The sequence below is a fragment of the Tachyglossus aculeatus genome, chromosome 18, assembly GCF_015852505.1.
Source record: "Tachyglossus aculeatus isolate mTacAcu1 chromosome 18, mTacAcu1.pri, whole genome shotgun sequence".
NCBI classification, from domain to species: domain Eukaryota; kingdom Metazoa; phylum Chordata; class Mammalia; order Monotremata; family Tachyglossidae; genus Tachyglossus; species Tachyglossus aculeatus.
Window position 1 is genome coordinate 29,887,448 of NC_052083.1, and position 72,089 is coordinate 29,959,536.

At 43.3% G+C, this 72,089-nt stretch overlaps 1 protein-coding gene across 4 annotated transcripts; it reads right to left on the reverse strand.

Moving 5' to 3' along the window:
* Positions 1–8,652: 8,652 nt before the first annotated feature.
* On the reverse strand, positions 8,653–27,622 carry LOC119939920 (norrin cystine knot growth factor NDP). Of its 4 annotated transcripts, XM_038759939.1 has the most exons (4): positions 27,350–27,622; positions 24,112–24,196; positions 15,950–16,322; positions 8,653–11,487 (listed from the first exon to the last, which is right to left on the reverse strand). In XM_038759939.1, the coding sequence occupies exons 3-4, from the start codon at positions 16,121–16,123 to the stop codon at positions 11,260–11,262; spliced, it is 402 nt and encodes a 133-aa protein (XP_038615867.1). In that variant the 5' UTR covers positions 16,124–16,322; positions 24,112–24,196; positions 27,350–27,622; the 3' UTR covers positions 8,653–11,259. The 4 variants fall into 4 exon arrangements, with proteins under 4 accessions (XP_038615867.1, XP_038615868.1, XP_038615869.1 ...); XM_038759940.1 differs by lacking the exon at positions 24,112–24,196; XM_038759941.1 differs by lacking the exons at positions 24,112–24,196; positions 27,350–27,622 and adding an exon at positions 19,233–19,861.
* Positions 27,623–72,089: the final 44,467 nt, after the last annotated feature.

Here is a 72,089-nt window from a genome sequence, read left to right on the forward strand (position 1 = left end):
GAAGATAAGCCTGAGTGACTTATTAACTGTTCAGGTATATGAAGGGGTTTATGTAGGAGAACACTGGTCATTTTGGTCTCTGTCCTGGGATCAAAGAAGAAGAAAATGGCTTAAATTAAAAACAGAAGCAATTTCAGTTGAGCATAAGGTAGAAATTCTCAACTATCAGGATGCTTAAAGGCCTGTGGAAGCGGAGCCCCAGAGGTAACTTCCAACCTTCAAGTTTCTAATGGAAAAACAACATTCTTCCCAGTTGTTTGTCATTCCCCAGCCTGGAAGGCGGGGGCTGGAGGAGATGTCTAATGAAATCCTTTATAATTGTTACACTGAACCTTTACTGTTGGCTGAGTACAGAGAAAAAGTTAGACCGAGTCACTGCCCCATTAAAAAGGCTCCGAAAGCAAGATGCATAGAACAGTAAGTTACGTATAGCAAGTTAAAAAGAATGCAAATGCAGAGCATTAAAGTAGTTAAAACAGTAGAACACTGTGGCATTAAGCACTTACCATGTGCCAGGCACTGTTCTAGGCTCTGAAGTAAACTTAGTTTAAATGGGTCAAACACAGTCCTTGTCCCATATAAAGCTCATAGTCTGAAAGGGGGAACAAGTAATTCTCATTTGACAGATGAGGAATCTGAGGCACAGAAGGCAAGTGGCTTGTCCAAGGTCACATTGCTGTCAAGTAACAGGGCCAGGATTAGAACCCAGATACCGTCTCTTTCTACTAGGCCATGTTGTTGGAGGGGTCTTTAAGCTGGCTGTGGGCAAGGAATATGACTGTGTTACTGTACTCTCCCAAGTGCTTAGTACAGTGCTCTGCAAACTGTGTTCAATAAATACAGTTGACTGACAGCTTAGTCTTCTCATTGTTCCAGGCCAACCATTCTTGGTATTCACCCTACCCTCAGCACTTTGTACATATCTTTTATTTATGTATATCAATGTCTGTCTCCCCATCTAGACTGTAAGCTTGCTGTGGGCAGGGGATGTACCTAACAACTCTTTTGTATTGCTCTCTCCCAAGAGCTTAGAACAGTGCTCTGCACACAGCAAGCCCTCAATCAATCAACTGTATTTATTGAGCACATACTGTGTGCAGAGCACTGTACTAAGCACTTGGGAGAGTACAATATAACAGAGTTGGTAGACCTATTGAGCTTACAGTTCAATAAATACCATTAGTTGATTGAGCCATCCCAATGATTTTACAGGTGGAGGGCAGGCTTAACTCCCAGTGTTGCATGGAAAAAGAAGGTGGAGTCAAGTGATCCAGAGACTGTCTACAAGGACCCCAGCTGCCCCCAACTTAATGGTGCTAAAACCAATCCCGTTTTCTCTGTGAGGTACAGTACTCTCAGTTCTTCCATAACATGGGTTTTGATTCTCTATTTTGAGTAGAAAGCTGTTGGGGAAACAGAAATGTCTTTCCACTAGCCCACAGCTCTCTGGGAGGTTGGCAGAGATCACCGGGCCTGGGATAGATTTTTTTTTTTCTGACCTGAAGATGAGGATTTTATTTGAAAATCTATGAAAATCTAATTACTATTGGTTTATATAGTAGTTCCCAGCCAGAAGACATTCAGACACCTCAGCAGTCAAAATGCATATTGTGGCTAACAGTACAAGTGCTTTGCACGCAGTAAATGGTCAGTAAATACCATTGATTGGTTTTGGATGCAGTTGGCAAGAATTTAGCATCTTAATGTTAATCTCCTATAGTTCTGTCCACAATGGTACAGGCTAACTGCTGAAAAATAAACTAAATGAAATGATTCTGGTTTTTTTTTTTAAAAAAGTGGAAACGACATGCAGTAGATTTTTTTCAATTTTCAAGCCAAGAGTTTATCCCCAGGGTGCACAGATGAAAATGATAGTGACAACAATCTATCTTATTTAGAGTCAAGTTATTTAGGGCATTTTATGACTAAAACCAGAGGCCTCTGCTTTAACTGTCTCAGAGTACAGATTTTGATGAAATGATAATGAAATACAAGAATATATTTTTAGAAGCAGTAACTGAACAGTGAAACAAGATTCATAATTGTCCAAGAATAATAACACCACTCATCAGTTTTCTGCTCCTTTTAAGTCAATCACATTATCCCAGAATGTGGAATCAAGATTCCATTGGCCGTTTGCCATGATCACAGGTCTGATCTTTTTGAAATGGTGGATAGAGTGAATATGAGGATAATTAGGTAATAAGCCAGTAGTAGTAATGGTATTTACTGAGCACCTACCAAGCTCAAAGGGTGGAACTAAGGGGTATTCTTTCGCCATGGAGTGATGTCTTTGTGCCTTCAGCAGTTGTTCCGGGCAACTTTTTCGTCAGGGTTGAAATTGAAACCCTGGGCTCGCAGGGCAGGAACCCCAATATCTATCAATGAAACATATTTACTGAGCACTTACTATGTGCAGAACACTTTACTAAGTGCTTGGGGGAGTACAATATAACAGAGCTGGTCACACATTCTCTGCCCATAATAGCTTACAGTCTAAAGGGGGAGACAGATATTAATATAAATTACAGATATGTACATAAGTACTGTTGGGCTGAGGAAGGGTTGAATAAAGGGTGCAGTGGGGTGGGGGAAGAGGAATTTAGGCTTTGTTGGGGAAGCTCTCATGGAGGAGATGTGCTTTTAATAAGGTTTTGCAGGTGGGGAGAGAGGTAGATGAAAGTATAAAAAAGTTAAGCCAGATTCTCACGGTCTTGTGATCAGGATCCTTGGAAGAAGGCCCATCTGAAGCTATAAAGAGGGACAAGATGATATTTTCACTCCAGGAAATCTGCAGTGACTTGATTCCTGGTTAACTCAGCCTTCCTCTTTCTTGGTACTGAATTCCAAATGAGAACTGAGAGTTTCTAGGATCTCAGTGTGTCTCTTTAGATGCTGTCTAGTGGTGCTACAGAGACAGTTCAAAGCAACTCCAAGCTGATGGTGTATGATGATAGCAATAATAATTTTGATACTTGTTAAACACTTACTAGGTACCAAGTGCTAGAGTAGACACAGGTCAGACACAGTCCCTGTCCCACCTGGGGCTCACAGTCTGAGGAGGGAGCCAGGTATTTTACCCCCATTTTACAGATGAAGAAATGGGCATGAAGAAGGTAAGTGATTTGTCCATGGTCATCAAGCAGACAAGTAGCAGAGCTGGGTTTAGAGCCCAGGTCCTTTTACTCCCAGGCCCACACTGCTTCTCTGATATTTTTTTAACCCCCCACATCCCTTTTATTAAAGGGATTCTCCTCAGAGAAAATCTTCTGCATTGCCTTTATGATTAAAGGCTGTTTCCATGTCTTGTAGTGGTCTTGAATCTAAAGAGCAAGAAGACAATTTAAACTAGACTATTTTTTAGGTTGCAGTTCTTATTTTGAACTTGAGATGAGTGAATTAGAGAAAAGGCATGACCTAATTGAAAGAGCAAGAGACCCTGTTTCAACTCCCCAGCTCTATATCTGGTCCAAGTGGTATTTGTTGTGTGCAGAGCACTGAACTAAGCACGTTGGAGAGTCCAGTACAACAGAGTAGGTAGACATGTTCCCTGAAGACCTGGAATAGTTGGTGCAGGCCATAAGGTGTAAGCTCCTTGAGGGCAAGGACCATGTGTATCATCTCTATTGTATTCTCCCACTTGCTTAGTATAGTGCTCTGCACAGTAAGTACTCCTGTATCACTGATTGAGCAATGGGGTCAGTGGGTTTGAAAAGCTCCTGTTTCAACTGATCCATTCTCACTAGGTGTGGGGAGGGTAGAGTCAAATGAACTGTTCTTAGTTCTCAACAGGCAGGGTGGCGTTAGCCAAGATCTCAGGCCAAACGATGTAGGAGTAGAAGGATAGATAGCTCTGGTTATTTGCATATTTGTGCTGTGTAATACTGCTCAAACATTTTACTGTGGCCAAGTAGATTGTAATGGTTGTTTCTTGCCCAGTATTGTATTTGTGGAACATTGTGTTCCAGGTTTTTTAGTCTGTGAAGTTGGGGAGAGAGAGCGTGTGTGTGGGTGTATGTGTGAGGATTAAGTAGATTAGTGTGATCCTGCCAGAAGGAGGGCTGGATTAGGTGACCTGTCCCAGCCCTAAAAATTCCTTGAGGGATAAGTATGAGCTCGTTCTTGGCCACATTTAGTATGAGCGTTGAAGGATACTGTAGCATTCCCTAAAGGCTATCTACCCAAGATTCCTACACTGCACTCAATCAGCTCTCCTCCTTCCCTGCCTCCTATCTTACCTCACTCATCTCCTTTTACAACCCAGCCCTCACACCTTGCTCCTCTAATGCCAACCTACTCACAGTCCCTTGATCTCGTCTAGCTCGTCGCTGACCCTCTGTCCAGGAACGCCTTCCTCCTTCATATCTGGCAGGCAAGCACTCTTCCCCACCTTCAAAGCTCTTCTGAAATCGTCTCTAAGAAGGCTACCCTGACTAAGCCTATATTTAACCTTATCCTCCCTGCCATTCTGCATCACCGATGCACCCACTCTTTGAGCACTTGATATTAACCACACTCACAGCAGTGTAGTGTTTACGAATATAGACTTACAAACTGTCATTTCTCCATCTGTAATTTATTTTGTCTGTTTCTCCCAGTAGACTGTTAGTTCCTTGTGGGAAGGGATTGTGTTTATCAGCTCTATTGTATTGTTCTAGTGTTCAGTTTGGGGTCTACAGAATAAATATTCTGTAAGTACCGCTAAATGATTAGTTTGGTGAAAATGTAATGTACTGGAATCAGAGGAAAACTGTCGGCTATTGTGTGTTTATTCCTGGCTGGGGTGTCTGCTGTGCAATAGTGTCCGTGGTCTTGACTGAGAGGTCAGCTGAAGATGCTGTGCCCAGGCATCTGATTTCCAGAAGCTATCTTGATGTGTTTCTGGATCCAAGAAATTCATCTCTTTTCACTAAGCAAGTGGACAGAGTGTGAGGGACTCCAAGTTGGCCCTCTAACCCACAAGAGACGAGTCTATGAGGATAATTTAGGCATTATTATTATTATTATGCTTAAGCACGTACTCAAGCATGGGAGAAGATAGAAGGTAATCAGGTAGGATACAGTTCCTGTCCCACATGGGGCTTACAATCTAAGTAAGAGGGCATAGGACTTAACACATAAGTAGCAGGCCAGGATTAGGTCTACTGTCTCCCAGGCCCGTGTTCTTTCCACTAGGCCATGCTGCTTCTCCACAGCATGGAACTGGCCCTTGGGATGGCCAAGGTTTCCAGAACTCCTGGAAGATCACCAATTTATCCAACAAGATCTGAGAGGAAACTAGTCAGAGCACAATATTTAGTCATGATTCCTCCCCTCATGGTTTGGTTCCAGGGGAAAGTTGATTGTGTCAGTTTCAGGAGCAGGCTCAGAGGTGGGGGCTAGGGGTATGGCCAGTTGTCAAAGCATTGAAGAGACACCAAACAGTTTAAATTTAATTTAGAAATGGATGATGGAGATGCTGTCAATCACATCTCATTCAGAGGAATTTCTGGCTATTCAGTACATCACTGCGAGATGAAGGAGTTTGATTTCCCCACCACCAGTTCAAATTTTGGGATTTAAAAAGACTTGCATCAATTTTCAAGGAAGTGGATAAATTTATAAATATGATTGAGGATGAAAATCCTAAAGGAGAGAGGAATTCAAAAGTGTGCAGGGATATGGTTTAAGTGGTATTTGTTAGGTGCTCAGAATCTTCCAAGCACTGTTCTGAACACTGGGGTAGATACAAGATGATCAGGTCAGACACAGTCCCTGTCCCAGATGGCATTATTAATCTATTCAGGTGAGAGAACAGGCATCTAGTCCCCATTTTATAGGTGAGGAAAGTGAAGCACAGAAGTCAAGCACTCAATATAGCGCTCTGCACAAATTAAGCTGTTCCATACTGTTGTTTAATACCTGATTTGCCCAATGTCACTGAGCAACCAAGTTGCAGAGCCCGAGTTCTCTGTCTCTCGGGCCTGTGCTCTTTCCACTAAGCTACACTCATTCCCGTGTTCAGAAAGTACCTGCAATGAGCGTGTTCATTGCTAATGGTGAATTTTCCAATGGGGCACTGCTTTCAGATTAAAGTGTTTTCCTTTACATTGCAAATCCAAAAAAAAGCATTTTATCATCCTTAAGCCTCATAACTAAGGCCTTTCTTGACTTTATTTATCCATGGGGATCTGTAGAGAAGCTATCAATTCATTTAAAGTGAGATCGACAAATGTAAAATCACCAGCAAGATTATTCATTACAAAGTGCAAATAGACCACCTCAGAACCATGCATTGGGGAAAACCTATTTTAGGCCATTTAAAAGTACATCTGCATATTAATTTGCAAAGCAATCTTGCCATTTTTACACATGCACTGTCTGCTGTGAAAGTGAAATAAATTCATCTTGCAAAAATGATTCAGAAGCATGAATGGGTATAAAATAAGTCTGACGCTACATAAGCCAATATGATGAATGAACCATTCAATTCAGCATTGTTCACATGCATTCCAAATTGTTCAGGCAAAGGAACAGGTCTATTTCCTGAATTTGATCAGTTCATTATGCTACTGAATATAAACTTAAAGCTCAAATTCTGATTCTGTGTATCCAAAGTCTGTTGAAGAATGACAAAAAATATTCCCTCTATAAAAACACATATATTTAATATATTAAAACAACTTCTCAATCTTAACTTTTTTTGGCTTGGTGTTGGCAATTTCATAGAGGACTCTAACATCCGTTATTGTATCTTGTATTTGTTCATTGCTTTCCAGAAAAAAAATTCACAAATATTCATTCACAAGGCAATTATCATCTTTCTATCGTGTGTTCTTATCATTCTGAACAGAAAGTTAATGTGCAATTGAATATGTGGCATTGAAAAGCAAGCATTTGAAACACCCCATTTCACATGTTAATTGGAGTGAGGCTTGGCTAACACCATGAAGTCTTCCTTCTCCAAATGTCATTTTGTATTGGTTTCAGCTTTATTTTTATGTGGATTTTCTAGGATATAGTTGGGGAGGATTTTTTTTAAACTTTATGGAATTGAGTCACATGTCAAACTTGATGGCTTTTAACAGACAACAAAGTAGTGCAAATAAAGCCATTCCAGAGAATTCTGGGACAGTAGATGCTAGCAGCCCATAGGCCTAAAGACCAAGTCAACTGAGCCACCCCTCTGGCAGTGGGGTTCGGTGACTATGGGGATCTAAAGCCCTGACTAAGGGGCTTCTCTCTAGACCCCAGAAGTTCAGCCTTTGCCTAGGATCCCCTCAAACCCATTGGAGTGCTCTCTGGTGCCTGCTCTGGATTGGATTTGTCCAGGATTCAGAACTTGCACATCATGGATGGGTATGAGCACTGGCTGTTCCAGAATTCACCTGGCTTCTATAGGGGTGAGAAGGGACAGCTGGAAGCCCATACTTGGCTTGCACACCCCAGATCTGAGGCATGTTCTTAAGCATAGGGATCATGAATTGTATTGGGATGTTCTAAGGTCACTCCAGTCCCCAGGGGCACTGGAAAATGGGGCGACCTACAAGCTATGCATGTCCTCCTCCACTGTTTATTCATGGGCAGGTACACATTTGGGAGACTTCTATGTAAGTACATAAAATGTATTTAATATGCTTCTGTCATTTAACACACAATCCAAATTGATTTCTGCCCTTGGGAGCTCAAATTTGTAAGAAATCAACAGACCCTAATGTAACCTTTCTAAAAAGAGCAGTGATAGATGGTTGAACAAGAGAACTCATAAAAGCATGTCATCATTTCAGTGTTAAGTCAAACTGCAATAGCTTTTCATGACTAATTTTCCCATTTTTAAAAGACTCCGCTAAAAGGCACAATTATCTGAAACTGTCCTCTGCCTTCTCCTATAATGAGTAAAGATTACATGTGATTTTCCAGTAACTGCTAGAGGATCATTAAATTTCCTTTTTGTTGTTGAAAATATTCATTGAGCTCCTTTAAGAACAATACCCCTCAAACTTTTTTCCACTCATACATGGGCTTTGGACTTCTCAGATCTTTTGAAACATTGGCTAAGGAAGACCAATTTGCAATTGTGGTGAAATGGCTTTCACAGCTGCTCGTAGACAATGTCCATTCCTAGTCTTCTTCCCTTCCTTCCAAGAACTTAGAAAGCCACTGGGAAGCAGCATGGCCTAGTGGATAGAGCATGGGCTTGGGAGGCAGAGGACTTGGGTGCTAATCCCGGCTCTGCCAGTTGTCTCTGCTGTGTGATCTTGGACAAGTCACTTAACTTCTCTGTGCCACAATTACCTCACCTGTAAAATGGGGATTGACTGGGAGCCCCATGTGGGACATGGACTGTGTCCAACCTGATTAGCATGTATCTGCCCTTGGGCTTGGTACAGTGTCTGACACAAAGTAAGTGCTTAACAAATATGATAAAAACACTGAGTTGGAATGAGGTCCCTGGAGAAATGGGGCACCCCTACGGTCAGGTGATCCTTATTAATTAATAATAATGGTATGAATACTTACTATGTACTAAGCACTGGAGTAGATACAAGCTAATCAAGTTGAACACAGCCCAGGTCCCACTTGAGCCTCATAGTCTTAATCCCCATGTTACAGATGAGGTAACTGAGGTCCGGAGAAGTTAAGTGACTTGCCTAAGAGGAGAAGAGTGGCAGAACCAGAATTAAAACCCAAGTCCTTCTGACTCCCAGGCCATGTTGCTTCTCACACTGCCTTCTGCTGGAGTCTTTTTAATGCCAACAGATAACCAAGAGAACAAATTAAACATTAACAAAAACAGCATGGATTTTTACCTCTTTCATTACTGCTTCCCATTCCAGTACAGGATTTAGAATGTTACTACACATTTCATTTTTAGGCTGATAATTTAATACATTCTTATTTCCATTTCTTTAATGTGTTATAGCAGTTAATTTTTTTCTAGAAAGACCATCATTAATATGACCCAATTGTATTTATTCATTCTTCCTCTCCCCTAAATCAGTGAGTATTAGACTCTGGAAGTGCCTAAAACTGTTTTTCTGCTTCAGGGAAAATCTGAATAGTTCTTCATTGCTAACAATATCCCACACTGGGTATTTTGTACTGTCTTTATCCCTCCCCCTGCCCTGTTTTGTTTTGTTTTTGCCCCGTCTCAGTTATCAGAGAGAGTAACTAGGGACCTGATAATCCTACTGAACCTAGGTTCCTCAAAGGACCATACTGAACTTCCCTTTACACTAAACTCTTGTCTCCATCCATTCATTGGAGAAAATGGAGACAGGAGGGAAATAGCCAATCAGAGAAGATTTCTTCTTCAATCCTTGATCTTTCCTTGCCTTGACGGCAAGAAGGATAGAGCTAAAGAGACCAATCCTGTCTCAATCTAAATCTAGTCTGTAACAAACTCTTTAGGTTAGAGACTCATCCAGCTTGCACTTAATTTTTCAAATTCATTTATGTGCTGTCAGTGCTAGTGTAACCTTTGGAATTTGGCCTGTCAGTCAAAAGGAATTTGCACTCTCCTGTTGAAGCTCAATTTGTCCTAGCTATTCTGAGCATTGTTATTGTTGATATTCCTAAGTAACATAACGAATCCCAATTTAGGCTCTGAAATAATTATTTTGGAGATTCCCTTTCCTTACTGGCTTCCCCACCCTCTGGTGGTGTGGATCTTTTGGCATTTGTCTGGAGGGGAATGACAAAATTCAGGGGGACTGCTCCCTGACTCTCATGACCTGAGAAACCAGGCGTCATCCCACACTGATGCCTTATTAGATCTGGGACATGGAGGAACAAAAGAGAGAGATTGAAAATCTTCCCATTAGATTTTGAATTCCTTGAGGGCAGAGATCGTGTCTCCTGTGCTTGGTACTGTGCCCTGCATGCAACAACTCCCTCTGATTTAAAACAAATCTTCAAAAACCAGAGAGGGCAAAGAAAGTTTGAAAAAAATGGTTTGGTAAAGATCTGGTTTTAATTTGAAACCTGGGATTGAGCAGATCTTGTGATGACTTTCTCTGGGTGGGGATAACAATGATCCTGAGGGTAAAAGACATACTGCAAGAAAGATGAGCAAGGCCTTTGTGATGGGTGAATCATGCCACCAAAATGCCTAGTTACAGAAAAATACACACAAACCTTGGATCATGCATGAAATTCTTTGATTTGCATGCACAAATACACTGACTTGGCCCTGCAACTAATTCCTACATCTTTCAGAGAGCACATAAGGTGCAGGCTTTTGAAATATTAATCTTTAGCATCAATTCCACTTAAAATGAAATCACTTGAAACTTTCTTCAGGCGGATGCCAAGTTGATGGAGCTTTTGACCATCCAAATGCATCATTCTACCTATAACGCTCAGCCCAGTTGACCTTAGGGATACGTCCTGGCTTGAGACCTTCCGGTATCTCACAAGAAATTCTCCTCAACAGTTTCCGTCTGTTTTTAATGTCGGTGGCACTGTTTAGAGACCTAGGAACTTGGTGATTTGGAAAGAAGCAACGTGCAACCATTACCAGCATCCAATCAAAACCATTACAATATGAAGAGGAAAATCCAATTAGTGTTTTGGCTTGTCTACTGTCAGAGACGTTCAGTCTCATTGCATCTCAATGCCCATTCATTGTTGTCAACACTTACTCCCGGACAGTTGAATCTTCCACTGTGTCTATATTTTGGGGCAGACATTTTTTTTTCTTTAAATTCTCTCCATCCAATTGTCTGCCTTTCTTCCCATACAGGGCACAACTGCCCAAATCCGAGCTCCACCTATTTCTGTACTGTCTTCCCACTGTCAATCGACAGTTCCAGAGTTGCCTCCATTTATTTTAGTGTCCACATCGCCCCTTCCTTTCCTCTTGCCACATGACTGAGAACTGTCTCTACAGGGACACGTTTGGACAGGGTCTTTTTAGCATTCTCCATCATCCTCACAGGCCGACACAGTCATCTACTTCTCTTTGGGAGCTCAAGAAGAGGAAGTCTGAACTTGAGGGGAGGCTGATGGGGGGAAAGTAGAAGACAACTCCCTGGCTTCTTTTTCTCATCAGTATTAAAAAGCTGGTGAGGCTTTAATCTTCAGGACCAGTGTAGACCAGAGCAACGGTTGTAGCTTCTTTATTCCCTTCCTCTCTCAAAGCTGGGCTGGTTTCAGGAGCCTTGGCAGGAGTAATCAAATGCTAATGGAATGCAGCAAGCTTCCGTCAATGTCCCAGGAATCCTGCATCCCCGGCTGCCATAACCAGTCTATCTTGCCCTGCCCATGGTGGGGCAGGTCTCAGGAACTGCACTGTTCACAGTGGCAGGAAAGGATGTAGCGGTAGGTGGCTGTGAGTCTCATGCCCCCCGAGCAGCGGAGCCTCAGGGCCTTCAGCTTGGAGGTCTGTGGCCGGCAGCAGTAGCAGGTGGAGCGGAAAGGCTGTTTGAGGACGGCGCTGAAGGAGACCAAAGGCTCTGAGCGGGATGACTGATTGCAGCGCCCCTCACAACGAGCCAACAGTACCATCTGAAAGGGTGGACAGAGAATGTTACTCTAGTCGGAAGCAAAATTCACACCCTGCACGGGATCCCCAAGACATCAGTCAGCCGTATTTATTGAGCACTTTCTGTGGGCAGAGCCCTACACTCAGTGTTTAGGAGAGGACAGTATAACAGACATATTCCCTTCCCACAAAGAGCGTACAGTCTAGAGGGGTGAAAAAGGCATGACAATATGCAGCACTAACCTAAGGTACCACTGCCATATTTTGACAGGGAAAGGGTAAGAGTTCTGCAAGGGAGTGGGCATAAAAAGAGAAGGGAAGTCGGGCAGGGGGACCCACAGGGAATGAAAGGGAGGCAGCAGAAAAGATGAAGGTTGGGCCCGGGAGGTAGGAGGAGAGAGGACTGTTAGTCAAGGGTCAGTAGTGTTTCCTCAGAATGATGTACTCTAGAGTGTCAGAGGCAGAAGAGATGTTGAGGAACAGAGTCAGTTAAATTTAGAAAGGGGTTCGCTTAATGGTGATCTTATAGAGGGTGGTCCCAATGGATGGAAATGGTAGGAAACCAGGTTGAAGAGGGACCTGAGGCAGTGGGTGAACGTTTCTGGTTTGTGGAGTTTGGGCAGGAGGGATGTGGGGAATAGCTGGATTCTGCAGTGGGGTCCAGAGAAAGGTATCCTAAAGGTACATGCCTATCCTAAAATGGATAGAGAGATATGGGTATGATTAAAGGGAATAGTAGGGGATAAGGCCATCAGATTGGATGGTTGCAGTTGAATGGGTGCAGATGTGTTTAGATGACATACTTTTAACTACTTTGGGCAACTTTGTGGACTTTCCTCTTTCTCTGGCCAAATGCTTAGCCTTAGGCAAAAATCAAGGCTCATTCATGGTGTATTTCTCTTTCAAATGTCTGGCCTAGAGAATTTCTAAATGGTGCGCTCTTTTTTTTTCTGTTTCAAAACTAATCACAAGAAAAGTGGAACTGGACAGTCTGAATTCTATGCCTTCCATCTGTTGGGACAAGGAGCTGTAAAAAGATTCTAATATCACTTCATCATTTTCATCAATTATCACTTCCATAGCTACAAGATTCAGGCTTCCAAATAGAAAATCTAAATACATGTATGTATTCTATGTATCTTCTCTAAACTTCCTCATCCTTAAGTACTGCCCATCAAACATGTTAAAGCCCCATAGAGACTGTCCAGTCCTTTGTATTAATTGCCCCAAGGTTTCATCTATAAAGGCTTAAAGTGCACTTTGGAAAAAGGTTTCTTGGGCAGAATCACTAGGTCTTGTCAATATTCAAAGCAGTCAGGAACATTCTGTCCTGAGCTGTTTTTTGTTGGCAGAAGAGATGCAATAAGATCTCATGGATTTTGTGTGTCTTTTCTCTTTTTTTTTATCTATTCCAAATTTCTATCATTATCTAAATCAGGATTTCTGGTGCTGAATAATAGGGCTTAGGTCCAGGATAGATCCTATACGATATCTCTTCCTATGTTATATTCGGGTTCTTACGAAAGAGATGGTTCAGATTTTCCCAGTGACTTTTTAGACTGGCATTTCTATATTCCTCCTCTTCTGAATCTTTTTGGGGTCCCTCTAGATTAGTTTGGGGAAGGCCAAAGAGCAGTTACTGATATGGTCTGTGCTGAATAGTTTATCCTTCTTCCTCTTCACCTCTCTGTCTAGATATAGTAATTGGGACTGGGAATCAAGAGACCTAGATTATATTCCCAGCTTTGCTACTGGCCTGCTGTGTGATCTTGACTGAATCACTTCACCTCTCTGGACCTCAGGTTCCTTATCTGAATAACAGGAATAAGATACCTGCTCTTCATCCTTTTTAAATCGTGAACCCCCTGTGAGACAGACTGTGTCTGATCTGACTGTCTGCCCAAGTTTTGAGCACAGTGCTTGGCACATAGTAAATCCCCAATAAATTCCAAGGGTGACTTCTCTCTAAATTTCCCTTCCTGAGTCTTGCTGTAGCAGTCCCCTCAGGCAATGTACTCTGCCTAGTCTGTTTGTGTAAGAAAGAAGGCTGTGAAGACAAGGAAAATGAAGGAAATTGCTAAAGCACTTTGGCTGTTTGCCTTTTCTGGGGTGATGAGAAACTAAATTACTAAATCTACCTCTAAGCTTGCTTTGTCTGGTCATTTTTGAGCCATAAAATTGCAAAAGAACCTTCTCATTTTATTTTTAATTTGCTCATTTCCTTAAAGCTCATGGTCCTGCAAAAATTCAAGCTTATAAATTCAGTCACTATTGAGTAAAAATGTCAAACTGTGCAAGTAGAAATAAGTTGAAGAGCTTTTTAGAGTGGAAAATGTATAACTTTCCCAAATCATATCTCAATAATGGACAAAGGGAATTGATGCCAATCTAACAAAAATCCTTTGAATTAAATGTGAGCATCAGAAGAAATGATAAATTAATAGCAAACTAATTTTAGGATTAATTCTGAGTGTCACAAACATTATTCATTAGCAATTTCTAGAGCATTGCTAAGGGATATTCCAAATATGCTTTAAAATCACCATTTTAAGAGCGCATCTTATCCCAGTATATCTGCAGAGAGCACTAATCATTTAATTCCTAGGATCAATCCAGCATAAGTGGCTGCTATTCATGGAATCCTAGATAATTTATCATCTCTATCCTGAGACAGAAAGACTCAGAGAAAACTATTTCCAAACTGAAAGTGAGAAGTGGTTCATGGATGTGAACTTTAAAGCTTTCACAAACATTTCAATTCCAATTCTGCCATTGATGTGACTGTTACCATAACAGCCTCTTGATATGCTTGTGCACATATAGCAGTTATAGGCTGGCTAAATATCCCATTATCCCCCAAATCTCAGGATTACTCTGGGGTCCTGTGGAATGGGACTGCAGCAAACCTGCCCACAGCGTTTATTATATATCTATCTATATCTCTATTTGTGTGTGTGTATAATAATAATAATAATAATGATGTTGGCATTTGTTAAGTGCTTACTATGTGCAAAGCACTGTTCTAAGTGCTGGGGGGGATACAAAGTGATCAGGTTGTCCCACGTGGGGTTTACAGTCTTAATCCCCATTTTACAGATGAGGTAACTGAGGCTCAGAGAAGTTAAGTGACTTGCCCAAGGTCACACAGCAGACATGTGGCGGAGCCGGGATTCGAACCCATGACCTCTGATTCCAAAGCCCGGGCTCTTTCCACTGAGCCACGGTATATTATATTTAAGTATTTACTATATATAGTATTTAAGTCCTTACTATGTTTTAAGCACTGTTCTAAGAACTAAAGTAGATACTAGTTAATCAGGTTGGACACAGTCCCTGTCCACTGGTGGCTCACGGACTAAGTAGGAGAGAGAACAGATATTGCATCTCCATTTTAGAGTTGAAGAAAGTGAGGCATAGAGAAGTGGCTTCTCTAAGAGCACACAGCAGGTAACAGGGTCAGGATTAGAACCCAGGTTCCCTGAACCCTAGACCCATGCTTTTTTTTCCAATAGGCCATGCTGTTTCTATTTCTGTGCTACTTTAAAGATTGTGCCCCTGTTCTTCCTCCTGTTCCCGATATTTTCAAGAAGCTCATGTTCATCTCCCCGTTAGATTGTAAACTCTTTGAGGACTGGGTACATATGCCTTTGAGAAGCAACATGGCCTATTAGAAAGAGCATGGGTCTGTGACTCAGAACCTGGGTTCCAATCCCGGCTCCGCCTCTTGCCTGCTGTGACCTTTGGCAAGACACTTAACTTCCCTGTGCCTCAGTTCCCTCATCTGCAAAATGGAGATTCAACACCTGTTATCCCTCCTACTCAGCCTTTGAGTCCTATGAGGGACAGGGACTGTGTCCGACCTGATTTTTATCTTATCTTGTTTTTACTGCAGTGCTTGGCACATGGTAAGGGCTTAACAAATACCATTATTTTCAATATTATAATTAATATTTCTGGTATACTTTCTCTAGCACTACACACTTGGTACTCCATAAGTAAAGGGCATGGCTTAGGTGTAAGGGCACAGACCTGGGTGCCTGAAGACCTTGGTTTTAATCCCAGCTTCATTCCTTACCTGCTGTGTGATCTTGTGCAAGTCGCTTACAACAGTGCTTTGCACATAGTAAGCGCTTAACAAATGTCATCATTATTATTTAACTTCTCTGTGCCTCATCTGCCAAATGGGAGTCCGATACCTGTTCTCCCTCCTACTTAGACTGTGAGCCTCTTGTGGGACCTGACTATCTTGTATTTAGCCTAGCTCTCCATACAGCGTTTGGCACAATAAAAACCACAATTATCATTAAAATGATGGAGCCAGTGAGCGGCTCACCTGGTAGCCAGCTTGTTCCTTCTCAAATCCCCAAGGAGCTATTTCGAGAACCATGAGTCTCCTGGCTCAGGAAAGGAAGAGAGATGCTGGAAACCTGTTGGGGGATAGCGCCCATGGTCGATCACAGGGATGGATCTTTAAGCAGCACCTACCTTGGAACTACACTTGTATAATGGATGGCTGATGGAATCAACATAGTGATGCCTCATGCATCGCCCAGGATCTGCTTCCGTCTGCACCGTCCTGTCCGTTTTGCTGTCTGTGTCTCCCATCATTGCCAGCAGGGAGAGCATAGGAATCGCTGCTGCTAGGACATGATTTCTCATCGTTGGAACAACTTCTCGGAAATTACAGCAGAGGGAGGCAGAGCATTAAAAAAATACCTTCAGATCTCAGGAACCCCCTTTCTTTCCCAGGAAAATGCAAACTCGAGTCGGAGCCTCCTTGGTCTCATTGTCCTGTGTAGGCTGGGGGTTTTATTTTCATGTGTCGGTCTTGTAATCCGTCACAATGTCTCCTGGACAGCTGGAAATAAAATGTAAATTACATTCCTGATTAACTTTGAGAAAGTAGCAGACACAAGTAATAAGGCACATAGGACTCCGGGTGGCCAAGAAACACTTAGGAACCAAAAGTCAGTTCTGAAGTAGTCACTTTTAATGGGATGGGGGAGGTTATCTCAAGGCATTTCTATTTTTTTTTTTTTTTTTTTTTACATTTAAGGGCCATCCCGTCATTAAACGATAGGTTTGTAATGTCTGGCTCCCATTAGGGTATTTCCCCTCATTGAGGTTTGCCATGTGTATTTTCAACACAGAAGGGTATGATGATTAAAGGGAAGCACATGTTGACTTTAATTGCCAGAATGCATGTTCCAAGGGATGAAAATAATTTGCCCTCCTCGTTAAAGATGGACTCCCTGGCCTTGGCCCCAAATGAGAATGAGTTGGGTGGTCACATCCTTATTTCCAAGAGCCTCTCTATCCAAGTTACTCCCTAAGCCATCACTGAAGGCTTCTGACCCCAGAATGGTAAGGGGTCAGAATTAATGAGCAGAGGGGGTGTCCCAAGAGGAAGCTTGCACAGTGCTTGTCCATTCTGTATCTGGCTGCCAATAATGCTGAATTTCCATTTGGCCTTTACCCACTCTCTGAGCCCAACTTGTAAAGCTCATTATATTATTGGCCCTGAGCAATTCTAGCCCTGCTGATTAGGAAGCACACCTGAAATATGTAGCATTACTCCTCTTGTTCCAGAACACCTTAAGTTTAATGGAAATACATTTGGTATTTACACACCAAGTCCCACACCAGCAGTTTCCCTGTGTTTTGAGCATTCGCTGTAATCTGGAATGCCAGAGGGTCCGTGGTGTATAGGCTCACTATTGACATGATCTGAAATTCAGTAGTAGCAAGGAAAATGAGGTAGAAATGACTCTAAACATCAGTGCCGTAAGCGGTTGCAATGCCTGTGCTGTTACCACTACTTAGAAAGACTAGATTTTCTTGGAAATTCTGGTTTTTATTATTAGAACTTGCAGTGATGTTATGTTTAAAAGTAAAGAGCAGAGAGTGTACATTATTAATAATTGTGGTGCTTCTTAAGGGCTTATTATGTGCCAAGCACTGGGGTAAATACAGGATAATCAGGTCAGACACAGTCCCGGTCTAATATGGGGCTCACAGTCTAAATAGAGGGCAAATAGATATTTAATGCAGCAAGGGTGTTGGTTTTCTGCACACCTAGAGGAGCAGCACAAGCCCAGGAGTCAGAGGACCTGGATTTTAATCCTGGCTCTACCACTTGCTTGCTGGGTGACCTTGAGTGAGTCCTTAATTTTCCATATGCCCCAGTTTCCCTCATCTGTGAAATGGGAATTCAATACCTGTCCTCCCTCCTACTTAGTCTAACAGTGCCTGTCCCACCTGGAGTTCACCGTCTAAGTCTAGCATTTGCGCTCACATTCTCTCTCTCTCTGTCTCTTGCCCTTGCTGTCTTTCTATCTTTTTTTTTTAATTCCCTCTTCTGAGGCAGCATCATTAAGCCTGGATGGAGCCATGATTAATATTGGGGGTCCTAATGGATGTCTTCCACTACAACAGTGTCCACACACTTCACTCCTCAACACCATCCTCTTGTTGTGCCTCCCACTCATTGCTCTCACCATCCACCTCTCCTTCATGTCCTCCCTTCTGCTTGGAACTCATTCCCTCTGATGATGCAGACTAATGCTTTCCCCATCTTCAAAGCACTTCTGAAATTATGTTTCCTCAGGAAAGCCTTCATTAACTAATCTCTCATTTTCCAACCCTATTTCCCCACCAATGGACCTGAGTCCTCACCCCATAAGCACTTAGTAGCTCACCCCACCCCTCTCCTGCTAGATTGTAAGCTTCTCAATGATAGGAATCCTGTCTTCTAACTTTATTTTACTCTCCCAACTGCTTGATATAGTGCTCCATACACAGTGAGCACTTAATACTGTTGGTTGGGCAGTAATACTGAAGAGAGTCTCCTGGCCAAAACTGACTTTCTGCTACCCTCTCACACCCCTTACTTCTAGCTGTGTACCTCTGCATTGAGAGTCTCTCCAAGAAATATCTAAAACTATTTTTATCCTTGAACAGTGGCCATGATGGAGATGCTGTCAAGACTTTGGTGGCTACCCCACAGAAACAGCATGACCTAATGGCTAGAGCACAGACCTGGGTTCTAATCCCAGCCCTTCCACTTATCTGCTGTAACCTAGGGCAACTCAACTTCTCCGGGCCTTGGTTACCTCATCTGTAAAATGGGGATTAAGACTGTGAGCCCCATGTGGGACATGGATTGTGTCCAACCTGATTAGCTTGTGTCTACCCCAGAGCTTAATAGAATGCCTGGCACATAGTAAAGGCTTAACAAATACCATTAAAAAAATAAATAAAATAACCCACCACTGTTAGGAGACTTCTTGGACAGCATAGCCTGTGCTTGTTTATCTGGCCCTGTGAACAGTAACACCCCCATTTCTGTTATGTGGAGCTGTATTGTTTATGTCCAACTGTGCTGAACAGAATACCTCTATTGTATTTCCACTTTAGGACCTACAGAAGTGAAAGTCTTGATCAATTGTATAAAAAAATACGGTACAGCTAGGCATAGTGAGCACTGAGCCAGAGCTGGACAACACCTGGACATCTTCATCACTCTTAAGGTACGCACCTTCTTTGACAATCAGAAGTCGGCAACATTGGGTTCGATGTTTGAACTGTCAGTAAGAACAGGCTTTCAGAAAGCCATTGGAATATTTTTTCCCCCAGGTGATGGACAAGGGTGTGCAAAACGGCAAGTTCATATATCAGTAGAATTTTGGAGTCGGGTTTTCATATTTAATGTTGCATTAGAACAGTTAATTTTAAATGTTGTTTTAAAACAAGGACTGGACAAACTTACTGTAGAGTCAGGCTGGCTTATTATCTGTGGCATTTGACTTTCAAGAGGAGGATGTTAAACTGAGTGGAGAAAGGTGCTGTGATTTCTAGGCAGATCTACTATTTGTTTCACTGCCTGTGAGTTGTGGGGTGGATGGGGGAGAAAGGGGAGGTGATGAAAAGACCAGGCTGTTGTGAGATGGGATCAACAGTCCCCTTTCACTGTGGCTGCCTGGAGAGCCTGTCCTTTGGAGCAAGGCAGCAGTTGCAGTCTACTGTGTCCGTTATTGTCGGCGGCTTCACGTTGCGTAGCTCAGCCTCATCTTCGCTCTCATCCAAGGTGTTGTCCGTTTGGGATTAATGTTGAAGACTTCCATTGGGTGGAACTACATGCTGTGCACAACTCCCGGTTCTGTTTACAGATGGCATATCCTCTGCCTCAGAGGTGACATTTTATTTCTCCTTCAAGACATCTGCTCGCCTAGAGCAGACCCTATCTGTCTGGGTCGCCAGGCCGGGAAGCACTAGTCAATTTGCACTTTTGATTAAAGCAGTAGGGAATTTCAGGGGAAATCAGAATCCTAATATGTTTTCACATGTCTTCCCTTCCTCATCCAGCACTGAACTAAGACAACATATAAACTAAGACAAAAATGTATTTTCCCGAGTGCCTTTCTTTTCCTTTTTGAACTCCTCTGCAATTTAAGAATGATTTAGTTTTCCATCATAGGGAAGGAATGACTTAAAGGTGTGCAATGAGAAGGCAGAAGAGAAGGACCATTATTATCTTAAATAATCCTGGATTTCAGCTACCTGGAGGGAAGGCATCATACTGGACACCCAGCAAGGTGGCCACCCGTGACCCTCACAGATGGCATAGGGGACGGAGCACAGGCTTGGGAGTCAGAAGGACATGGGTTCTAATTCCAGCTCCTCCACTTGTCCGCTGTATGACTTTGGTCAAGTCACTTCCCTGTGCCTCAGTTCCCTCATCTGTAAAATGGAGATTAAGACTGTGAGCCCCATCGGGATAGGGGCTGTGTCCAAACTGACTTCCTTGTATCCACCTCAGTGCCTTGCCCATAGTAAGCACTTAACAGATAATTCCCCAGTTATTACTGTTAGATGCCAGAGAAGGAGCCGCTCGCCACTGCATATTCAACAGATGTGGCACCAGTCGTAACTCGAGATCGAATAAGTCATTTGGCAGAAGTCCATTTTGGGGTGTTGGAGGGGGTCACTGGAACCTCAGGATTCAGTGTGATGGACTCCTGCTCTGCCATCAGGCCTCTGCATTCCCTGCCCTGGGAACGTGGGCGGTGTTTCCTGGCCACGGAGCTTAGCGGTGCCAGCCCAGGAGGAGGGAGGCTAGGCCTTGAAACAAAAATATCAGACCCTGAGGCACGTGGAGCACTGTCCCTGACGGACACCCCGTGTGGCCATGTTACACTCCTGGTTGGCACCTGCCTTTTACCATGGGGAAGGGGATAATTAATCATAATAATAAGTAATGGTAAAGAGGAGGAATGAGGAGGGGACATGTCATTTTTATTGGCAGATGGGAAAATTTTGGGTTTCTTCAAAAGCTGCATAGTCTAGCGGAAAGAGCCTGGGGCTCAGAGTCAGAGGACATGGGTTTGAATCCCTGCTCAGCCACTTGCCTAATGTGTGGGCTTGGGCAAGATACTTAGCTTCTCTGTGCCTCAGATTCCTCATCTGTAAAATGGGGGTTCACCACTTGTTCTCCCTCCCACCTAGACTGTGAGTCCCATGTGGGACAGGAACTTTGCCCAACCTGATTATCTCCATCATTATGACTCTTACTTTTGTAAAGGACCATTGCTTAGGTGTATGTAGGCTGATTTTTACATGATGGAAAAAAAAAAGCTGCACAAGAGGATTTAGGGCTGTGGAAATCCCGAGTCTCAAGAGACTATAGATCTCGGTTGAGACTCTGGAAAGAGACACAAAGAGTATTTCTTCATGCTGACACTAGGTAGATATCCTAAAACCATGGATCCTGGTCTCCACAAACTTAATAATTCTGGAGTATGGGGAAAAAGAGAGAGAGGCAGACTCGCCTGGCCAATCCCAACACAGCAATCCAGAATCCCAGGTAAAGTGTCTCAGTAGGGTCGTGACCTTACTGAAGAAAGGCTTAGAAAGTAATTGTCCTACAGGATCCCAAACCCACAGGATCTCGACCCCATTCTTTTTCTTGACAAGAGCCTAGCAAAGAAGAGAAAGGTCAAAGCCCGGGGGGGGGGGGGGTGGGGGGTGGGGGGGGGGGGAAGCATGTGGAAGAGAATTATGTTTAATGTTCCATTAGTGGCTTTTTCAATGCTTTCAGCTACAGAACTACAATTTCAGTGAAGTAGGGACCTCCATTTAGCAGACTTCCTTAATAGCCACAGAGTTCAAACTTTCAATGGGAATTGCCCGGGATGGGGAAAAGTTAATCTTACAGGATTTCAGATTGGGCACCTTTATGCTGAATTCAGAAGGGAATTCTGAGAGTGGGTGATAGGTAACTTCTGTGGATTAGCACCAAGTAAGCCACCCAGGGTTTTGTGTGGGTTTTTTCAGTTGCGGAGCTGTGTGTTGGAAATTTCCAATTGGCAACATCTTTTTGAAACAGTTGGGGAGGACCTCACCAAAGAGTTACACAACCTTCCATTTGAAACATGGATGAATTAATGAACTATCTTAGTCCTTCCATGCACAGTTGAATTATCTGCTAATCCACAAGCTTAAGGGATCAGTAAACCCAGTTCCACCTGAAAATATTGATGCAAACATACTGACATCAAAGGATAGGGCCTAAATAAGTTGCACAGTGTTTACTGGATTGGAAAGGTGCTTCCTGCTATTATTAATAAGCCATCAGTTTTTATGCTGCTAGTTTACATTGTCCAATTGATGATATAATAATAACTGTGGTATTTGTATGTGCTCAGTGCTGGGGTAGAAAACAAAGCAGTCAGTTTAGACATAGTCCCAGTCCCACCCGGCTCACAGACCAAGGGGGAAAAACAGGTATTTAATCCCCATTTAACAGATGAGGAAATTGAGCCCCAGAGAACTTAAGTGACTTGCCAAGGGTCACAGAGCAGGAAGTGATGGAGTCAGGACTAGAACCCAGATCTTCTGACTGCCTAGCTTCGGCTCTTTCCATCATCAACTCACAGGGAATGGTTGAAGTATATATAAATGCAGAAAGAGACCCAGTGGCCCCCCTTTGCTTCTGCCTCCCAGAGGGCTCTCTCCCACCCATGTGTTCAGGTAAACCGTTTCCTTCCCCACCATGCTAGGGCTATTTTGAGGCCAGCTGAGAAGCAGTGTTGCCTGGTGGAAAGAGCACAGTCCTGGGAGTCTGGGAACCTGGTTTCTAATCCCAGCTCTGCCAGTTACTTGCTGTCTAATCTTGGGCAAATCACTTAATTTCTCTGTGCCTCAGTTCCTTTGCAGAATGGGGCACTGATACCTGTCCTCCCTCCTGCTTAGACTTGAGCCCCATGTGGGACCTGATTGTTTTGTATCTATCCCAGTGCTTAGTACAGTGTTGGGCACAAAGGAAGTGCTTAACAAATACCTGATTTATTATTGCTGTTTATTATTATCAGAGACAAAAGCAGAGGATCTGGGGTACTTTCATAGTGGCTGATATGCCCCTTCTTCCTCACCAGCTGTTATAGTAATAATAACTATGGTATTTGTTAAGCACTTACTATGTGCCAGGCACTGTACTAGGTGCTGGGGTGGATACAAGCAAATCGGGTTGGACACGGTCCCTTTCTCCATGTGGGGCTCACAATCTCAATCCCCATTTTACAGGTAAGGTAACTGAGGCCCAGAGAAGTGAAGCAACTTGCCCAGAGTCAGACAGCAGACAAGTGGTACTGCCAGAATTAGAACCCATGACCTTCTGACTCTCAGGCCCATCCTGTATCCACTACACAATGCTGCTTCAACTGCCCCAGTTGGTGCCATGATTCAAGCTGCCCTGCTAAAGTCGGGCCACTCTACTGGGGCAATTATATTAAATTTCCCCATTCATTGGATTTCCCAAAGCAACCTCCTCGTTCTAATCAAATACTTCTTCCAGGGTATGATGTTGGTATCCAAAGTAGATGTGCCAGAACTGGCACCCTAAGCCCTTCTAGCCCCCTGCCCCAATACCCACTGGGCCAAAGACTCAGAAGTGTCGATGTGGACTGGGGTGGATCATTCTCGCCACTCCCAATCCCCACAAGCCTCATTGAGAGCCGCTGGCCAGGGAAATCAACTCTGCAGCAAAATCTTTCCAACTATGAATGTGGATCTAGGAAAACTCATTTTTAAAAGGAAAGCTCTAGCTATTCCCCACCTTCTATTTGGATTGGAGCTAGGCAGTAGGTGGAATGCCTCTCATTAATAATAATGGTTCTTCTTAAATGCTTACTACATGCCAAGCACTGTTCTAAGCTCCAGGGGAGATACAAGTTAATCGGGTTGGACACAGTCCCTGTCCCACATTAAGTTCACACTCTTAATCCCCATTTTTTAGAGATGAGGTAACTGAGGCACAGAGAAGTGAAGTGACTTGTCCAAGGTCACACAGCAGACAGGTGGAGGAGCCAGGATTAGAATCCAGGTCTTCTGACTCCCGGGCCTGTGCTCTTTCCACTAAGCCACACTGCTTCTCCATAAGGCAAGGGGTTCATAGGGGGATTGTACCCACAACCTTGGTGTTATTAGCACCAAGCTCTAACCACCTGAAAGGGGGCATGGAGAGGAGGAAAGGGCTCCTGTAACTTGAATGCAGGGTGGCAGTGCCAACACTAACCAGATTCCTTTCTGAATTGGCTTATGTAAAAGAAGGAAGGATTATGTAGCCTGCCAGCTGTTCAAAAGCTTACAACCTTGCCTTGATTGTTCTGTGAAGTTGGAGAGGTGGAGCATCAGAGAGATTCCATTCATGCCACCGCTGAGAAACTTTAATGTGTTCTGCAATGACATACATAAAAAGGAAATAACAGCTGATCCTAGACAGGCCTCCAGACAACAGGGTTCTTCGCCACCTACCCCAAATCCCCGCCACCCCACCACCCCTCAGGGAGGAGATAAGAGATTGGTGGGGAAATGGGGTGTTATGGAAATGGGCTAACTGGGCCCCTCTATTTCACCTTTCATCACAGGGGAGAGTACGGGCTGGGGATCCAGTGGGTCGGGCATCCAATCACTTTGTCATCCCAGGATCGGTTCCTGTACTAGCATTTTGGGGAAGTTCCTAGTATTCCTGGGGCTCCTGGTGATCGGGGAGGGGTCATAGAGCTGGGGAGAGGGGTAAATGGGAAGCGGTCCTTGGAGAAAAGTGGTCACCTCTCCTTTCCCAAATCTCAGAAACCTCAGCAGTTCAAGGACCCTACCAGAATTGTTGCTGTTGCAGAGTGTCGGAGCAAAGGTGCCAACTCTGTGGAGATGAGTAGTTGTCAGATTCTGCCCCACTTGTGGAGTCAGTTCAAATGCCCCCCATCAACCAATCAATCTATCATATTTATTGAATACTATTTATTCATTCATTCAATCGTATTTATTGAGCACTTACTGTGTGCAGAGCACTGTACTAAGTGCTTGGGAAGTACAAGTTTGCAACATATGGAGATGGTCCGTACCCAGCAGCGCTCAGCAGAGCACTGCATATGTATATATACTATATGCAGAGCACTGTACTAAATGCTTGGGAGAGCACAGTACAACAGAGTTGGTAGACATGTTCCCTGCCCATAAGGAGCTTAGAGTATGAAGGGAGACGGACATTAAAATAAATTACGGATATGTACATCAGTGCTTTGGGGCCAGGGTGGGGTGAATATCACCCATTGAGGTGATTTGAGAGTAACTCTGCATTTCCTCTGTTAGGATGTAAGCTGCTTGTGGAAAGGGAACCTGCCACTTCTTTGTGTTACTTTCCCAAGCACTTAATAAGCACCCAGTAGGTGCTCAATAAATACTTACCACTACTGCTGCTGCTGCTATACGAAGTTTAACTGCTAGCAGTTACTTTGTCCAGCGAAATTTGTATTCTTTTCCAGGACAAAAGCAAGGAATGAGTGATCATCATCAAGAGCATTTATTGAGCACTTACTAAGTGCAGAACACTGTACTAAGCACTTGGGAGAATACAACAGAGTTAACAGATACACTACCTGCCCACAATGAGCTTACGGTATAGAGGGAAAGCAGCAGAAGTGTAAAAATGTTTCCCTTGCCCTGCTTGATCCTTGGCACTGACTTTTGAAACCTGAATTTCATTCCAGTGAAATACTGGGTATAGGAGCATAATTGCTGTTACCCAGTACACTAATATGGAGATTAGCCATTGCCAACTCTCCCCTTACCTGTGTGTCATATGTGATTAAAACGAAGTGGTACAAAATAGAGAACTAAGTGTTCTAGCACCATAAAATAATGACCTGAATAATGAGTTCATAAATTTAATTCCTGTTGGCTGAAGGCTCTAGCTGTGTTATTATCCCCAAAATTCATTATAAAATTTTATAACCAAATCCATTTGATTTCTTCCATGGTCCTCCTTAAACCTGGTCTATCCCAAAGCTAGTCTACTAAAGTATCTACATCAAAAGCAAAATTTGCATTTCAACCTAGTTGTATGGAAAGTTATTAAAGAGAATTAAGATTTAAAAAAACCCTGTAAAGCAGGTGGTACTCTCCTATACTGTAAGGTAGTAGACCGGACTCTCAAACAGCCATTTAGCCATCTCAGGCAGCATGTTTCAGAGAGTAACATGTCAGGGAGCAATGCTGAACTGAAGGAAATCAGGTTGATTCCCTTGAAAAACCTTGTCCCGATTTCTAAGTGAACACTTCAGGGATAGCATTCAGTTTCCACTGAACCTCAGAAGCAAAACTTATCCCCCCCTCGGTTGCAATTCAAATATAATATTCTTTGAAATTAAAAATAAAAGTAGGCATTTTCAAGCATTCACATCTATTTTTAATTATGAACTATTGGAATTTCTTGGCTTCAGTCTTCCAGAATTCTTTTATTCATCTGAAGGTTAGCAGATATAGGAATCTGTCATCTTTACTAAAGTTCTATTTGGATTTTATCCTTTACAATGAACTCCAGTTATACTGCTCTCTGACATATTAGCATTCTGCTCACAGTCAAGCTCTTCTTTTTCCCCAAACAAGAAAACAGTTTTGCTCGTGCCTCTTAGAGAGATATTCCACTCAGAGCTTTATTCCGGAAAACAACGATGCCAAGATATTGAAGGAAACAAATTCCTTAGAGAGAATTTGAAGGTTCTTTCACATAGATACAGCCATGGGTTCAGGAACTGATTCATCCTCCTTTCACATTTACTCTTTGGACTTCCACACTGTGTGACTGGTTGTGCCAAAGGGGTAAGCTGCCTACTAAATTTAACCCTCTGTGAATCAGCCAAGACAACCACTGTGGATTTCCTGAGTCTTTAGCCAAAGTCTTATCTTAAGTCCCTCTTAATCTATAACCAATGGTGTTCAGATCATGGCCAGTGTTCCCAGAAGTTAAGATTAATCCACTGGGCAAATTAAAAGTACTTCTAGAAATAAACATGGCCTGTTGTGTTTCAGATGATTCTAGGCACTCCGGCAAATAACTGGCAAGAAGGCAGCAGCTTACGTTAGTAGTAATAAAAGTAAACAATTCTTTACAAAACTAGGAGACTTGCCTACATCAATAGAACTCCCATTCTAGCAGGAAAAAGACAGTGCAGAAAATAACTGAGGTTCTTTCTCTGAATTCTTGCTGGAGGAGCAGTATTGTTTATTCCCTTTCACATGATTGATTATAAAATTCCAGGTAAAAACACAAGGGGAGGGAGCCAAAAATGAAAGATAAGGTCCCTGCGATCCCGAGCTCTAGGACACAGCTTGGCACTGATCTGGTGTAGGCTTCCAAAGACATGTAATTTCAAAATATTAAAATAACGATAAGATGCAAAGAATTTTAATCCAAGGTTTTTCTAAAGTGATACAAATTAAATTAGACCGTGGTACTTAGCATGCCTCTAACTGAAAGAATGATCAAATGCTCCATTTGAAAAGAGAAATAGCCTCAGAAAAGCAGTAAGCTCTTATTTTATTGCTTACCTTGGGGAGAATACGGTGCTTCTTTCTTCTTGGACTTTTCTGAGAGCTTGAAAGAGGTCCCGTTACTTCCAAATGCTTTTGTTCTTCTGTCCCTCTGTCACATGGCTTGCCTTTTATATTTGCAACACACAAAAAAGTTAGAGCTGTTGTTTAAGTCACACACACACACACACACACACACACACACACTCACTCACTCACTCACTGGCACTGAGAGAGAGAGAATGTCAAATGGAAAAGTGCCATTGCAGTCATATATCAATCAGGCTAGTGGCGGCAGCAGCTCACTGGCAAATAGAAATTCCACCGAAATGTGAAGCTGTTGTTATCTGAGAAATCACCAAACACTACCCACCACCCCAGTGCCGTCCCCAGAGACCCCCTAAGCACAACTCCAGAAAATAAGAATAAATGCATCTCTTAAAACAACATGCTGTAAAAGAGAGGCTGTTGGAGTGTAATAAGCAGTGGAGGGAGTGGTCTGAATTGAATTCCCTTGCAAACGTGTGACTGCAAGAAAGATGTTCATTCTCAGATGAGTAAAATAGGATTGTCACTTGAGCAGGAAAAAAAAGTTAAGGGTCATTTAACCTTTCATTGTCTGAATGTATTAATATTGGAGTTTGAAGAAACATCTGAAAAGTAATAGAAATTAGGGGTTAATTGTAGTTTTTATCATGGGCTGAGGCTTTTTTTAGAGCTGTCAAGCAAGGCAGTTAATTTGTTCAGCCATATTCCCCCATTTTGTTGCCTTTCCTTATCTGAGGTTTCATTTGAGCAAACGGATGGATAGGATTCAAAATAAAGTTATTTGATAACAGCTGTTGCACAACAACTATTTATCATTTATTAGCAATCATTAATGTTTTTTAAAAAAGCCCTGAATCATTCCTTTGTTCCTATCTTTTATCTCAGAAATGGAGAGAAACAGCTCCAAACTACCGCTAATCAGAAGCCCTGACTAGACAGACAGTCCTAGGTTCAAAGAGATTAATGGAACTGGCCCTTGATGGATTATATTATTGGCTAAATGTCTTACGAGCTATAAGATCAAAAGGCAGATGGAAATTGCACCTTAAAAATAGAATAATCTAAAAGGTGGGGGGAGGCTTGTAGCTGAGTAAGCATCACGGAAACAGAAAGGAATATATTCTTTGGATCAATTGGAGAATTACATTTGGCTGGAGAATAAACTAATTGGGCCAGCTCAGAATTTGGTTTGGGTCCACATTTTCACTTGTTATATTAAAAAACGGAGTTTCTCTCTCCCGCTCAGACCATCTTCCCTGTCAGTCCACCTCCCCTGCAGAAGGATGGAGGGGTGGGAAAGGAGAGAAGCAGTTCAGTTTGGGGATTTTCCAGGTCTGAGGGGTTGGGGGGTATCAGTCCTCAAGCGATTTCCTGTTAATGCAAATTGATTGAGAGGAAAAAATCAGGGACTCCATCCCAGATGCCACCCCCTCCCCCCCCCCCGACCCCACCTCCATTCCTCCAATTGGTCAGTGGTCTATGGAGAATCCTGCCATCTGCCACCTCTTTCTAGACAGAGGCTTGTGTTCTTCCCAACTAGGCCCCAGGCTCTCTGTCTCTCAGCTTGTCAAGGGGAGGACTGGCTGTATTTTTCCAAACCTGTCGTCACTCTTTAAACAGGCAACCGGCCTTTGGCTTTTATTTTTGTTCCTCTCTGCAGGAAAAGGGGTGGGTGGGGAGGAGGAGGTGGAGTCACACACACTACCGTGGTTCGCTTTGAGGGGGAAAGGGTGAGGGAGATGAAATTCATCTAGTACTTGAACCAAGTCCTCCAAGTGAGAGCAAATGGGCCCATGACAAACCCAGCCCCAGATCAGGAAACCTTAAATGAAGCATCTACAGTGATTCCTCAACAAATTCCATTTGCTTAAGTTCCCCAAAAGTGGTCAAAAAAATCTAGGTTGACAGAGATGCACCAGTCCCTGGATCAGGTGTGGTTACTTGGCAGCTTCCTCCTCCGCGTTCCTCTTGATGTAACCATCTCCCTTTCCCCTCTCCCCCTGCCCCCAAGAAGGACCACCAAGGTGGATGAGGGCTATTGGAGCAGGCTGCCCCCCCCCTCCACTCAACTGTTTCAGAGGGGCTTCTCATAGGGACACAGATGGATGGGGAGGAGCCTTGGCAACAACAACGAGGCTAAAACGATCCCCGTGGGCCACCTGGAGAGGGCTGCAGTTTGGGTCATGGAGGGAGCCCATCTGCTGAATCGGAGGAGTTTACACCATGCAGTAACACCTCTCTCCCTCTCCTCTGGGAGCAGATGGGGAGAGCAGAGGGCTGATAACACAACATCCGTAATTCCAGCAGGCTAGGCCTTCTCAGAGAGAGACAGAGATAGAGAGAAAATGAGAGAATTTCAGTTTTACCACCTAAATTCCTTTCAACCTTCCAAAGTATCCGACCCCCACCATGGCCATTTTGTCCACTCCTTTCTGTGTTTGTTCATTCTCTCTCTCTCTCTCTCTTGTTATGACTAAAATGGGACACAAAATTCAAATATAAGTACACTCATTTCTTCTATAACCTGTATATTTATCTGTTCCAAAGCTGTTCACATGCACACTGACGGGCTTTGCACGCTGTTGGAGTTTCTAGCTAGAAAGCCTAGTGAACTTACAAAATAGTAGAAAGAGTCAGTCAGGGGCATTTATTGAATGCTTACTTTGTGCAAAGCACTGTACAAAGCGGTTGGGAGAGTACAGTACAACAGATTTGGTAGATATGATTCCTGCCAATAAGGAGCTCACAGTCTAAAGAGCGAGACAGACATTACTATAAATTCTGGATAGGTACTTAAGTGCTGTGAGGCTAAGGGTGCAGTGAATATCAAGTGTTTAAAAAGTACGGAAAGAATAGTGTTGCTTGAGTTTCTATTGTATGAAGAGCACTGTACTAGGATCTTGGGAGAGTAAAATTTTAGCAGGCATGATCTCTGCCCTCGAGGAGTTTGCATTGGTGTCTACCAACTCTATTTTATTGTACTCTCCCAGTTGTTTAGTACAATGCTTTGCATATAGTAAACACTCAATATTCACCATTACTTTGGGTAATCGCTATCTAGTGGGGAAGACAGACCCAGGACTTCTCATCTTTCCCCTTACCTTTCCCATTTCAGTAGCCAATACCTCCATCTCCTCTGTCCCAGAAACCTGTAACTTTGGTGTCAACCTTAATTTTGGGCTGTTCAATTCTCCCATTCAGACTCCTGCCAAATCCCACTGGTTTTTCACGCACAGCAACTCCTGGATCTGCCATTTCCTCACCACCCAAAATGATACTACCCAGGTCTTGCCACAGCTAAAACTATTGCATCACCCTCCTTGTTGATCGCTTTACCTCTAGGCCCTCCCCACTCCAGTACATGCTGCTACATCTTCTCAAAACATTACTTGGCCCACATCTCTCCTCCCCTCAGAACCCTCTGCAGGCTTCCTGGCCCTCTTCCTGTCAAACAAAATTCCTCCCAATCAGCCTCAAGGCTTTCTGCCATCTTGCCCCACCTTCTCTATCTGCTGTCTTCACCCACTATTCTTCAACTCACTGTCTTCGTTCCTCCTATAACAACCTTCCTAGCACAGTACCTCACCCTCACTTCAGGCCCTTCGCTCCCCCTGGATCCCCTATCTCCTAATCACATCAGACAGACCACAGCTCTCCCACATTCAAGAAGCAGCATGGCCTAGTGGGCAGAGCCCAGGCTTGGGAGTCAGAAGGACCTGGGTTCTAATCCCAGTCTTGCCACTTGTCTACTATGTGGCCTTGAGCAAGTCACTTCATTTCTCTTCACCCCAGTTCCCTCAGCTCTAAAATGGGGATTGACTGAACCCCATGTGGGCAGCCTTATGATCTTGTGCTTGAACCTCATTGCTCAGAACAGTTCTTGACACCTAGTAAATGCTTAATACTGTAAAACAAATCACATCCCACCTCTTCCAGTACACTTTCCACAAGTAATTTCTCAGCCCTCTGAGCCATATCATTCCTCCAGACCAACTCTAGTGCTTGTTAATTTATTCACACCCTCCTCATGTCTGCTCCATTTATTTATTTTTACAGTGCTCTAAATATTTTTACATTTATCTACCCTGTAAGAGTGTAAGTGCCAGTGGGCAGGGAAGAGTAATAAATCTGTACAAATATATAAAAGTGCTGTGGGGAGGGGAAGGAGGTAGGGCTGGGGGGTGGGGAAGAGGAGAGGAAAAAGGGGGCTCAGTCTGGGAAGGCCTCCTGGAGGAGGTGAGCTCTCAGTAGGGCTTTGAGGGGAGGAAGAGAGCTAGTTTGGCAGATATCTGGAGGGAGGGCATTTCAGGCCAGGGGAAGAACATGGGCCGGGGGTCAACGGCGGGACAGCCGAGAATGAGGCACATGAGGAGTTTAGCGGCAGAGGAGCGGAGGGTGCGGGCTGGGCTGTAGAAGGAGAGAAGGGAGGTGAGGTAGGAGGGGACAAGGTGATGGACAGCCTTGAAGCCGAGAGTGAGGAGTTTTTGTTTGCTTTGTAGATTGACAGGCAACCACTGGAGATTTTTGAGGAGGGGAGTAACATGCCCAGAGCATTAAGCACCTATGTCAGGGCACCACACTGAGTGAGCGCTTAATAAATGCTACTCCTACTACATTAGAGTAAGTTCTTTGTATGAGGAAGAAATAGAATATAAAACTATAGAGGGAGGAATACTTCCCCTTCTTTGCATATCGAACTCCTGTTGAAAAACCAATCAATGGTACTTATTGAGCATTTACTCTGAGAGCACTCAACTAAGTGCCTAGGAGAGTACAATATACCAGAATTGGTAGACACGTTCCCTTATCCACAAGGAGCTTGTAATCTAGGGGGTGAAGTCATTTGGTTTGTTTAGGGCTTCCAGTTGTTTGCTCATAGTCCATTTCTGGTTGACTCCGTTCACCAGCACTTTTCTGGCTGTCCTTTGCAGCTAGCTGTCCGAGATTTATTTCTTGCCATTCCAGAATTTAAATCAATTGAATATCTGGGTTTGGCAGAATCATTTTGGTCAAGCCATTTTGAATTCTCTTCCTGTCTTCCAAAATCTTCCAGTTTTACACTGGCAGAATCCAAAGCCTCTCTAGAATTCTTATAGATTACGCCTAGTGGTTCCCTCTTGCCTGCATGATCCATCACTCTTCCAGAGAAAGAGATTAAATCTACCAACTGTAATTTCCTCTTCACAAAGTTATGTTGATTGCTTTCTGGTTTTTTTATGTTCCTTTAAATGGTGACAAATTGATTTTTTTATATGATCTGTGTTTTCCCAGGTAACAAAGTTAAGTGGACCAGTCTAATTACTAGACTCACCCTTTTTTTTAAGGATGGGCACAATATTTACCCCTTTTCAGTCTTCCAGGACTTCTGTCTTCCATAGGCTCTCAAAAAATAAAAGTTGGCAGGAACATCAGCCAACTCCTCAAGTGCACTAACACATGTCACTAGTCCCCGAGGATTTAAATTTGTCCAATTATTTTAAAAATTCTTTTAACTGATTATTGGGCACTCAAGTCTAGGTTTCCAACTTTCCTTCCCAAGAGGAACTGGCCATAATTAGCTGTTCACTTTGGAACTTTTTTTTCTGAACAGAGAGAGGTGGAAAAAACCCACTGCAAAAGGCTCTGCCATTTCAGTCATCTGTTAAGAACTGTCCCTTCCTGCCTGCCAAGAAGGTGATAATTTCCCCAGTTCCTCGTTCGCCTATGGAGTCGAAGAATATTTTCATCGATACCATTTATAATTTGAAGGTAGTTGAAACTCCTTTCCAGCTTTGCTGTTCTGGTCTTGTCCTTACATAAGCGTGCAACAGTGAGAGCAACAACCCTCCAATAAGGGAAGCAGCACCTGTTGCCCATGGGCTAATCAGATATGACAAATCGACATTGGAGCCCTGAGCCCAGCGGCACTTTCTGAGCAAGGACAGAGCATGGAAAGAGGTGGCATATCCACCTTCTTCTTCTGGAGAGGTTGTCCCTCCTCTGAGTGAAGGGCATTGGCTCAAGCCTTCCATACTTGCCCGGAGGCATCGGAGATCATCTCCTAGTCATAAAAGCAAGCTCCTTGAGGGCAGGGATCGTGTCTACCAACTTGTTGTACTCTGCCAAATGCCGAGGACAGTGCTCGGAAACACAGAAAGTGCTTAATGAACAGCATCGATGGGACTGATTGATAGTATTTGTAAGAACATCCGCATCTACTGGCCACACTGTACCTAGCATTTGGGAAAGAGAGAACAAAAAAAGACACAGTTCTGCCCACAAAGATGCATAATCATAATCAAAATAGTGAATCTAATGTACAAGCCCCATGCTGTTTCTGGTCTCTGGGATTTTCCTCCTTTAATCTTATCAGATGAGTGATTGCCGTGTTAGAGAAATAGCTTTCACAACTGGGTGAGGTTTGAGAAGCAAGCCATACCATTGTTCCAGGAAGACTTAGTACCGCGCCTGGGACATAGAAGTGGCCAACAAATACCAGAAAAAAAAAGACTTCTGCCTGTAAGTCTAGACACTCCTTCTTATGGAAAAGCTCCCACCTATCAGTTTACCTACCTACAAGTCTAAACACTTCTTCCTCCCAAAGTGAGAGGCCTGTCCCAGCCTGCCTGCCCAGCATAATCACAAAGTGTCACCCAAGCCATTTAGGTAACAAAGTCAAAGACCCATCAAAGCAGCCCTATCAATCTATCAGTCCATGGTATTTAATGAGTTATTACTGTGGGCAGAGCACCTTACTAAGAGCTTGCAAAAGTACAGTAAACAGATTTGATAGACACCTTCCTTGCCCACAACAAGCTCACAGTCTATCAGAGCAAGTAACCCCATTTGCCATGCACAATGCAACCAAAGAATGAGTGTCTAGAAATACTGCTTAGCATTACCAATCAGTGGTATTTATTGAGCACTTGCTGTTGAAGAGCACCGTGCTAAGCTCTTCAGAGAGTACAGTAGAACAGAGTTGGTAGACATCTTCCCTGCCCACAATGAGCTTATAGTGTCAGAACAAGTAATCCCAATTGCCTTGCACAATGCAACCAAAGAATGGATGTCTAGAAATACCGTCTAACATTATCAGTCAATGTTATTGAGTGCTTACTGTGTGAAGAGCACAGTATTACGTACTTGGGAGAGTTCAGTTGGATATTACTCTTTAGCAGAATGCCATCAAGACTGTGTTCACTCTTTGCAGCGAAGTCCATAACTGGATTAGAATGTCTCAAATCCTAGTTAGTTACAGGAAATCGAGCAGTGAATACCTAATACCTTACATCTTTACCTTGAGCCTTATAAAAATTTGCCCTTTGCATTTCAGAAACCTAAATCACAGAACGCTAGTATGCACTAATAGAAAGAGCACTCATCTGGGAATCTGAAGATCAGGGTTATTAATCCTGGTTCTGCCACTTGCCACCTGCATGACAAGCAGCATGGCCTAGTGGAGAGAGCACGGGCTTGGGAGTCAGAGGTCATGGGTTCTAATGCCAGCTCTGCCACTTATCAGCTGTGTGACTTTGAGCAAGTCACTTAACTTCTTTGTGCCTCAGTTACCTCATCTGTAAAATGGGGATTAGGACTGTGTGCCCCACATGGGACAATGTGATTACCTTGTATCTACCCCAACGCTTAGAAGAGTGCTCGGCACATAGTAAGCACTTAGCAAATACCATCATCATCATCACTTAACTTCTCCATGCCTCACTGTTCTCATCTGTAAAATGGGGGTTCAGTACCTGCTCTCCCTCCTACTTAGACTGTGAGCCCCATGTGGGACTGGGACTGTGTCTGACCTGATTAAGTTGTGTCTACCAAAGGGTTTAGAACAGTGCTTGACACATAATAAGAATTTAACAAGTAGCATAATTATTACATAAGCTAAAAGCACTGTACTAAATGCTTAGGAGGTAGAAAACATACAAGGCATGAGTGCCCTGTCCACACCTTGCTTATATTTTAAGAAGGAAGACAGACATGAAAATGTTTATGAACAGTGAAGTCAAGATAAGTAACTGAGTGTTCTGGTGAATAGATGTATATACCAAAGTGCTGAGTATAAATGTTTTTAAGTGCTAGAGAGGACTGATAGATTAATATGATTTAGGTGTTGGGAATTAGAAACACACAAAAAATGTAGGTGATTATGAACCATTTTTCACAATCAGAAAAGTTCCCCAGATCATCAGTTAGTCCAAAAAGGACCAAGGTCATGCCCCAGCCTGAGTCTGGCTAATCTAACTCACAGACTCACAGAGCTCTCCATCATACCAAGTTGAGTGTCGCTCCTGAATTGTACTTCCCATGCAATTCATTGTCCGATGTCACAAGTAGGGGAAGCGACCCACTTGAAAGGAATGTGTGTAAGTGCTGTGGGAGGTGAGTTGAGGTAGGGGACACAGACTCATGGATGCTCGGATGATGCAACAGGGAAGGAAAATGGGGAGAAGTTAAGGAAGTCTTCCTGAAGGAAGTATAATTTTAGTAATAATAATAATTGTGGCATTTATTATGCGCTTACTATGTACCAGGCACTGTACAAAGTTCTGGGGTGGATACAAGTGAATAAGATCATTGTGGGCAGGGAATGTGTCTGTTTGTTGTTATATTGTACCAAGCGCTTAGTACAATACTTTGCACACAGGTAGCACTCAATATATACAATTGAATGATTGGACACAGTCCCTGTGCCACTTGGAGCTCACAATCTTAATCCTCATTTTACAGATGAGGTAACTGAAGCACAGAGAAGTTGTGACTTCCATTCAATCGTATTTATGAATGCCCATTTTGTGCAAAGCATTGCACTAAACACTTACCCGAGGTCACACAACAGACAAGTGGCAGAGCCAGGATTAATTAGAACCCAGATCCTTCTGATTCCCAGGCCCATGTTTTATCCATTAGGCCACGCTACTTAGGGCTCTGAATGTTATGGGCTGGGAACATGTCCACCAACTCTATCATATTGCACTCTCCCAAGCGCTTAATACAGTGTCTGCACCCAGTAAGTGTTTAATAACTATGATGGTTTAAATACGATCAATTGAACATTGGGAAGGTGGAGGTCTTTCACATAAAAAGCAGGAGGGAGGATGTGAGCAAAGAGTCAATGGTGAGAGACGAGAGAGGAACACTGATTAGGTGAGTAATAGAGAAGCAAAGGGTATTGACTGGACAGTAGTGGCAAAGGAATGAGGATAACTCAAGGGGAGAGAAAGTTTAAGTGCCTGAAAGTTGCTGATCAGGAATTTCTGCCTGATGTGGAGATGGATGGATTGTAATGTTTGTTCCACACAGAATGTTTTACCTTCTTTAGTCAGTCTCTCCAGTGTGTTAAGAAATATTACCTTCATTTTACAGCTGTTTGGCTGAGGCCCAGAGGCTAGTTTCTGATGGGCAAGTTTCAATGACTTGAACATTGACTAGAGTCAAAAATAAGATGCTTATGCTCATTACACCCCTTGCTCCCCCACCATTCTTGTTTTCTGTGTTCCCTCTCTCTTCTTGGGATGTCTTCACATCACTCTTTCCTGGGCACTGCAAGCACTTCAATAATTGAAATATGATACCGAACAGGACTCATGGATACCTCACTCAAGAGCTCCAATCCCCTGCAATCAGTCGATCAGTGCTATTTTTCGAGTGCTTACTGTATGCAGAGCACTGTACTGAGCACTTGGGAGAGTAAAGAACAATGGAGCAGCTAGACATGCTCCCTGCCCACCAGGAGCTCATAGTGTAGAGGGGGAGAAAGAGATTAAAATAAATAAATTTGTGGACAGAGCAATGTTCCACATTGCTGAGAAGTCAGAGCTCTGCAAACTTGTAGACAGCAAAGGATGGTGGTCCTCACCACAGCACACTGTACTTCCCAGGTGACTTGCTTTGAGCTTTGGAGGCTGTTTCTGCCTCTTTTGGTCCATCAGCTCTTTCCGCTCTTTGTTGATACTCCTTCCTACTTCAGTCCATCTATCAGTGGTATTTATTGAGCACTTACTGTGTGCAAAGCACTGTACCAAGCTCTCAGGAGACTACAGTACCACAGAGTTGGTAGCTATGTTCCCTACCCACAACATGCTCACAGTCTAGAAGGGGAGACAGACAATAGCAGTAGTATTTATTAAGTACCAACCGTTTGCAAAGCATGGTATCAAATGCTGGAACAAAGTACAAGGGTGAGAGTGAGACCCAGTGCTTGGCCCCAAAGAGGTTAAGCATTTAGTACAGTCTCTACCCACAGTAAGCACTCAATAGATACGATTAGCTGACTGGTTCACAAGAAGGGTTTGGCAACAGGCTCACAGGGAAAAATTAAACAACAAAATCACACACACACACAAAGACAAAGATGAATAGAAAAAGAGCAATAGGGTTCTGTGACTAGAGGATTCAGAGCACCGCATTGCAACCAATGACTCCCCCCCTCCTTCAAAGCCTTATTGAAGGCACATCTCCTCCACGAGGCCTTCCCTAAGCCCCCTTTCCTCTTCTCCCACTCCCTTCTGCTTCGCCCTGACTTTGCTCCCCTTGTTCATCCCCACCCCCAGCCCCATAGCACATATGTACCTATCTGTAGTTTATATTAACGTCTGTCTCCCCCACTCTAGACAGGAAGCTCATTGTGGGCAGGGAATGTGTCTTTTGTATTGTACTCTCCCCTTAGTACAGTGCTCTGCACCCAGTAAGCATTCAGTAAATACAATTGAATGAATGAACCAAGACCACTCCCAACAGTTCCAGATCAGGTGGTTCAGGGGAGCTCCAGGACGCATCGGTCTCTCCTTCAGAACAAATGGCTTCAACAGTAACAAGACTTTCCCTAGAGCATCAGGGACCCAAACGACAGCCAACTTCCATTTGGTGCATGGTTCTGGCTTCCTGTTCCGAAACCATAGCAACGCGGGTGGCTGAAAGCCGGGTGGCCGGAAGGGGATCTTATAATTTTAAGCCCTGCCTGGCTTGGACTTCCACAGCAAGAAAGACGAGAACCAGGGCAACACTCTTAATCCTCCTCTCCTGGGGCCACCGGCCCTACCACATTGGGCCACCAGGTAGAATCCTCAATCTGATGTGCTGGTCAGTTAAGTCTATTGGTCAGTCCATTTTAGGAATTTCTTGGAACCAAAAGCTGAACATTTTTTGCATTTGGGCCCCCATCTTAGGAATTCCTTTCCCAATTTGTTTTTTGTCACAAATCAGTTTCCTGACTTTCAGCATTGGGAGCCTACTGTAATCAATCAATCAATCAATCGTATTTATTGAGCGCTTACTATGTGCAGAGCACTGTACTAAGCGCTTGGGAAGTACAAATTGGCAACACATAGAGACAGTCCCTACCCAACAGTGGGCTCACAGTCTAAAAGGGGGAGACAAAGAACAGAACCAAACATACCAACAAAATAAAATAAATAGGATAGAAATGTACAAGTAAAATAAATAAATAAATAAATAGAGTAATAAATATGTACAACCATATATACATATATACAGGTGCTGTGGGGAAGGGAAGGAGGTAAGATGGGGGGATGGAGAGGGGGACGAGGGGGAGAGGAGGGAAGGGGCTCAGTCTGGGAAGGCCTCCTGGAGGAGGTGAGCTCTCAGCAGGGCCTTGAAGGGAGGAAGAGAGCTAGCTTGGCGGAGGGGCAAAGGGAGGGCATTCCAGGCCCGGGGGATGACGTGGGCCGGGGGTCGACGGCGGGACAGGCGAGAACGAGGTACAGTGAGGAGATTAGCGGTGGAGGAGCGGAGGTTGCGGGCTGGGCAGTAGAAGGAGAGAAGGGAGGTGAGGTAGGAGGGGGCGAGGTGATGGAGAGCCTTGAAGCCCAGGGTGAGGAGTTTCTGCCTGATGCGCAGATTGATTGGTAGCCACTGGAGATTTTTGAGGAGGGGAGTAATATGCCCAGAGCGTTTCTGGACAAAGATAATCCGGGCAGCAGCATGAAGTATGGATTGAAGTGGAGAGAGACACGAGGATGGGAGATCAGAGAGAAGGCTGGTGCAGTAGTCCAGACGGGATAGGATGAGAGCTTGAATGAGCAGGGTAGCAGTTTGGATGGAGAGGAAAGGGCGGATCTTGGCAATGTTGCGGAGCTGAGACCGGCAGGTTTTGGTGACGGCTTGGATGTGAGGGGTGAATGAGAGAGCGGAGTCGAGGATGACACCAAGGTTGCGGGCTTGTGAGACGGGAAGGTTGGTAGTGCCGTCAACAGAGATGGGAAAGTCAGGGAGAGGACAAGGTTTGGGAGGGAAGACAAGGAGCTCAGTCTTCGACATGTTGAGCTTTAGGTGGCGGGCGGACATCCAGATGGAGATGTCCTGAAGGCAGGAGGAGATGCGAGCCTGGAGGGAGGGGGAGAGAGCAGGGGCAGAGATGTAGATCTGGGTGTCATCAGCGTAGAGATGATAGTTGAAGCCGTGGGAGCGAATGAGGTCACCAAGGGAGTGAGTGTAGATTGTAGAGTGTAGATTACTGTAGCCATCCAAAGAGTAATTCATGGGACATTTTATGCACGTGTCCAAAAAAGTACCCCAGAGTCAGAAATCTTTGAATGATAAACACATCTCAATACCTAGATCCCTCTGATTCCCATTGTATGAATGTGTGCCTGTCTTCTCCCCTAGACTGCAAGATCCTGGAGATTAGGGACTTTTCTTCTACTTTTAATTTACTTTTAATGCCGTTCTCTTTCAATTTACCAGAAAAGATACTTAGGTTTGTCTGCACTTCTTGCCTTAGTGCTTTGTTCAATCTGGACATGGAAAATAAGGAAAAATGATTTTATCTTCATACTGTTATGAGCATCATTATTCCCAGAAATACTTGACACAAGGCTAAATAAAGACCCTATTCAGATTTGAGAGTTGGAGTTTATAGAGACTCCATGTTTTTATTTATCAACAATTGCGATTACTTCTACCTGTTTATACTGTCAGGCCTCACTGAACCTAGACTGTTTTTTGCTTCAGCGCTTAGAACAGTGCTTTGCACATAGTAAGCGCTTAATAAATGCCATCATCATTTTAGCATCTGCTCCCAAGTGCTCTGAACAGAGAAGGTGCTCAATAAATACTAATCAGTCAATCAGTAGAATTTATTGAACACCTGTTATATGCAGAGCACAGTGCTTAGGAGAGTACAGTGTAGGGAGTTTACAATTTAATGGGGAAGAGAGACTTGGAAATAATTTACAGCTAGGGAGAAGGAAAAATGGACAGGTAGATGAGCGAGTGACTACTGTGGAATGAATGCCTAACAGGTGAACAAACTAAATGAAATTAAACATGTTAAAATAAACTAATAGTTGTGAAAAATTTGACCACTAAAAGGTCACGCTAGTAAAATAAATTCAATCTCTGAGGGACGGGATCTTCTCAGGTCCAAAATGGGTAGACCACTGGCTTCTGAGAGGTGGGGCTTTGGCCCAAGCCTTCATGATGGAGGAGGAGAAAAGGACAGTAAAGAGACAGAGAAAGATACACATAGGAAAGAAGTGTTTAGAGGGAGAAACATCCAGGTTTATGTGCACAAACAGGTAAAGTCTGTGACACACAGCTACCAACACACATACAACTACCAACACACACACACACACACACACCCCACCCCGCCCCCCACCCCCCTTTGCATATGCATACACGCAGGGACCTTTTCAGTGTGATCTGAACAGAAGTAGTAAGAGACAGAAATAGCAGAAGGCTGTTTTATGTTGTTTATGTGTTTTTATGGTTTCATCTTCCCTTATGGGTCTGTCTCCAATCCCATCTCCCCCGCTTCTTAATCCTCCCATTATGAGCCCCCAGAGAGCCAGGGACCGTGTCTATTTCCTTCTCGTGTGTTTTTTCCTCAGGGCTAGTGCAGTGTTTTGCCCACTGCAACTGCTTAATAAATATGATTACTGCTCTACTCAGACAAATTAGGCAGGAACAGGGACTGGAACTCTTAGCCCCGAGGTCATACATGGAGCCGATAGAGAACTCTTTTCCGCAAATCAGTCAAGCGGCATCTAGGAAGCTGGTGGTCATGGTGGACACAATCCCCAGCTACTGTGAAGTCATCATCAATGCTATTTATTGAGCGCTCATTGTCTGCAGAGCACTGTACTAAGCGTGTGGGAGAGTATAATACAACAGAGTAGATAGACATGTTCCTCGGTTGGCTGCCTGCACTGTTGGTTGCCCTCATTCTTGCCATCACCGTAGCTGCGTAGCCAGTGCTGGAGAGATCCTGGGCTCCTCCAAGAGGGAAAGATATTCATTTTACTTCTGAGGGGAAAAATCAGAGGAACAAACAATGCTGATTTCAAAATCTCCCCACCCAAAGGGATAGAACTGATGAAAAGTTAGAACAAGGCTAATGTGGCCTTTAGCTTATCAAAATGTATTTAGTCAGGGGATGAACAGGCTATTTTATAATGTAAGATCAAATTAATGGACTAAATAGGTATGTGCTTTATTTCAGTGAGTAGGTTTTTGGCTTCCTCTACAACATTTTATGAGCCTCTTCAAAGCAGCAATGGAACATCTTTTCTTAAAACATGCTGTACAACTCACCAAAGACATAAATCAGGGCCAGTCTTTGAAAAAAGCAGAAAAAAAAACTCAGAGCAATAAATTTTGAGCACCTTTGAACTCCCCACCCCCACCACCAAAAAAAAAAAGAAATCCTTTAAGAGAAAGTCTCCAGCCCACTGTTACTGAAGGAGAAAAATGAAAGATTTTTATCTCAGCCGGTTTTTGTTTAATAAATTCCCGTTTCTATGGGTTACTCCATAAAGATGAGAAAATATTGTTTCTAGTATAAAATTAGAAATGCAGGAATCCAGAGTCAGCCTGGAGAACCAAGGCTAATGAAAAAAGGGCTTGTTCTTGAAAGGAACTAGAGGAGTTGGTTGGTCTTTAGTCCTTGAATAACAGGTATGATCTGTTAGGTCCTACAGTTGCAGCAGAGACACCTCCACCAATCAATCCAACAACAAATCCTGGGTGCAGAGCACTCTGCTAAGCACTTGGAAGAGTACAGTAGAATTAGCTAATATGATCCCTGCCCTCGAGTGACTTGGTTTCCTGGGGTTTTGTAATTCTTTATTCCTTAAGAATTCCCCAGAAGCATGGCCATATCCTAGCCTTCATGTAAACAGTAGACATAAGCACAGTAAGATTTTTTTGGTGGCAGAGGGAGATTGGGCCCCCAGATTTTAGTTTGAAGGCCTCAGGATGCAGGCTGCCTTTCCTCTTTGCTTACCAACCTGAAGAAGAAAGCTGAAAGGAGGCCCCACATCTAGTCAGTCATATTTACTGAGCACTTATGGTGTGCAGAGTAATGTACTGAGCATTTGGGAGTGTACAATACAACAATAAGCAGACATATTACCTGCTCACAGCGAGCTTACAGTCTAGAGGGGCCTCACCCTGGTCCAGCTGACCCCAGAGACAAGGACTCTTCTCCTCCTCAGAGCATAGGCAGCGTTGATTCTGTTCCAGTGTGGGCAGAGAACGCGTCTACCAACTTTGTTATATTGCAGTCTGCTAAGCACTTAGTACAGTGCTCTGCACACTGTAAGCATTCAATAAATATGATCGATTGAATGCTGTCCTGGGAAATAGCTCCAAGCCCAGCAGTCAGACTGGCATCTTTTGGGCACCTGCTGGGGTTAAACACTACTGTACTAAGCGCTTGGGAATTACACAGTGATGGAAGTAAAGGCAATATTCCCAATCTGTCTTAAAATTCACTAAGAAATCATTTAAATGAACGTAAGGTGATAAGCCCCTTGTGGGCAGGGATTGGATCATCTACCTCTGCATTATTCCCATGGGCTTAATAGAATGCATTGCCCACAGTCTGAGATCAATAAATACCAAGACCGTTAGCCCATGCGGGACAGGGACTGTGTCCACCCCAATTTGCTTGTATCCACCCCAGCACTTAGTACAGTGCCTGGCACATAGTAAGTGCTTAACAAATACCACAATTATTGTTTTTACTATTGATTGATCAGTGGCTACTCTAGCCATAGTTCCTCTCATCTTCAAAGCCATACTAAAATCCCACCTCTTCCAGGAAGCCTTCCCCGATTTCTTTCCCCTAGTATTCATCTATTTCATCCTTACATAGACTCTCTGCTACTAGTTATATCTTGGTTCTTTCTCCTGCTCCCCCTATGTAGAACTAATTGATGTCCATCTGTCTCCTCCTTCAGATCATAGATTGCAAGGGACCATGTTTTTTGTTTGTTGTATTCTCCCGGGTTCTTAATACAGAGTGCTCTTTTTCCAGTAGCCACCCATTAATGATGATGTGTGGATCTTCTTTTTTTTTTCAGTGGTATTTGTTAAATGCTTACTATGTGCCAGGCACTGTACTGAGTGCTGGGGTAGATTCAAACTAATCAGGTTGGACACAGTTCATGTCCTACGTGGGGCTCTCAGTCTTAATCCCCATTTTACATTTGAGGAAACTGAGGCGCAGAGCATACAGGTGGCGGAGCTGGGTTCAGAACCCAGGTCCTCTGACTCCTAAGCCTGTGATCTCTCCACTAGGCCATGCTGCTTCTTGTCAGTTTTAGGTGTTGAAAAAGGAATCAAGTCGTTCAAGTGCAGAGTTGATGATAGACCAGCTTTGGAAGTTGTGGAACACCAGAGAAACCAGATTTTGTATTTGCTAAGTGGAAGTTGACATAGAGAATTATAAACCATGGTTGGTGCACACCATGACTATGAGTAGACGGTTGCTACGTAGCTTTCCAAGCTATGTTATCTGATTACTTTCTTCCCAATGTCAGCGTTACTCCATGCCTGTCATTGAAATTCCTCATGTGGATCAAATATTGGTTCTGCTGCAGTGAGTTGAAACAAATCCTTACCAAATCTTCCTTTCTTTTTTCATTCTTTAGTGTTGGGTGCTAAGGTGAAATGCACATTTTTCCCCACTATCAATGATTTTATTTCATTTTAACTTATTTTTGTTATTTCCATCATATTATTCAATTATGGCACTGCAGCACTTACATATACAACTTCATATTTACTTTAGTGTCTTTCTTCCCTGTGTAAGCTCCTGGAGAATAAAGATTGTGCCTACTAATTCTATTGTATTTTCCCAAGCACTGAATGCGGTGCTTGTACACAGATGGCAGTCAGTAAACACTGTGATTGATTATACACATTGGCCACTCCAGTCTGGACTATGATTCATTTGTGAGTCAGAAATTCAACTTAATTTTCTTGTATTTATCTCCACATTCAGCCCCATGCCTACTACAACATAATGACTTAAAGCAAAAGGCAAAAGAGGAGAAATCAGTGCCGGGCCCTTGAGGGACAGGGACTCTGCCCGATCTGATTATCTTTTATCTGCCAGGAAAGAGTTCATAATAGGGAAAGATAGGAAAAATGGGCACTTTGCCCTCTCTAATAATAGTAGTAATAACTGTGGTATTTGTTAAGCACTTTCTACTCTAAGCCCTGGGATAGGTTCAAAATAATCAGACCGAAAACAGCTCCTGTCCCACGTGGGGCTCAGGGTCTTCAAGGGAGGGACAGCAGGTATTTCATTTCCATTTTTCAGATGAGGGAACTAAGACATAGAGAAGTTAAGTGACTTGCCTAGGGTCGCTCAGTACGCATGCAGCAGAGCCGGGATTACAAACCAGGTCTCTCGATCTCTAGGCCTGTGCTCTTTTCACTAGGCTACACTATTTCTCTTTTCTGCTGGGGGTTTGAACTGTCTCCCACCCAGCTCGGAAGAAGAGGGAGCTCCTTTTCTTCACATTCCCTAAGCAAATCAGCTGAAGGGTGCTAGGGGACCCTGTCCTCCAGTCTGATTCAGGGGCCTGCAGTCCCCAGATCTCTGAAGGTTACCCACTCTGCAGTGCTATTATGCCCCTGAACAAACATTTGGATTGCACTTGGATTTACACCCTTTATACACTCCACCCTCAGGCTCACAGCACTTATGTACATATCTGTAACTTACTCAGATTAATACCTGTCTTCCCCTCTAGACTGTGAGCTCATGGAGGTCAGGGGACTATATTGTACTCTACTATAAGCTTGTTGTGGTCAGGGAACGTGTCTACCAACTCTATTATAGTGTGCTCTCCCAAGCGGTTAGAACAGTAGAACAATTTTTCCTACATCTCACCCCTCTGCTCCTGGGGCAGTCCTTATCACCTCCATAGTTCAGACCTGATCAGATCAGAATTATTTTATTTATGAAAAGCAAACTGATGCTAACCAATTTGGAAATTAAAATTGATCGAGCCCTTTACAAATATGATTGGTTGTAGAAATTGTCTAGATAAATGTCTATTTTATTCTCCGACAAGGTGCAAGTGACTTCCAGCAATTAATTCTGGTCCACTTGAATTGAGTTTTTACAATGCTGTGTAAAATGGTTTTTCTTTTGAACTTGACAGAAAGGAAATTAAAATACAAGGAAAAACTTTCTCCATAAACAACAGTCTGACATGCAGCACTGAAGTCTGTCAATTTAAAATTAATATTGCACCTTGATTCTCTACTGACCCTAATATGCTTTCTTATTATTCACATATGGTTTTCAGAACATATTGTAAATCCTAATAAATATGAAGTATAGATATTCTGGCTATACCCCAAAGTAATAGCACAGATTAAAAATGGTGGCTTAGTTTAAGCCTGAATTTAGTCCACGTGAGTCAACAAAGTCACTGATGTTGAGTCCTGCTTTGCCCTATAAAGCTCCCCGGGAGACAGTAGTTTTCTGGGAGTGATGGAGGGGAGAGAAAGTTTCCTCAACCTTTCCCTCATTTTTCATTGGAAGCAAATGTAGGCCGGCTTCAGATGGCAAATCACCGCTAAGGCACTGGCTCTCTGTGCCACTACTACCTCCCTCCCTCCTTCCTAGTGTCACCCTCTGAACTACATTAAGAAAATGTTGGAAGAAAATGGAGCAGCAGTAACCAATGAATGGCATAACTGTAGTGTGGACAGGCCAGCCTCTCCACCCCTCTGGAACCCTTAAGTGGCATTTGGCATTCTTGAAGAAATAAGTAATAATTGTGATATTTGTTAACCACTTCCTATGTACCAGGCACTGTACTGAGAACTAGGGTAGATACAAGATGATTGGGGTGGACACTGTCCCTATCCCACATAGGGCTCACAGTGTTAAACCCCATTTTACAGTTGAGATAACTGAGACACAGAGAAGTGAAGTGATTTGCCCAAGGTCACACAGCAGACAAGTGGAGGAGCCGGGATTAGAACCCAGGTCCTCTGATTCCCAAGCCCGTGCTCTTTCCACTAGACCACACTGCTTCCCTAGTAAGAGGATGTCAGGTGACATCATTCAGCTGAGTGTACACACACACACACACACACACTCTCTCTCTCTCTCTCTCTCTCTCTCTCTCTCTCTCTCTCTCTCTCTCACACACACTTTAATCCAAGGAGATATTCCTTCGACAGTTTTAAGTCAACCTAAGGAGAGCCAAGTTCCATAATTTTGACGTGGTGGTTTTTCATTTGAGTTTTGTTTTCATTTACGTGCTCCACCAATTAGGCAATGAGGCGGCATCTGGCTGAATCCTCTCATTTAGGTGGTGGGTCAGCGGTATTTGAGTCACTGAGAAGTAAGGGCAGTTGCCCCACTGCTGGGGGGAGAACTGTCACTAGAATATGGCCAACTGGTAGGCTTTAAGCTCCTTGTGGGCAGGGATTGCAATCAGTTATACTTATGGAGCTTTTACATTCATTCATTCAATCAATCATATTTATTGAGCACTTACTGTGTGCAGAGCACTGTACTAAGCGCTTGGGAAGTATAAATCGGCAACATATAGAGACGGTCCCTACCCAACAACGGGATCACAGAGCACTGTATTAAGTGCTTGGGAGACTACAGTTTCACAGAGTTGGTAGACATGCTCCCGGCCCATAAGGGGTTTACAGTCTAGATGGGGAGACAAACATTCAAATAAATATATGAATTACGGGTATGTACATAAGTGCTGTGCACCTGAAGTTTGGATGAATAATGGGTACAAATCCAAGTTCAAGGACATAAGAGGCTCAACAAATATAATAATAATATTCAGAAGGATGCAGCAGTTGCCACATAAGCTCTTATTATGTGCCTAGCACTGTTCTAAGCACTGGTGTAGATATAAGGTTATCAGTTTGGACACAGTCTTGTCCCTCTTGGGGTTCAGTCTAGGTAGGAGGGAGTAGGATTTAATCTTGCCCTTCTCAGGCACTGTTCCGTCTATTATGTCTTCCCATAAATACAGTGCCCAGGTGGATCATCAGACTTCTAAGTGCAGAAGGCCCATCAGTCAGTCAGCAGTTGTGGAAATGACGATGAGACAGGGCTTTCTGCTTTCATTTCAGTCCCTTTCATGGGTTGCTCAGTCTCTGAGTGGGCTTTCTTAGTGCCGTCAAACAACACATCAATGATGCGAGTCAAGGGTGATGCCAAGATAACTTTCTCTAGTCAGGGCGGACAGCCCAGAGCTCATCTAAAAGTTTTAGTTCGGATGGCATTCGGTTTTTATTCTCACCTTTATGCCCATTTCACCCAGCTTTCTGAAGTGTTTGTGATGCTCATCCCTCTCCATCAGCTCAGCATTTCGCCATCTGGAAATGCTTAGTGTCATCTACACACTTGAAGGTTAGGGTCTTCTTCCAGATCATCTAGGATGACATTAAATAAAACAGGTCCTCTCACCAGCCCCTGGGGGACACCACTATTTACAGCTCTTCATCCAGAAAAGTGGTTGTTTATCCCTTCTCTTTTGTTTCCTATCTTGTAGCCAGTTTTTTCTCCATGATAAACATTTCTTTCTATTCTCAGAGTTTTGAAAATCTAAATACATTTTGTCCAGTTGGCTTAACTCTGTTCACCTGCAAATTGGCCCTTCAAAGAAATGTAGCAGATAATATTTCCCATTTCAAGTACCAATTTCTCTCTCTCCCATAAATACTCATGAATCCATGATAATAATAATGACTTATTAAGGTTTACTGTTGGCTAAGCACTGAGGTAGATATAAGGTTATCTAGGCAGACACAATCCCTATTCTTCACAGGGCTCTCAATCTATTGAATCTATTTGCATATAATTGGCATATTTCTACACAAGCTAGCACTTTGGGGGTAAAAATGCCCTTATCGCTCTCTCGCAGTGGGCAGTCCTTCATTTTCCTTTTTTCTCGATTATGAATTTCTCATTTCTTTCTCAACCTCCAACTTACAACTGCCAAAAATGCCACCCATCAGAGAGGAGTGGTTGAGAGGGGAGACAGAGAGAGATAGTTGGAGATGCCCAGTGAAGGTCACAAGAAATCTTTGGACCAGTCATAGCCTCTGAGCCCCCATTTGTAGAAAATTGCCTAAAAGAAAGTCTAAGCCACCTGGACTTAATCACACTCTCGCAGGCTCCTGATCTAATGTGTCACCTCTGATTCACTAGCGGGATTAATGAGCAGCTCTGAGCTCTGGTCAACTAAAATAGAAACATGGAAAAACCAGGCACTGGTACGTGTGAATAAGATATTAAGAGGAATGTATTACATGGTCTCTTTCGGTTTCTGCACGCTCTCCTCGGATACTCCAGCCAAAGGCTAGGGAGGGAATTTATGCTGTAACTTGAATTGCCTGACTGATCCAGACTCTTTCAAACTTCTGTTTTCAGTCTCTTGGAAGGGTCCTGGAAATGTTTACATTTCAGAAATATTTGATTCACACATTGCGTTTCATGTCCTCCTGTGAGCAAAACTTTAGAGGTTCAAAAAAATGTTGGATCTACCATCCCACCCTGTCAGTCAAAGGCTCATTCCATTGTCCATTCTTCCTGTACCCACCATAAAGGGCAACAGTCATGGGGGAGGAGAGGAGTGAGGGAAGCAGCTTGGCTTGGTAGAAAGTGCATGGGACTAGGAGTCAGGAGACTTGGGTTCTAATCCCAATTCTGTTAATTGCCTGCTGTGTGACCTTGGGAAGTCATTTAACTTCACTATCCTTCAGTTTTCTCATCTGTAAAATGGGATTCAATGCCTGTTCTCTCACTCCCTTAGACTGTGAACCCCACGTAGGACAGGAATTGTGTCTGATCTGATTGTATCGTATCTACCCCCCTTGCCATTATTTAGCATGGCACTTGACACATAGTAAGTGCTGAGTAAATATCAAAAGCATTGTTATTGTGATTATTAATTATAATCATCATAATAACTAAGGAAAGGCCCTGGATCTGAAGCCCTGTTCCAAGTGAGAATGAAAATCCTTGCCAGCAGTGAGTTTTCCTGTTCCTATCAAAGCCACTTCCTGGTTTGTCATCTCATTCCTGCTTAGGCTCATTCTTTCTGAACGTGGCATTTTAATTCCCTTGTGTAGGGAGATCTGAAGGTACTATCCATTAGCTGCAATTCATCTTATTTTCATTTCAAGAGTCACGGTGAAGAGAGAAAAGAACAGAAATCATGATGTGACAAGTGATAGGATCCCTGAGGTAATACATAGAAATAATTATGCACCAAAGAACATACAAATCTAAAGCGCAGTCCAAAATAGGCTACATCCCAGCAATACCAAGATGGGCATTTTAAAAAACAGATAAATCTTGCTTCCCTTATTGGCATTCCTAGGAGTGTCCCTTTGCAAACTACACTAAAATGGGTACCACAGTATCCCAGCTATGAACCATGTTTCACTGTTCATAAACAAGAGGTTAGTCAGGACTCTTATTTTTTTCTTCACCAGCTCTCTTCTGGGGATTTTAGCTGTGAACCTCCATTGTGGTTACATAACTAAATTCAAAAGCCATGTGCTGAGAATTTACCCCTAAATAGCCCTGCTCTAAATCAGATAACTACGCTATTAAGCAATCATCCTGAAAGCAACATTTTAGAAGTCATCAAATGTTGCTGTTCTGTAGAAAACACATTCCAAATGTCGAATTTCATTTAAAATGAAGAAACAGCCTCATAGACTGGGTGAGATTGGCACAATTATTTAGGAAGTGTTAACTATCCAGGACTTGATGTATTCACTATTGATTTTCACATTGAACTGGCAAGGGTGTCATTGATTTGTTAAGGTTCTCAAATGAACACAATCTCCATGTTACCTGTGGGAGAGCTCTGACCCATAATGACTGTTTCATTATGTCACACAGGGTGACAGAGACAAGGGTGAGAAATCTCTCTCCTGTAGAGTTTCTAATCCTGCCATAGATACAAGTTGTTAATGTTATTTGCTTCTAAGCAGCTGCCTATATCAGGAGATTCAGTCTAGCCAAATGATGTGAGGTATCTCCTTTCAAAATGTCTGGGAGCTCTTTATTCAAAATTTCAGTCCCTCAGGGTGATTGAAGGTAAATAAATACACATAGAAAAGGAAATGTTAGAGCTGAGATTTAATACCAAGCTTGTGAGAGAAACCTGATTTTCAGTCTGTTTTCTTGGGGACAGAGTAATGGTGTTTATTGCATGCATATTATTTCATGTTTGTTCCTTGCCCAAAAGGAGCTTTTATTCTAATAGAGGAAATGCACAAAATAAAATTGACCACTGGAGTAGTCATAATAAATAATCAAATGTACACTTGAATAAGCATAAATCCAGGAGGTGTCATACAATGAGTTCCTGTCAGAGAGACCACAGCCATCTGATACAGCCAACTATTTAGCGGCTTGCTGAAAATACAGTGCAATTCGTGAAAGTGCTATTGTTGAATAGCAAGCTGCAGGGGAATGTGAGAGTTATTAAAAAACATGATCCCTAGTGAAATTCAATATATTAGTTGAGATTGGCAGGGTGGTGCCATGGGGGTTTCAATAGAATTGGACAACTGGAAAAGAGTAGGTTAATTATGGTACTTGTTAAGCCACACTTGTTACATGCTTACTATGTGCCAAGCACTGTTCTAAGCTTTGGCATAGAAATAAGTTAACCAGGTTGGACACATGGGGCTCACACTCTCCATTTTATAGATGAGGTAACTGAGGCCCAGAGGAGTGAAGTGACTTGCCCAAAGTTACACAGCAGACAAGCTGCAGAGCCAAGATTAGAACCCAGGTCCTTCTGGCTCCCAGATCCATGCTCTAACCACTAAGCCACACTGCTTCTAAATTTATTTATTTATTCCCTTTTGGGGAATCAAACCCCAGTCTCCCGCATGACAGGAGGGGATATCACCACTATACTAATGAGTTCACTCCATGCCGTTACTAACAGTGACTTTTGGGCAGGATGAGAAGTTGCAGGATGAAATTAAGGCCAAACATGGAAAGACTCTTAATGGAAAAAGCTTTTGATAAGAATCAGTGAATCCCAAAGAGGTTCATGTCAACAAATTTAGGAGCAACATGCAGTAAAAATCCAGTTACTCTGGGTCCAATTAGATCACTCACCAGTAAGGCCGTATAAGTGTGTGTGTAATTCACAACTTAAGGTTATGCAAAAGAACCATTAGTGGTGAGTTTTCAATTCTTTAACTCGCTTTAGTAAACACAGGTATTTAATACTAATTCCGTGTACCCTCAGAAGTAGCTTCCCATTTCCCCCTCATCCTGCATAAACTCCTCAGTTAATTATTGCATTTTTAAGCTCTATATTGTGTGCTAAGCACTGGGTAGAGTCAAGGATCTGAGATTCACTACAATCTCTTGTCCCTCTCCCACTCAAACCTCATAATCCGGCTTTTCCCCATTTTACAGATGAGGAAATTGAGGTCCGCAGACATTACAAGACTTGCCCAGTTGGCTTTAGGGCTCTCCACCAACTCTTTCCATATTTCCGTCACCTACTTCAACCCAGTTAACACTCTTTGCTGCTCCAAACTCATCTTCTAATTGTGCTTCACTGTATCCTCTTGTGTCCAATCAACCTTCCTCTCCCAGAACAGAACTTTCCACATCTTCAAAGCCTTCCTAAAATCCCACCTCCTTCAGGAAGCCTTCCCTGAACAATTCACAACACCCCATGCTGTGTCCACTAAGCTACCCTTAGCACTTAGTCATTTTGGTTTATTCTTGTCCTCAGCACATGTATGGGTATGTTTTTATTTGGATTTTAGTTTTGTCCATTTTATTACTTATTCTGTTATTTTCCCCTTTTGAACTTCTTTCCAAAATATCCTCCTTCACCCACTCATCTTAAATCACTTATTTCTATTTGTCACTTCAGATGATGAGCTTCTTAAAGGCGGGGGACATGCCTTGCTTTTGATGGGCTCTCGTATGTGTTTAGTACAGTGCTTCTTGCTCAGTAGGTGCTCAATAAATACCACTGGTGGAGGGATTGATTGATTGAATGGTAAGTTTGTCAATCTGTTGGTGAATCAGCTAGTGTTTCAGTAAGTTGGTGGAATCCCAAAAGATTGTAAGATAATTGTGGACAGGAAGTTACACCTGCCAATTCTGTTTTAATATGCACTTTTAAGCACTTAGCACAGTCCTCTGCACACAGTAAGTGCTCAAGAAGTACCATTGATGATGATGATGATCAGCTATTTGAGATCCTACTTGGCAATTGAATTCAGGGCCTTCACCAAGACATAGCTTTTCTGAAGGTTTATTGATGAAATACTCAACACTCCCCATCCTTCTCCACCACCTCCATCTTAAGAATTTTCTACTACCCATATTGCTATAACTCCATAACCACCCCCCTGTTGCTACCAAAATCTCTCCAACGTAATTTGGCACCGTCATGGCATTTACAATAATAACTGGGATATTTAAGCATTTGGCATTTAAGTGCCTACTGTATGTTAGGAACCAAACTCATGCTGGGGTAGATATAAGTTGATCAGAACAGACACAGCCCCTATCCCTCCCAGGGCTCACTACCTAATGGGGAGGGAGCTCAGGCATTGAATCCCCATTGTATAGATGAGGAAACTGAAGCACAGAGAAGTTAAGTGATATGCCCGAGATCACACAGCAAGCAAATGGCAGAGCCGGGATTAGACTCCTCTGACTCCCAAGCCTATACTTCTCTACTGGGCCACACTGCTTTGTGGTATTTCTTAGGTGTGGGCAGAGATAGCGTTTTTCCGACTCTGTTGTATTATGTTCTCCCAAGTACTTGGTACAGTGCTCTGTTGAGTAAGCGCTCAGTAAATACCAGTGATTGATTTCATGCCCAAGCAAGTCACCTTAGAGAAGCGCGGCTTAGTGGAAAGAGCACGGGCTTTGGAGTCAGAAGTCATGAGTTCAAATCCCGGATCCGCCAATTGTCAGCTGTGTGACTTTGGGCAAGTCACTTAACTTCTCTGGGCCTCGGTTACCTCATCTGTAAAATGGGGATTAAGATTGTGAGCACCCCGTGGGACAACCTGATCACCTCGTAACCTCCCCAGCGCTTAGAACAGTGCTTTGCACATAGTAAGCGCTTAATAAATGCCATTATTATTATTATTATTATCTCCTTCTATTATGAGGTGGGATCCCTGGTGGAAAGTCTGCTCTTGAGGTCAAAGTACAGTGCTTTGCACAGAGTAAATTCTGAGTAAATACCTGATTAAGCTATCTGGTGCCAAACCCATATTGAACGGACATCTGGGAATGAGGCCTGAATATTGGACTGACCATCATCATCATCATCATCAATCGTATTTATTGAGCGCTTACTATGTGCAGAGCACTGTACTAAGCGCTTGGGAAGTACAAATTGGCAACATATAGAGACAGTCCCTACCCAACAGTGGGCTCACAGTCCAAAAGGGGGAGACAGAGAACAAAACCAAACATACTAACAAAATAAAATAAATAGAATAGATATGTACAAGTAAAATAAATAAATAAATAGAGTAATAGACCACTCTAAAAACTTATCCATCCCTATGTCATAAGCCTCAGGTAAGCCTCTAAGGGAGTTCTATCTCTAAGGTAATGGCTTTCCACAGGATAGAGGACAGGACCCCAGTGTTAGTCTTTGAGGTTGGCTAGCAGGACCCTACTTTCCATATATTCCTTTGGCTCAGTATTTTGTTGATTTTTCTTGAGGGTGGTTCTGGTGGGGTTTCTGGTTCTCTTCTGGCATGGTTCTATCTTCCCTTCATTTCTGTTTACTTATTACTTGGCCCCGCAAACTTGTTTTGATTTGTTTTTCACTCAGACTCCTGGCAAGGAGACTCTACAGTCCATTGTGCCACACAACATGGGCTCCTTGACATGAATATTTAATGGGCCCTGGGCGGCCTTGAGAAACCACAACTTCTGCACCAAAAATGATGAAAAAAAAATAGAGAAGCAGGCTTGGGCTAGCCAAGGCTCAAGTCCTAATGAGGAAGTGTGTATGATGTACATCATTTTTTGTAATACTTGTTAAGCACTTACTTTGTGCCAAGCACTGTACCAAGTACTGAAGTAGAAGATAATCAGGTTGGGCACAGTCCCTGTCCCACTTGGGGCTCACAGTCTATTTCGGGAGGGAGTAGGACTTAATCCCCATTTTTCAGATAAGGAAACTGAGGTTCAGAGAAGTTAGATGACTTGCTCCAGGCCACAAAGCAGGCATAACCGATTAAAACCCAGGTCCTCTGACTCCCAGGCGCATGCTTTTTCCACTAGGTTGTGTTGTTTCCTGTGATCGGGGCTTGCCTCATCTTATAAAGTTCCCCTCTACTATAAGTGGGAAATCAAGGGCAATGCCCAATGACATTTGGCTGACTAAAGAGACCAAGTCACCAATTGCACAGGTACAGAAATATTATTGGAAATTTTTCAGCCGTGTGACTTTGGGCAAGTCACTTAACTTCTCTGTGCCTCAGTTACCACATCTGTAAAATGGGGATTAAGACTGTGAGCCCCCCGTGGGACAACCTGATCATCTTGTAACCTCCCCAGCGCTTAGAACAGTGCTTTGCACATAGTAAGCGCTTAATAAATGCCATCGTTATTATCATTATTATTATTGCAAAGAAAATATGGTACTCAAATTAGGTTGAGCCTGACTCCCCTTCCCAAGGGACAAAGCTGGCTGTTAGTCTCCTTAAGACTGTGAGCCCCCGGACAGGACAGGGACTGTGTCCAACCTAACTAACTTGTACCTAGCCCTTTGCTTAGAACATTGTTTGACATGTAAGTGCATAACAAGTACCATAAAACCAAACATAGTTCAAGTTCTTTTTATAATGTTTGTGCTGGGCCGTGCCAGAGAGTATAAACACCCAGGCTAGCTTATCATGGACACAATTCTATAATAAGTGTGGTATTTATTAAATGGTTACTATGAGTCAAGCACTGCACTAAAGGGTGAGGTGAATACAATACAATCAGATCAGATGCAGCCCCCTTTACACATAGGACTCACAGTCTAAGGTGGAGGGAAGAATGAGAATTTTCCCATATCCCAGGTGAGGAAACTGGAGAACAGACAAGTCAAGTGACTTGCCCACAGTCACTCAGTAGACAAGTGGCTGAGTTGAGCATTAGAACCCAGGTCTCCTGACGCCCAGGCTGTTTCTACTAAGCCTCATAGCCTCTCAATTCTACCACAAACGCGGTTGCCACTGGCCGGTGTTGGGCAGAGCCTGACCATGACAGGCCTCAGAGTCCCATAGGACACAAAACCGAGGTCAAGGAGCTGAAGGGAAAGGAGAAAACTTGTAGTACTTACTGCCTGGGGACTAAATCTCCCAGAAATCAAAGGCCTAACACTGCCCAGAATCGTCTGGGAATGAGTCAATCCGCAAAGCTGGGTAGAACCTTTTAAACTGAGGAGAGGAAAGCCTGGCTCATTTTCTCTCTGTCGCCTGCTTGAACGGACTCCACCTGCTGACTTGTGAGTACCCACACTCAGAGCTTTGTATATGTCAAGAAGTTTAGTTGTGCATTTATCATGTTTGTGGAGGTATCTAGGGGCACAAGGCACAGAGGATCTGGTTTCGCTTTCCTCATGTCTCTCACTGGGCATTAAGCAAAACGCACGTATATAAACGCTGAGTAAAAACCGCAGTAACAGAGAGACCAACTGTAACTAAATGCCACATGGAGAGTAGTGGCCGTCTCGTGGGCTTGGATTGGCAGCCCGAGGTGTATTAAAGAGCTTAGAGCCCAATGCCCCCTCCCCTGCTTCAACCTCTAGGGAACAGCGAAGAGGGTCGTGACACGGGGTCCGTATTTAAAGCAGGTGTGTGACTATGTCAAAGAGCAAAAAAAAAAAAAAAGGGCGAGGCTGCCGTGCTACCCTACCATGCATCTTCATGGGAGAGTTGGACTCAGTAGTAACAACATCTTGAATTTATGTGTCACTTCTTTTTAAGGAGCACAAAACACAGTGTGTGTCATGGTAGTAATCTCTTTTTTATGGGATTTAAGGACTTGCTATGTATTAAGCAGTGGTTCTAAGCACTGGGATAGGTATAAGAAGAGAAGCAGCATGGCCTAGTAGCAAGAACACGGGCTTGGGAGTCCGAAGTCATGGGTTCTAATCCCGGCTTCGCCACTTGTCTGTAATTTGACCTTGAGCAAGTCACTTAACTTCTCTGTGCCTCAGATAGCTCATCTGTAAAATGGGGATTGAGACTGTGAGCCCCATGTGAGACAACCTGATTACCTTGTATTACCCCAGCACGTAGAACAGTGCTTGGCAAATAGTAAGTGCTTAACAAATACCATAATTATTATTACTATTATTATAAGTTTATCAGGTTGAACACAGTCCCTGTCCCACAGGGGCTCACAGTCTAATTAGGAGGGAGTAGGGTTTAATTTCCATTTTCAGCTGAGGAAATTGAGGCACAGAGAGGTGAAGGGACTTGCCCAAGGCCACACGGCAAGCAGGTGTCAGAGCTGGGATTAGAATCCAGGTCCTCTGACTTCCAGACTCATGCTGCTTCTCGAGGAGCTTATAAGAAATTCTTATCCATGGAGCAGTGACCATTCAGATGGCAACAACCGGCAGGAGGGAAAGTTGAACTGCCCAAAGTTTGGCTTGGTTGGGGAGAGAGGCAGTTAGAAAAGCTAACAGAGCAGGGAAGCTTGGGGAAAAAATGCCATTTCACCTGCTCCCTTACCCTTTACTAGGCTGGAAGCCCAATGTGGGACAGGGACTGTGCCCAATCTGAATATACCATATTCATTCATTCAGTCATATTTATTGAGCATTTACTGCATGCAGAGCACTGTACTAAGCGCTTGGGAAGTACAAGTTGATATCTACCACATAACTTAACACAGTGCTTGGGCAGTACTAAGCTCTTGCCAAATACCATGGTTTTATTTGACTGTAAGCTCTTCACGGGCGGGGAAAGTATGCTTTGCAACAGGTACACTTTTCCCAAGTGTTTCGAATAGTCTGTTGCACTTGGTAGATGCTCAAGTAAATACCATTATTTCACTTTCACCCTCTTTGCCCTGCCAAATCCTGACCTGTAGCAGTTCATCATCCTGTGACTGATGAGTTGGCATCACACTTTTATTGAGCACTGTCTGAATGCCTGTGAAACCTGCATACTCTACCTCATAAGTCATCTTTACCACTACAGAATCCTTGTGAGACAGGGAGGCGGCCTGTTATTTTCATTAGACACTTTGAGCAAATGCCTGGTTCTCCTTGTGAGAGGCAGGATTGGAATTTAAATCAATAGCTCCAAACTAGTGCTTCTCCTGGAATCCAGGCATAGAAGTACAGAATATCTATTGTTATTATTCTTATTATCATCATCATCATCATCATCAATCGTATTTATTGAGCGCTTACTATGTGCAGAGCACTGTACTAAGCGCTTGGGAAGTACAAATTGGCAACATATAGAGACAGTCCCTACCCAACAGTGGGCTCACAGTCTAAAAGGGGGAGACAGAGAACAAAACCAAACATACTAACAAAATAAAATAAATAGGATAGATATGTACAAGTAAAATAAATAAATAAATAAATAGAGTAATAAATATGTACAACCATATATACATATATATACTGTCCCCTCCCTAGCGCTTAGTCCGGTGCTCCGCCCGCGGCGGACGCTGAAGAAATACCATCGATCGGATGGAGTGAATCCGGCGGCCAGTGCCTTGGGAGACACGTTCCCTGCCCAAAGTGAGCTGACCGCCTACAGGACCGTAACCTCATCTTGAATAATAATAGTGATATTTTTCAATCATACTAGACACAGCTTCTGTCCTGCAAGGGACTCACAGTCCAAAGTAGAGGGAGAACAAGAATTTTATCCCCATTTTACAGATGAGAAAACTAAAGCGAAAGAAGGTTAAGTGACTTGTCCAAGGTCACATGGTAGGCAACAGTGATTAGGTACTCTAACCCCCAGGTCTGATCTTTTTCCACTGGGCATGCTACTTCCATGCTGCTGGGAGGACTAGGAAATTCAGTTTTGCTTTTTAAGGTGAGAAGGATGTACCTCTTAATTTTGAGAGGTTTTTTTTTATACACTCCCAAGGACTTTTATGCAAATCAGTCAAGGTGCCAAGACACTTTCTATTTTTGGAAGGTCTAAACATTATCTTTCCTTAGCTCTGCTATTGAATAATGCAACTTTATATTTGCATGATGCTTTTATTTTTCCACAGTGCTTTCACATCATTTATTTCTGCAGAAGAGTAGATATGCTTCAATCCAGGATTCCTCTGTAACCCTAGGGACAACACACCATCATCAGAATTTTTATCCCTTAGATAAGTTTTGAAGCTACCAGAACCAGTCTACATTTTTCTCTTCATTTTTATAGCTCATGTGAATTTTGTGGGAATTGCATTGACATTTTAAGATGTTGTATTGGTTAGAACTAGTTGATTCCCAGGAGACACTTATAAGCCGTTTTATCAACCTTTTAAACTCGCTTTTTACGAGAATGTTTTAGTTCGTGTGAATGAACAAAGTTCAATACCAAAAGGCCTAAGATGTAGTGAAATCTCAAGAACTCGAAATAGACTCTGAATCTGGGAGAAAATTAATTTGCAATTCCCACTGACTTCCAACCTCAATGAGGTAAAAATTCCTATAATTCTATTGGCTCTAACTTCTTGTTTGACCATGATTTTGTTCTTATGTACAGTATACCATGATACACAAATATTGGAGGGTTTTCCTTATTTTTTACTAAGGCGAGAGGGGCATATCCCGGAATATTTGGTTGAATATGTGTAGACATAAGAAAGGCCACAAGTTGTTTATTCCTACAAGTCTCCAAACTCTCTTCCCCAGAAATAGAACTTATTTTAAGAACCATATTGGAAAAACTGCTAAGTGAGGATTGATATTGATGGATAATGCTGTACCACAAAAGTAATTTCCCTTGGAAGGCACTGGCTCGTGGTAATGTTTGAGGTATTTTGAATGACTCTCCAAGATCTTGGGTAGGAAAAATTTCATTTACCAAGGGGCTAGGCTGAAGGCTACAAAATAGCCTGTTGAATTCTCATAAAAAGGATTTTAATCATCCTTTCCTCAGAAAATCTTTTTGCCAACTGTGAAGTGTGTGTTGTGTGTGTTGTGTGTGTGTGTGTGTGTGTGTGTGTATGTCTGTGTGTGTGTGAAATATGCCCTTTAATTCAAAGTAGCAAGCAAAGATTTGAGAGTTATATCAGACCTGATCATACAAGTTCTTGCATGAATTATATTTGAATATTGGACATATTTCAATCAGGGAAAAAGATACACAAGTGACATTGTGCTGCAAAAAAGAAAATCACAGGTCAGATTAAAGCATCAAATGTAAAGGGAATCCAGAATCTACTTTTGCTTGAAATATTCAGATGAGCCAGCAATGAACAGGGAATGCTTTGTTCTGAATTCCTCATGATCATGTAGCTGTGTAACAATATGTCGAAATTGAAGTCAGGACAGTCTACACACTTGATCTGAAGATCCTGAGATATTTGCAAGTCGGTGAGTTGGAATGAAATTTGACAAGGTGTCTCTGATAAGCTAACATTGGAATTTGTGATGTTATATTCACAAGGAAAAGACTGAACTAGTTGAACCAGTTACACGTAAAGTGTGTGTGTGTGATAGTAGCATTGTTAAGCACTTATTATTTCCCCAAGCACCATGCTAAGTGCTGGGGTAGATATAAGATTGGACACTGTCCTTTCTCTACATAAGGCTAACAGTCTAAGAGGGAGAGAGAGCAGATACTTAATCTCTATTTTGTAGATGAGGATTCTGAGGCACAGGTAAGTTAAGTGACTTTCCAAAGGTCACACAGCAGGCCTCGGTAGAACACTGATTAGAACCCTGGGTTTTCTGAATCCCAGCCTCTGTGTTTGTTTGTTGTTTTTTTTTTCACTAGACCTCATTCCTTCTAGTTAGGTAGTACATAGGTATGTTGATGTGTTTCCCAGAGATGACTCAATTCATTCTCTTGTCCAATGTCCCATCTTTCTCCTCTGAATAACCGGCTTCTTTATGAAGTTCTAACTTTGGGGAATTGACAAGGAAGTTCAACATTTCCATTTGCTCAACAGCATGGGGCAGGAGGAGTTTCCTCTCTTTTAAAAACAGGTTTCTAACCTATGAACAGAAGAATGAGACAGATGGTAAAATCCCATAGAATAAAAAGTGATTCTTAAGGAGAAAATTGGTCCCATGTCCCTGACACCCCTCTTTAGCAATCCCAGGAATAAAATGGTGGTGAGTTACGGTCAAAACTCTCTGGGGCATAAAGGGAGAAATTCAATTTGCCACAAAGGTGTAATATTAAACAGCCAACAAGAGAACCTTTACAACTCTTGCTCATACTCTACGGTGGTTCTTTGAAATGCCCAAATAATCTCCCCATTACTATATCCTAGAAAGAGTTTGCTGGTGAGGAATGGGATGTTTCACTTAACTTAGTAGAATCAAGGTCAAAAACAACCTTTTTAAGACTTAACCAGTGGTTCTATAATAATAATCCTTGTGAACAGGGAATGTGTCTACCTACTCTGTTAATATTGTACTTTCCCAACCACTTAGTACAGTGCTCTGCACATGGTAAGTGCTCAATAATTATAATTGAGTGATGGCAATATTGAAAATAATAGTATTTGATAAGCACTTGCTATATGCCAAACACTATGTTAGTCTGGGTCTCCCAACATCAATCATCAGTGGTATTTATTAAGTGTTTTCTTTGTGCGGAGCACTGTACCAAGCACTTGGGACTATTCAAGACAACAGAGTTGGTAGTCACATTCCCTGCCCACAACAAGCTGGTGGTGGACCAGCTTACAGTCTAGAGAAGGGAGGGAAAACAGGCGTTTAAGGTATTTAAACTCCATTTTATAGATGCAGTTGCTGAGGCACGAAGAAATGCCATGACTTGCCCAAGTTTACACAGCAGGCAGGTGGCAGAGCCCGGGTTAGAACCCAGATCTCCTGACTCCCAGAGACCTGTGCTCTTTCCACTTGGCCACAGTTCTAAAAATAATTTCCCTGTCTGACCCTGAAACTAAGAGCATTAATAGCATTAGTACTGTCTGGCCTGTCTTGTTCAACCAGAGCTTCTCACGAGAGTCTAAAAGAAGCACTGACAGACTCAGGTGGAGGAGTGGTTAAAATATTCAACCTTAGGGACTGTTCGGCACATACCTCTTTGAGAACATTTTTGCCCCACACGGTCCTATTTGTCATGTAATGCATAATGTATAATGTGTAATGTATATGTATATAATGTAATATAAAGATATATAATGTGATGCTCCAATTATTTTAAGGAATGTACTCCTCTCAATGAAGCAAAGATTGTCATCTGAATTTCTATCTGTTTTCATGTTTGCATACACATACCTGCCTCTAACCTTTTCCATATGCCAAGACTGTACTAGCCTAAGGTTACAACATGCTGCTTTAACTCTCAGGTCTAGGTCTATCGCACTAGTCTGGGGTGTACTTCAAAAGTTCTCCCTTCTCCTGGTCTTTTCCAAAGGCCAAGCCGTGTTTCTCAGAGAATGTATTTCCAGAGGTTGCAGTTTTAGCCCTGGAGAAGAATAGGCCCCATCCCGAAAAAGGCAATGCCCTTCACAGCATTGGATGAAACATATCCCCAAATACAAATTGTTGCATTGGCCTATTTACTACTTGTTTGCTTGTTTAAGCCTCAGGTTAGCAGAATTTTCTGGCTTTCATGATCGATCATTCAGCTGAGAAGCAGTAGCCATATTCACTTGGAGAAAGAGTGTGGCCTAGTGGAAAAGAGCACAAGTTGGGCATCCAAAGATCTAATCCCGGCTCTTCTAATCCTGGCTCTGATACTTGCCCGCTTTTGTGATCTTGGGCAAATCATTTAACTTCTCTGTGCCTCGGCTTCCTCATCAATAAAATGGGGATCAAATACCTATCCACCCTCCCCTTGGGACTAGGAGCTCCATGTGGGACAGGAACTATATCCAATGTGATTTTATTGTACTAATCCAGTGCATAGCACATAGCTCTTCCCACATCCCAGTATTATTTTTTAATGCACAATAATTGTTTTTCATTATTTAATGCTGGCCAAAATGGGCTGTTGTATTGAGAGCCTTGACATTATCTGTGAGAGAAGTTCACTCCTGGCTTTTTATCGTCATAGAGTGCGGGCCTGGCAGTCAGAGGACGTGGTTTCTAATCCTGGCTGTACTATATGTCTGCCGTGTGACCTTGGGCCAATCGCTTAACTTCTCAGGGCATCAGTTACCTCATCTGTAAAATGGGGATTAAGACTGTGAGCTCAATGTGGGCAGGGACTGTGTCCAACCTGATTACCTTGTTTCTACCCCAGTGCTTAGAACAGGGCTTGGCATATAGTAAGCACTTAACAAATCCTGTCTCTCCCCACGTCAGTCTATACTTCATGCTGCTGCCCGGATCATCCTTGTGCAGAAACGCTCTGGGCATGTTACTCCCCTCCTCAAAAGTCTCCAGTGGCTACCAGTCAGCCTACGCATCAGGCAAAAACTCCTCACTCTCGCTTTCAAGACTCTCCATCACCTCGCCCCCTCCTACCTCACCTAACCTTTTCCTTCTACAGCCCAGCCTGCACCCTCCGCTCCTCTGCTGCTAACCTCCTCACTGTGCCTCATTCTTGCCTGTCCCGCCGTCGACCTCTGGCCCACGTCCTCCCCCTGGCCTGAAATGCCCTCCCTCCGCAGATCCGCCAAGCTAGCTCTCTTTGTCCCTTCAAAGCCCTACTGAGAGCTCACCTCCTCCAGGAGGCCTTCCCAGACTGAACCCCCTCCTTCCTCTCCCCCTTCCCTTCCCCCCTGCCCTACCTCCTTCCCCTCCCTACAACACCTGTATATACGTTTGTACAGATTTATTACTCTATTTTACTTGTACATATTTACTATTCTACTTTATTTTGTTAATTTGTTTTGTTGTCCGTCTCCCCCCTTCTAGACTGTGAGCCCGTTGTTGGGTAGGGACCGTCTCCATATGCTGCCAACTTGTACTTCCCAAGCGCTTAGTACAGTGCTCTGCACACAGCGCTCAATAAATAGGATTGAATGAATGAATGAATGAATGAAATACCACAATTACTATAGGGAGGTAAGCATCACTCCAGTCTTGGATTTAGTTTTAGATTCCTTGAGTTTTTATTTCAGAGGCAGCAACTCACCTCTAAGTTATTACCTGAGATCCAGCAACATCATTGTGTGAGTGCTTATTGTGGGCAGAGCACTGTAGTAGACACTTGGGGAAAGACGACAGTATTAAGACATTGTCTCCACCTTCGAGGAGCCTCTGATCAAATGAAGGGCATGAGTGGACATAAATTACAAACAGGTGATAGGTAAAAAAAGATCAAGTCTATTATTATAAACAATGTACTAAGCTCTGTGGTAGATATAATAACATCAAGTCATACATAACCCCTGCCTAATATGAGAAGCAGCGTGGTTCAGTGGAAAGAGCACGGGCTTTGGAGTCAGAGGTCATGGGTTCGAATCCCGGCTCCACCACATGTCTGCTGTGTGACCTTGGGCAAGTCACTTAACTTCTCTGAGCCTCAGTTACCTCATCTGTAAAATGGGGATTAAGACTGTGAGCCCCACATGGGACAACCTGATCACTTTGTATCCCCCCCCAGTGTTTAGAACAGTGCTTTGCACATAGTAAGCGCTTAACAAATGCCAACATTATTATTATTATTATGAGCACACATTTTATAGTGGTGCAGCCCGGATTAGAACCTGAGACTTTCTAACTCCCAGGCTGGTGCTCTATCCACTATGCCATGCTACAAGACTAATTTTACTTCTTGTGAATGAAGAGTAGACAAGGGCAAGGAGTTATAGGATGAGAAGTTTGTAACTAGAGAGATGTTATTGGCTTTTGCCATACTGGAAGAACCCACATTCGTCCCCTTTTCTTGACCTTTCTTCCCTCCATCCAGCCCCTCTCTCTTTTCCTTTTGGGCTCTGCATTTCTTCCCTGCATGAATGATTCCCCTTTCCCCCCTCTTCTCCACTCTGCTGCCCATTGCAGGAAGGACAAAACTGCTCTGACTTTTAGTGAGATCGATTGAATGTCTAACTATGACCCCCTGACTTTTAGCGATATGGATTATATGTCTTAACAGTGCTCCCCTGCCATACTGCAATTGATGTTTCCAAAAATGTAAATCAGCCCTCTGAAGCCTCAGTCATTAGAAAGGTGGGATCCAAAGCTCAGATGATATTAGATTCTTTGGAGGCAGGGTAGGGCAGCATCAGGTGAGAGATTGCTTAGAAGCAGCCTCCACTCTATTAGAATAAAATAGGCTGCTCCCCCCGCAGGAGGAGCTGTGTCAATTTCTCCTGACAGTGAATGCTTTTAAAAAATAATAATAGTTGTGGTGTTTATTAAGTGCTTACTATGTGCCATGCACTGTACTAAGCACTGGAGTAGTTACAAACAAATCAGGCTGGACACAGTTCCTGACCCTTGTGGGGCTCATAGTCTCAGGGACTGTCTCTATATGTTGCCAACTTGTACTTCCCAAGCGCTTAGTACAGTGCTCTGCACACAGTAAGCGCTCAATAAATACGATTGATTGATTGATTGATTTCCAAATGAGGTCACTGAGGCACAGAAAAATGAAGTGATTTGCCTGAGGTCATACAGCAGACAAGTGGTGGAGCTGAACAAGTTGAGTGGCTGAATGTTTGGCAGTTGATTACAAAGTCTTTTATGGCTGGCCATTTATTGCCCACTGATTTGTTAATGTGCCCATGTCAGTCATTACCAGTACCCTTTAATTCTGCTAAGTGCTTGTTGATGATAATAATAATAATAATAATAATAATTGTGGTATTTAAGAGTTTACTATTTACCAAGCACTGTACTAAATGCTGGGGTAGTTGCAAGATAATCTGGTCGGAGATAGTGTCTGTCCCACATGGTTCACAGTCTAAGGAGAAGGGAGAACAGCTATTTCATCTCCATTTTACAGATGAGGAAACTGAGATGCAAAGAATCAGTTAATTATATTTGAGCACTTACTGAGTGCAGAGCAGCATACTAAGAACTTGGGAGAGTACAATACAGTAGAGTTGGTAGACACATTTGCTGCCTAAAATGAGCTTACAATCTAGAAGGGGATATGTAGATATGTACATATATGCTGTGGGTTGATGGGCAAATGCCCAAAGGGTACAGTTCCAAATGCACAGATGATGCAGAAGGGAGAGGGAGCCGGGGGAAAAAGAGGGCTTAATCGGGGAAAGTCTTTTGCCTCTTAACTTGCCCCAGGTCACACAGCAGCCAAGTGGTAGAGCTAGAATTAAAGCCCAGGTCGCCTGACTCTCAAGCTAGTGCTCTTTCCTCTAGGCCACCCTGCTTCTCACTGGCTATTGATTTCTCAAGTATAGATGTTCAAATGCCTGCTCATTTCTGGATAGTGACATAGTTGTGTAGCTGGAAAGAGACTATGTCTTCCAGGGGCTCCTTTGTTTGCTCCAGCAACTTGGGGGGCACCAGTGGTAGTAGGTAGTCCCCAAGAACAGGGTGACCAGCAGCTGCAGGAGATGCCCCCCCCCCCCCCCCCATCCCTCCAGCCTGACATTTGGGGTGGAGAGCCCAATACATCCCATACATGGCAATCCCTGGCAGGTGTTGGATTGACACAAATCTGTGAAAATCCCAGACCATATAGGTGTGCGTAACCGATATCCCTGTTACCATTCCCAGTTCATTGTCTTCCTAATCTTCTTTCTTTGATCCTCATGAGAGGACCCTGACTTGATTTAGAGGCATGTGGGGGTTTTCTTGTTTTGCTTTATTACACTTATAACAGCCTCTGTCAAGAGATACAGCACTTTTGCTTGGTAGGGCTGGAAAATTCAATCCGGTATTTCGGGAGGAGTCCTGACTGACAGGTGGAGGTTTTAGAATCAGTCTGGGCTTCTCCAAAACAAAGCCAACGGTGACCCCTGTGTGGCATTTGAATAAAGGGGCAATGAGCTTTCATTGAGTCACTGTGCAAATTCCACTAATGTCAGCTCCACTCCAGACTCTAGCCACAAAGGATACTTAGGTGCATCCATTCATTCATTCATTCAATCGTATTTATTGAGCGCTTACTGTGTGCAGAGTACTGTACTAAGCGCTTGGGAAGTACAAGTTGGCAGAACCCCGAATGTGAAAAGGCCATGATCGTGGCCTGGGGAGGAGCCGGGCTCCCTGGGAAATACCCACACGGTTTATCTCTGCTGAAACAAAAGGGGAAAGATGCCCACTCGGTGATCCGACAAAGGGATTCAGGGTGACTGCACACTGAAACTGGACCTAGAGCAATGTGAAATTGCTGTAGACAGCTGCAGAGCAACTGCAGCTGACAACCTGCTAGCTCACGGCTATTAGCAGAGGGATAGCTGGTCGAGGGCATAAGAGAGACGTGCTCTCCACGACACAAGGGGAAGTCGCTCTCTGAATAGAGCTACTGGGTCTCGATATCAGGTTGGCTTTGCCCTAGAGCCAGCGTTTCAGAAGGCTCCGAGATCTGATTGGCTTTCTTGGGGAGGAGCCCCGCTAGGACCCATTTTTATTGGCCTCTTCGGTGTGGCTTCTGACTCACACTGTGACCTTGGCCAAGTGAATTAATCTCTCTGAGCCGGAAAATAATCCTCCCACCATTCTCTGCACCGGTCCAACCCCTCAGGAGTTTTGGGATGCCGCGTTTTCGAAATGATGTAGGGAATGGTTGGGGTGTTGGGAGGAGAACAAGAAAAATCATAGAAGGGATGGACAATCAGCCATAGAAGGAAAGGGGAAAGGGATTGGGATTCTATGACCTGGAGAAGAGAAGGCTAAGGGGTGATTTGAAAGGTGTTTTTTGTTTAATGATATTTGTTAAGCGCTTACTATGTCCCAGGTTCTGTATAAGTGCTAGGTTAGATACAAGCTAATTAGGTTGGACACAGCTCTTGTCCCACATCACGCTCACAATCCTAAGCCCCATTTCACAGATGAAGGAACTGAGGCACAGAGAAGTGAAGTGACTTGCCCAAGGTCACCCAGCAGGCAAGTGGCAGAGGCAGAATTAGAACCCACATCCTTCTGATTCGCAGGCCCGTGCTCTATCCATTACACCACGCTGCTTCTCTATTTTGTCTTGGCCCCTTTCACGGCTGGGCATGCTGGTGAGGGTATCACATGGCATGCTGCATTTCAACAAAAGTGACCCATGGACTGTCCTTCACACTACATGAGATAGAAGAGAAGACTGCCCATAGGCAAAGCTGGCTAAGTCTGGAATTTAAATAACAAATGGAAAGGGTAGAGAGGCACTGTGGCCTAGTGGATAGAGCTTGGGCCTAGGAGTCATACAGACCTGGGTTCTGATCCTGATTCTGCCACCTTGGGCAAGGCACTTAAATTCCCTGTGCCTCAGTTACTTCATCTGTAAAATGAGGATTAAGACTGTGAGCCCCGTGTGGGACAGGGGCTGTGTCTATCCTCACAGCTTGTACCTATCCCAGCTCTTAGTGCTTGATACATAGTAAGCACTTAACAAATGTGTTAAAAAAAAAGAGTTACTCCATGTGGAAACCTGTCCGTCCAAAGAGGACCCTCAAAAATAGCATGCAGAGAAGCAGCATGGCCTAGAGAATCGAGCACGGGCCTGGGATTCAGAAGGTCGTGGGTTCTAATCCAGCCCTGCCACTTTTCTGTTGTGTGACCTTGGGCAAGTCACTTCATTTCTCAGTTACCTCAGCTGTAAAATGAGGACTAAGACTGGGAGCCCCATGTGGGATACGGATCGTGTCCAACCTGATTACCTTTTATCTACCCTAGTGCTTAGAACAGTGCTTGGCACATAGTAAGCGCTTAACAAATAGCATAACAAATATAATAATAAAAGCGACACTGTAAGCAGCTCGAGGGCAGGAAACATGTGATGTTTCTGTTGCATTTCCCAAGTGCTTAGCCTTCAGTAGATGCTCAAACACAATTGCTACTACTAAAGCACAGTGAGGAAGCATCAAGTCTAAGAAGGGAGGTTATAAGAAAGCACTTTCTAATCACAATAGGGGACAAAGGAAATGGTGGGTCTCAGAGAAACAAAGGAGTGTGTGCAACAGATGAATGTGGAAAAGTGGAGACTTTTAAGTTGCTCAAAAAAAAATTGGATCTAGTCATATGCATCCTAAGATTCTTAAGGAATTAGTTTGTGCTTGGTAGGACATTACAAAGAATTTCTTGACTCTGGAGGAAGTTAAATATTGGAATAAGCTACCAGGGGAGGTTGTGGGAGTCTCTACCTTTGGAGAGCATTAAAACAAGACTAAGCCACCATCTTAATCGTTCACCTTGCTGAAGGCAGCAGACTAGGCCAGACTGTCTCTCAAGGTTTCTGTGACCTAGCTACTGTCAAGAATTGGCATTCTCAGAATAGTCTACCTAGCTGAGTTTTGGGATAATTGGAATCTACCAAGTGTGTGTGTATTAAGGAAAAAATGAAAGGCCCAAATGCATTCCTTGATCAAGCTTAGATGCCAATGAAAATAGATTCCTTAGATATTATCAGTTATACTTCCACATAAGGAATGCAGTTCTGTCCAAATCTTTGGAAATATCACATTGGAACAGCTATTGAGGGAACAGCACACCTGCTTAAGACTAGAAACACAAATCTACATTTTTAGAAATGGGAGACACGGGGGTTAGCTCCCTTTCAGGATGGTAGTTTAATTGGATCTGTGGCTTAGTCCAGAAACAGTTAGAAAAATGGGTTTGCCACCCTTCCCATGCATGGCTTTAGCCCAAAGACCCCGATCATTTGCATATATGCATATTAGAGTAGAAATAGCATTTCTTGAACATCCACTCGATACAATGCATTGTACTGGGCACTTGGGAAGTACAGAATGACCAAGTGGCATGTTCCCTGCCCACAGAGAATGTATACTCTGAAGGGGGAGGCAAACACTGGCAACACTGTCAAAATAAATAATCAATCGATGGTATTTATTGAGCACCTGTGGGCAGAGCACTGTATTAAGAATTACAGATAGTGGGGAAAGGTAGAGTCTAAGAATACATAAATAAGAGCTTTGGGGCTCGTGGTGGGGTGGGATCAAAGTGCTTAAGGGGTGCCCAAGTGCATAAAGTGATACAGAAGGGAGGGCAAATAGGGTGGGGAAATCAGAGGCTAGTCCAGGAAGGCTTCTTGGAGGAGATATAATTGTAGTAGGGCTTTGAAGATGGGGAGAGTGGCAGTCGTTCATATATGAAGGAGAACGGAATACCGGGCCAGAGGGGGCATGTGAGTTAAGGTATCATTGGCGAGACAGACGAGATTGACATATTGTAAGAAGACTGGTGTGAGAAAAGCAAAGTATGTGGGGCTGGGTTGTATTGAGAGATGAGTGAGGTTAGGCTAGATGATGGAGTGCCTTAAATTCAAGGTGAGTGCGCAGACATATATTCATGAGTGGTGAGTATGGTGGACCTAAATTTGTAAGTGCTAGGTATGGCTGAAGGGAGGATATGGCTCAGCATGCTGGGAAATTAATCAGAGAAAAAATTTAAGAAGGATTTAAATATGGGAAGAGTGGTGGTCTGACTGATGCAAGAAAGAGGAGAGTCCCTAGCCAGAGGAACCCTTTGGGAACTTTGGAATTACAGCAGAATGAAGCTCATTGTGGGCAGGGAATGTGCCTGTGTATTGTTTTATTGTACTCTCCCAAGCGCTTAGTACAGTGCTTTGCACAGAGTAAGTGCTCAATAAATATGATTGAATGAATGAACTAATTGGAGTTTTTAGTTTTCCTGGAAGTCGGAGGCTCTGGGATGGATTTTTGTGAAGGATTTTTTTTTTTTAATGTCTCATCTGCCAACACACCTAGGTGTTTTGCAGACATTCTTGATTTGGTTTATGTACTGGGGGTTCTTCACCAACTAAAGTTGAATCTTCCTGGAAAATTGCATGTGGGAGAGTAACTTCCCGTTGAATGCCGAAACACTGACAAAATGAGGATGGCTGGGAAAGCTACCTTGCTGTTTTCAGAGCTCCAGTTACATAGTCTGCCATTTGAGAACCAGTTGCTTCCCATCAGTCTGTCCCTAACATTCCTGGGCTGGCATGGTACAGATTAGCTAGACTGTAAGCTTCAGTGGGCAGGGAATGTGTCTGCCAACTCTGCTGTAGTATACTCCCCCAAGTGCTTAGTACAGCACTCTGCAAACAGTAAGCCCTCAATAAATACCATTGCTATGATATCATCCAGCTGCTGCATTGTCAGGCCCGGAGCCCTTGCGGTGTTTCTTCTAATGCATTTAACAAAGGGACAACTCTGCTTTCCACCATCTACAGGCAGGAGGCCAACTTGGTTATCTCTCAGTACTGACAAGGGCTTAAAACTCTTCCTGGAAAGGCCATTGCCAAGGAACTGGAAACTGTTTTCTACTAGGAAATCAGACCTCTTACCACTGACAGAGGTTTCAGCTCCTCGCTCTCTTCATTAGTTAATATTCTCTTTGGCCACAAGGTTCATATATTTTTTTTTTTTGCTGCTGCTGACAACCAATAAAACAAACCTTGTAAAAATGAAGCGAGTAAATAAAAAACTTTCCACTGGTACAGAACTAGGAAAAAATGATATTTTAAAAGACAGACTCTGTCATGTAGGCTGGGATGGTGCTGTTTTTTAAGACGACCGCTGAATGATACTTCTTTTTCCAAACTGGACATGGGGATTTATTTCTGGACTGATGGTTGTGAAAAGTTATTGACTTTAAAACAAAAACAAAGACTTTCTACGAAGTCAGCCCTATTCCTTTGCTTCAAACCTTTTGGCACAGTGCTAAGCACAGGCTGAAATTTCCTCTGAGCACAAGAGAAGGAATGTTCCATTTAGTGGGACTTGTTTCATAAACTATTTTTTCCGGTGGTATTTATTGAGTGGTTAGTGTGTGCAGAGCACTGTACTAAGCGCTTGGGAGAGTACAGTACAACATAGTTGGTGGACACGTTCCCTGCCCACAACGAGCTTACAGTTTGGAGGCTAGCCATTTTTATAAGTGAGAACGTGTGCTACATGGTTAAATAATAAGATAGCAATATTATTCTTGAGGAAAACTGAGACATCTGACTATTCCAAACTCATTCCCTTTCCTCTAATCTCTTGGTGACTGAAGAAAGCGCAAGAAAGTAAAGGGGAGAGAAAGGGATAGAGGGAGAAGTGGGGAATTTAAGTACACTTGCCTCATGACATGCCCATTCTATCAGTCCGAGAAAGCAATGGGCCCCTAAACCAAGTACGCATCTGGTGAGCTCAGAAGAACAGAACATCAGTGAGAAGTATCCTGTCCAGTTTAATTCAGGGAAG

Bases quoted from the DNA above. Each gene is read 5' to 3' on its own strand.
- LOC119939920 (XM_038759940.1), bottom strand. From the start codon at position 16,123: ATGAGAAATCATGTCCTAGCAGCAGCGATTCCTATGCTCTCCCTGCTG. The intron at 11,488-15,949 runs GTAGGTGCTGCT...CCACCCTTTCAG, and splicing joins TATACAAGTGTAGTTCCAAG to ATGGTACTGTTGGCTCGTTG.